Source organism: Acartia tonsa, chromosome 13, assembly GCF_053477335.1.
Source record: "Acartia tonsa isolate MP-2025a chromosome 13, ASM5347733v1, whole genome shotgun sequence".
NCBI lineage: Eukaryota > Metazoa > Arthropoda > Copepoda > Calanoida > Acartiidae > Acartia > Acartia tonsa.
The window spans coordinates 34,252,772-34,324,860 of NC_137272.1; the positions used below are offsets into that span (position 1 = coordinate 34,252,772).

Consider the following 72,089-nt stretch of genomic DNA (forward strand, 5'->3'; position numbering starts at 1 on the left):
ATTCTGATTTGGAAATAGCTGATACTGAAATGGTTTTCTTTGCACCATTAGGTTTTTGTTTGAATATTATGCCAACAAACAAGTTCACAGTTATCGAAAACACAAAAAAATCAGAACTCTATCTTGTGAATCCAGCTGGAGCTAACAAATTGAGAATGTTTGAATCAAATGATGCCAAAACTCACTTTGGTCCAACAGGTGAGGGTCACTATGATGATAAGATCTTTGAGATTGAGGTTAAAATTCATGATATGCATATCCGACATAGTAGTACTTGTATGGACTATGAGCAAATGGGTACAAGCTATGATTCATGTGTTTTAAATGAGATGGAAACATTCTTGCTTAAATGGTATAAATGTTTACCTCCCTGGTTTCCAAAAAACAGTACTCGTACATGTCCAAAGGGTCATGTCATGGAGATTACTGATGATAACTCAACAATGATCAATCAGTTTACAAAATTCACAAATGGAATAGGAATGGATATTTTAAAGCCTTGTATGCCCCCATGTGTTAGCATGCACTTCAAGCTAAATGAAATTTCTTGTAAAACAAACAGAATCGACAATGCAATACTGAAAGTCTATATTAAAGATGACATAAAAGTTCACACTGATGTTTATGCATATGATATATTTAGTCTTGTGGTTGACTTAGGAAGTTCTCTGGGCTTATGGTTGGGTCTTAGTGCTCTCAGCATCTTTGATACTCTGGTGGAGTTCTACATGGCAGCAAAAAGAAAATACTATCATTAATACCTGAGGTCACATATGAAAAAATTGTAGCGAGAGCACAAATAAAATTCAATAGTGTAGTCATTTTTTAGATCCTATATGTTAATACTAGCGGCTTCGCCCCTAGCCTCTAGGGGCTTTGCCCCAAGATGTGATAAAAAAAATTAATATTTATTGTTTTTAGTGAAAGAATGTTGCTATTCTTTCATTCAAAATAAATGCTGGAATAAAAAAGGTGCTTGCTTACATGTGAAGACCGGAGCACCGAAACCCCCCCCCCCCCCGCTTAGTTTTGACAAAAATCAAAAATAAGGGGGGGGGTAGTTTTTTAACCCCCCGCTTAGTTTTGACAAAAATCAAAAATAAGGGGGGGGGGTAGTTTTTTTGCGCAAAATTAAAACCTTTTACTAAAATCAGTCAATAAATAAGGAAATTATGCCCCAAAACATGAATATCCCTGTAATAAGGTTTCCCCTCTGGTATACAGGATTTTCTTGATTTACCTCACTCAACTTTCTGGTGTGTTGCACAGTGAAAAAACTACCCCCCCCCTTATTTTTGATTTTCTTCAAAATTAAGGGGGGGGGTTAAGTCTTTGCCTTGCTGAGCACTTTTCCTCCTTGCCGTTTTCCAGACATTAAAAAACTACCCCCCCCCTTATTTTTAATTTTTGGCAAAACTAAGCGGGGGGGGGGGGGGTTTTGGTGCTCCAGTCTACCACATGTAAGCAAGTACCTAAAAAATAATAATATAAAGGGCAGCCTGCGGCAGCCTGTACCAGAGCAAAATATAAAAAATAAGGGGGGGATTTTTTTGTTTTTTGGGGGGTTAGGGGTGTCCCACCCCCCAAGAAAATGGCTTAAAACCACCACAGGACCAATAGGTATATACCCTTAAGAGTAGAATCCGATCGGTTCAGTGGTTACCGAGATCTTAAGCTTCAGACGGACGGACGACGGACGGACAGACAGACAGACAGACAGACAGACAGACATCGTACTACTTTGTATTATTGATATGGTGCATTATTTGCCAAGTGTACCACTTTTCTGCACTACCTCTCCGATTTTGTTAACACTTTATATTTTGGTCCGTTGGGTGATTCAAGGATGCTGGATGGCCAAAAAAAGTTTCAGAGTCCCTGGATGTCTAGAAATCTAGCTATCTATGAAGGTAGGTAACAAAAATTTAAAAAAACACCCATTTTTTCACAATTTTAAAAATTAATTTTTTCATCAATCTTACATCCACCCTATACATTTTATACACCAAAATGATCGTTTATTCATGTAAAAAGCGCACATAATGCTATTTTGGCCAAAAATCTAATGTTACAGGGTGTCCAACAAAAAGTGTATTTTGGATATCTAGCGTAATACCGAAAATACCTGTCCAAAAAAAAACATTTTTTTTTTGGCTCAAATCCTGTGTTTTATCTGTGGGCATATGTGGTATATAACGGTTTGGAGGACCCGGGACTATAAGGTTGTCAAATTTCACTATGGGACACCCTGTAAATGTGATTTTTGAGTCTGTAGAGCTAAAACTTGGTCCAAATTGGCTATTTTTTTCAAATTACTCTAATATGTGTCTTAGTATGTTTGGCCATAGTGTTTAAAACATCCAGGGACTATGAAACTTTTTTTGACCATCCAGCATCCTTGAATCACCCAATGGACCAAAATATAGATTATTAACAAAATCAGAGAGGTAGTGCAGAAAAGTGGTACACTTGGAAAATAATGCACCAATATACTTATTTTTAATTCTCTAAGATAGTGTAATTAAATGTGTGTTTTTTTATAATTATGAAAAGCTTTTTGGGGTTTGAAATAAGTATGGCATATATACATTACATTAAATATTAATTAAAGTTCAAATAATTTGAAATTAGCTTAAAAAAAACTTTTGGCTTAAATCTAAAACTGTCTCAGTGTCAAATCTACAAAATTGTTTACATTTTAAAATTATATAATTTATAAATATGTTTGTTCATCTATGTATATAAATATGTTTGTGTTTATTTAATATCTCTAATTATAGACATTTTTTATTTTGTTAAATAAGATTTGTACAGTTTAGGTTAGGTTAAGTGAGATTAAGAAATATAGGTTAGATAGGTTAGGTTAGGTTAGGCGGTAAGGTTAAGTAGGTTAAGTGTTTAGTTTTTAGGCTGGTTAGGTTAGGCTAGGTTAAGTTGGTTGGGTAAATGGATTATTCTACTTTTATGAATTGATAATTCTAAATGTCTGAATGTAAATATATCTTTTATATAAACATGCTTTATTTCTTCATTGTAAAAATTTAAAGTATACAAATATTTCCTCCATTCAAATTTCCAAGTCAAATACGATCCAAAAGAAGGTTTTGTTAAATATTAGATTTTATGAAATTAGATAAATTTTTAATGTTTTTTTTATGTATCCGACACACATATAGAATACTATAGATTGAAGCAAGGGCGTGCCGTCCAAGCTTTTTATTTGGGGGGGGGGGGGGTAAAAAAATTGAGGGAGTGGGCGAGGGGAATTGGCGCGTCAAGCGCGCCGCAAATATTTTTTACCCCCCAAAACATTTTTAATAGTCATAAAACCTTCCCGGGACCTATGAGAAGCTACCCTATTATGGAGAACCCGATCGGTTCAGCGGTCAGCGAGATCCTTCGTTACAAACAAACAAACAGATACAGACATCGTTCTACTTTGTATTATAGATATAAAAACATTACTTTATCTTTAATTTATTTCCAAATCTTTGCTACTTTATTATTGAAAAAGTATTCAATTGAATCTATAAAAAGGACTTTTTTCTTTGTTAAAAGTATTTTATATTATTCGTCCATAAAACCTTATACCAAAATGACGTCATTTCCGCCAATTTTTAAATGGTGCAAGAATACGATTTAAATGTCGTCGTACACACTAGAACTATTTTTCATGGACAAATAAATCATACTTTTACCCCAAAAAATCCTCTAATTTTTATATATATTTAGATTCGCGGATTTTTTGGGGATTTTTTTTCGATGATTTTTATACCCAATTTTTGCGCATTTTTCTTGGATTTTGTTATTATGCCTTGTAATAAAGTAACAGGATGTTTGTTTGTTTGTAAGTACAGAAGGATCTCGCTAACCGCTTAACCGATCGGGTTCTCCTTAACAGGGTAGCTTCTCATAGATCCCGAGAAGGTTTATAACTATTTTTGAAGATCGCACCACCACCCTCCAAAGAGAAATCACACAAAAAAATATTTTTTTTCTATTCTCGAATTACGTAAAGAGTTCAATGCAAAATATACATCAAGAGTGCCACTAAAGGCCTTTAGTTGAGTAGCCGCTAGTAAATTATATGACAGCTTCAAGCCAATCTAAAGCACATGTACTTTGTCTATGGAAATCAGCTGTCAGCGCCGGCTCCCCCTTAATTCTTTGTTTCCCTCTCCCTTTTAATACCTTGTACACTTCCATCCCAATTCTTCCCTTCTTTCATCATTTCGCTCGTTTTCTGTAACCGCCAAAAATTTTAAAATTCTTTCAGTTTCGAACTGAATTTTGTTATTTGCTTTTATAAAATTGCTTTAAAATATAATATATTTCGTTATAACGTGATTTAGTTACATTTTATTTGATAGGTTTTTTTAAAAATAATTGTTCGGATTACTTAAATATTACTTTTAACATTGTACTTTGATTTTAAGATTTTCTACTTAATTAATATCTTTAAAAGTTATATTCGTCTTCTTAAAATGAATATTTGTTTTGTATTTTTAGATTCCTAAATTGTCCACAAATAATCAAAATGCCTGGCGTTGAAGTTGCTAGCAATGAAAATCGCCTAAAAAACTTTAAGAACAAAGGTACGAACTCTTATTTCTCTTAAGTCGGTAAGGTTGCCTGACTCTGTACTTAAAGATCTCGTTATCTGCCAGATTTATTTGACTTTACAATGTTAAATTCTTCGACCGAGGACTCCCTAAACTTTGAAGTTATTGTGAAGGGTACCTTGAAGCGTACTTTCGGATTTTCCCACGTACTTTTCCTTGCGCCGACCTTAGTAAAGTAACTATTTAGCCATGCATTTTGTTCTCTTAATTGCCTTACATCTTGCATTTTGAAGAAACCTGGCATAATTTTGTTTGGGAAATTTCATATTGATTGAGCGTAAAAGATGGGACAGATATATTTGTATAATCAGGAAAGTTTTACGTTTTGCCGTCTGATCGCCAGCCTAACTTACTGAGAAAATGATGGGGGGGGGGGGGGGCTGAGTCTAAATATTAACAGAATTTAGACTCTTGTATTTTTTTGAAGATTGCATTGATAGGGATCATTTGAATAAAATATTCTAGACTCTTGTAACTTAATAACCAAGGGCGAAGATTCTAAAATTAAATTGCTGGTACAAAAAGTACAAGAAGTTGGATTCCTCACGCGTCGTATAATAATTTAGCAAAACAAAACCCGTTTAATATATATATGAACTTCGAAAATCACGTATTGCCTTAACAAAGTCAAAGTTATTTTTCGCTTCCTTCAACATTTTATTTGACAACCTTTGTTTTTAGGTCTTTTACTTCAAACTTTCAAACGTCTGTCATTTAGATATTCATTTTTGAATCTAGAAAAACTATTTTTTCAAAAAATGTTTATCTATATGTAAATTCTTTATTAGAAATCTCAAAACATAAATTTCGGCGGCCGCAGCTGTAATTTAGCAGTCGGCGGTCTGGCGTGAAATAGGCGGCGGATAAAATTATGAAATTTTAATGTTATGAGACATGTTAGAAAAGCTCATATCTAAGTAAAAATTGCGGTCACCGGAGGCTTTTAAAGATTTCTAGAGACCTGCTGTTCTTTCGAATTAAAGAATAGTTATGCTACCAAAGTCATATCTTAACTTTGTATTTAGGCAAGGACAATGATGAGCTGCGTAGGAGAAGGAACGAGGTTTCTGTCGAGTTGAGAAAGAACAAGAAAGAGGATATGCTTAGCAAGAGAAGAAATGTTTGCACAGAAGATGAACCCCTGAGTCCCCTTCAGGTACGTAGAGGTTGTTTTGCGACGGATTTATAGTTAGTTGGGTAAATAAGAAGGTGAGGGGTTGGGGAGTTTTGACACATTTGTATAAACCGTGTGTATAAGCTTTATCATTGGACTTAGAGGATGGGTTATTAGGGATAAATCATTCTTTTGATAAGTTTTACAAAGATTTTTTTGATAGGCCTACTGGTTCAGGAGCTGCAGGCATCCAGGGGATCTCTAGATATTTTATATCTTCAAAGGGGGGGGGGGGTTTTTAATGCAACCATCTCGTAATCAATGATTAAATGGCACTTAGAATTCGAATTTCGATCTGAAATTTTTCATGAGTAATCCTTGGTAGGTCTATTTTCCCTAAATCGAACAAAAAGTTGGAAAAGTAACGGCTGGCGGCTCTGCCGTTTTTTGCCTATTTTCAGGGCAAATTCATCAATAATTACGTAGGAATAAACTTTTTAAAACATATTTTTGGTTTAATTTATGTTAAATGATAGCAATGACCATATTTTAAATTTCTAGTACCAACAGCTACCGGCTAGAACCGTTTGCTAAGGTTTTTGAGCGAGAATAAGTAGTATGTGGAGATAGGTTTCGTGACTAATATGCTCTTAAGATTGGCAAAAGTTGACAAAACGGCTGAGCCGCCAGCCGTTTACCGTTACTTTTCCAACTTTTTGTTAGATTTAGGGAAAATAGACCTACCAAGGATTATTCATGCAAAATTTCAGATAGAAATTCGAATTCTAAGTGCCATTTAATCACTGATTACGAGATGGTTGCATTAAAAACCCTCCCCTTTATAAATACTATTTAAAAAGATGCAAATTTTTGTTATAAAATGAAATCTAACCCTTCAAAAAAAAATTATTTTTCCTGTCCAGGGACAGGGTTGTCATATTGGTCATATTGGTCATTTTGGGGTTTTGGGCGTTCAAAAGTGGTTTTGGGCACCCTTATTGGGCAAATGTCGTAATAAGCATATTATAAAAAGTATATAAAATAGCCTAAAACCATCTCAGGACCGTTAAAAGATCTACTGGAATGGAGAACCATATCGGTTCAGCGGTTAGCGAATCCTGCTCTGGATACAAAAAAGCTTACTTATTTATATAATAGTTAATATCACCCAAAAAATAGGCCCCGTCCCCTTCTTTTGACCCCCTTCCCTATTTCTTACCCCAAAAACGGGGGGTGCCCAAATCTGCCCACAAGGACCCGATAAAGGGCAGCCCAAAACCGCCCGCCCGATATGACGACCCTGTCCAGGGACCACCTGGAGACCTGCAGCTACTGGACTAGGAATGATTTTATCCCTAATATGCCAGCTTCTCGGTCCAAAGATAAAGCCCAAACACGCGGTTTACGTAAATGTGTCAACTCAATCCTTTATCCCCCTTTTGATGGTTTTTTTTTCATATTTATATATGAACCTTTGCAGGTTGAAATAGATGAATTTTTAACTATGTCATTGTATAGTATAGAGCATTTTTACATTTTTTCTCTAATATCTACTGATCAGGCCTCTTAATTCTTTCTACATAATTAAATATTGTACACGTTTTTTTTATTTCAGGAGAGCAAGCAGCCTACAGCTCTGATGAGCGTGGAAGAAATTCAGAATGGAATCCTTTGTGCCGACCCCATCAAGCAATTCCAGGTTCAACCTTATTTTTATTATTTTGGCACTGATATTCTATTAATAAGGCATGTATGTGTGTGATTTAAAACTCTTAATCCGAATGAAAATTTTATTTCTTAATTATTAACCCTTCAAAATAAGTGTAAGTTTTACTAGTTTTCCAGGTTAAATGCGATTATTTCATAAGACCTTGTTAATTAAAGAAATGCTCATTTTAGAATGCTGGAAAAACGTAGAAACTAAGAGGCCTCTAGTGGCACTTTAAATATTTTTGTTTGTTAAAGTCTCTACGATAATTCTTTATGTTACGATACCTCTTTATGTTACGTTGAAGTCTTTCGAATCTCAAATTTGATTTTTTTGTTTTTTCTCTTGGAAGGGTGTTGGTACCCTCCCCCAAAATCAGGGTTTCGGATCCGGATCCGGATCCGCAAGGATCCGCATATTTTGAGTCCAAGGATCCGGATCCGCAAAAAAAATGCGGATCCGGATCCGGATCCTTAGACTCCAAAAAATGCGGAAAAAATGGAAAAATCTACCTAAATTTATATAAAATCTCAGACATTCTCTTGATGAGAGCCAATCTTTAAGGTTTAGGTTCAGACTTGAAAATTAAAAGTATTTTTGACTTCGAATTGAAGAATTAATTTTTTTGAAAAATTTGGTGATTTTATTTTTATTGTCAAAGATCCGGATCCGGATCCAGTAGGATCCGGATCCGGATCCGGATCCGGATCCGGATCCGCACTGACCAAATTTTGAGGATCCGGATCCGGATCCGGATCCGCATAAAATCAATGCGGATCCGAAACCCTGCCCAAAATAGTTATAAACCTTCCCGGTACCCATTAGAATCTACCCTGTCAAGGAGAACCCGATCGGTTCAGTGGTTAGCGAGATCCTTCGGTACAGACACACAAACACATAGACATCCTGTTACTTTAGTATAAGGATAGCATAGCTATGAAAATAATTTTTAGGGTTTTATCTAATGATTATTTTAGGCCACCCAATCTGCCAGAAAGATCTTGAGCAGAGAGAGGAACCCACCAATTGATGTTTTCATTAATCTGGGAGTTATGCCAAGGTAAAATATCACAACGTTAGAAATGTTAACTTAGATGGTAATTTTCGCTAAGATACAATTCAGCTGTATAGCTTTCTTTTTAATATTTTATTATTTGAATAAAGTTCTGTCAAATAGCCTAAAAACACCCTTGTGTATCATTATATTTCTCTATCCAGGCTAGTAGAATTTCTGAAGAGAGTTGAAAACCCCGACCTTCAGTTCGAGGCTGCGTGGGCCCTGACCAACATTGCCAGTGGAAATTCTGAACAAACTAACGCCGTAGTCGAGGTATAAGTTTTGTTGTGTAATTGTTGCCTTATGGGTAGGGAATTCATTAGGATTCTCCTAATATTGTGTCACTCCTGCGTTTTTATACTCCGAAGGTTAGGACTCCTGCGTTTGTCCTGGAACCAATAATAGATATAGAGCCTATGACAACTACAGTCTTATTTTAGTATTCAGAAGGTAAAAATATTTTACTTGTTAAAAATATATATGGTGATTGACATAAAAAGTGTCTTTGTTCTTAATATTTTTTGTAAGCAAATGTTAATAGGTTATATCGTAGTTATACCTCTGTCTGTTTTCGAGATCGTACTGGACACACAACAAACTACTGATTATATTTACTTTTAGGCTGGAGCCGTTCCCCATTTTGTGACCCTGTTGAAAAGTGGAGTGGAGAATGTTTGTGAACAATCTGTCTGGGCTCTGGGTAATATTGCTGGAGATGGACCTAAACTCAGGAATTTACTTGCAATACTGAATTAATACCTTAATACATCCTCCAAGGTCCAACCCCCCTCTTTACTAGGTTTTACACCCCCTGGGCCATAATACAGCTGAGAAGGACGTGTAAATTAATTTACGTGTCAATTTACTTATCAACGGCATGCGCCTGTTTTTTGATTATGTTGATTATTATAAAAAACTTGTAAATACCTTTCCTCTGCTTTTTGTTAAGTTATACTAAAATCCTCAACTTTTTAATGGTATTATTGCATACCAACCTCTGATACACGTTACTTACTACTGAACTATTAACTACTAAGTACTAATCTATTATGTAGAAGTTTTTTTTAATATTAGCAGTTAATATTCCTATATGAACAAATGTCTAATTGCTAAACATGTAAACAGGGATTATGTAATAAACAATGGAGCAGTCACACCCCTCTTGAACCTCGTCAAACCTGATGCCAAGATTCCTTTCTTAAGGTACGACTTATTTTAAACATAGTTTATGCTTTTTTGTCATTAAGTTCTCCATTATACAGGGGTGTTTTTATCCTGCATGGGATCCCCTGCTAATGTGGGGGGAAATAAATGATAAATATGTGAGGGGGGTGGGGGGGAATGTTAAAATAGTAAATTGGGGGCATAATTGTAATTTATTTAATGAAATAAAGAAGAAAACTTAAATTAACTGAATGCATTTAGACGAGGGGGAGGGCTACTTCTTTTATGACTCCAGGATAGTTTTAGACTAATGTATTAATAGTTTTATTTCAAGTTATGGATTAGGTTTAACCTATTTTTCTTCTCTTCGAATTAGAAAGTTAGGGTCACATTCGCTAGTTAGAATAAATGGCAGCTGTTTCCAATCTGAATTTTCTGGCTTGCTAAGACTAAATATTGTTTAAACTCCGGGCGTGCTAAAAGTGTATGTTATATGAACTTAATTTGATTTTCAAATCTGAAGTTTTCAGTGAAACTAACCCTTTTGTTTTGTTTTTTGACAGAAATGTGACGTGGTCAATCTCCAACTTGTGCCGTAACAAGAACCCCTACCCTCCATTTGAGGTGGTGAAACAATGTCTCCCCACCCTCGCTCAGCTCATTCAACATACTGACATGGACGTAAGTTTATTATTATAGAATTGCTTTCTATTAAATTAATTGAGATTTATTATTTTGAAACCAAAACCAAACTACTGAATTAGGGGGGGGGGGGTTAATGCAACCATCTCGTAATCAGTGAGCAAATGGCATTTAGAATTCGAACAGTTTGATAGCGTTTTTGAGTGGAAAAGAGTATTATGTGGAGATAGGTTTCGTGACTAATTTGCAATATAGATTAAGAGATACAAGTTTTCCGGAATTTTAATGTAGGGAGGAGATTTGAAATCTGCATCAAATTTTAAGGATTTTTTTATAAAATTCGTTTTTTGTATAATTCTTTATCTAAAAGCGGAAATATAAATTAAGTTAATTAATTTTGGCACCCGTGATTGGTGGATTTAAAAAATCAGCGCTCTGATCGGATGTCGTACATCATTCAACCAATTAGAGCGCAGGTAGTTTAAAATCCACCTATCCTATTGGTCAAAATTAATTAACTTGATATTTATTTCCGCTTTTAGATAAAGAATTATACAAAAAACGCATTTTATAAAAAAAATCCTTAAAATTTGATGCAGATTTCAAATCTCCTCCCTACATTAAAATTTGGGGAAACTGCTAAGCTGCCAGCCGTTAGCCGTTACTTTTCCAACTTTTTGTTCGATTTAGGTAAAATAGACCTACCAAGAATTACTCATGCAAAATTTCAGATCGAACTTCGAATTCTAAGTGCCATTTGCTCACTGATTACGAGATGGTTGTATAAACCCCCCCCCCCCCCCCCCCTCTTTTTTTAATTGTTTTCAAATGTGGGGGATTTTTATTTTTTTTTTTTGGGGGGGGGGTCCCGCATTATTTTCTTAGACTGTCTTCCCAAAAAAATCTTCTGAAATTGTGATATTCTAATTAAGTTAGTTATTATTAAAGGGGGGGGGGGGGGAAGTTTGTACAGTTATAGGAAATGAAAATTCATTATCAAATTTTGGCCTGGCCGTTTGGGCTTGTTTTTATAGTTATCAACCTAATTCTTTTTGTAAACTCTCTTTATATGATTGGATCTACCTGTAAAACTTTGAAAATTGAATTTTGGGACTTTCCTTCTAGGGGCTAGTGGTGCAAAAGACCCCCCCCCAAACACTAAAATTTTAAGTTATGAGCTTATTTTTAAAGATATCGAGCTGATTTTTTAAATGGAAGCTTTTATTGCATAAATGAGTTGATTAGCCATCCCATATTTCATTTTTGCGCCTTACCTCTAGGGGCATGTAAGCTCAAAACTTATAAATTTTGTATTTCGGGGGGTTGTTTTACTCCAAAAACCCCTAGAAGTAAAGTGCCAAAATGAAATATGGGGTGGCTAATCAACTCATCTATGCAATAAAAGCTTCCATTTAAAAAATCAGCTCGATATCTTTAAAAATAAGCTTATAACTTAAAATTTTAGTGTCTTTTGCCCCACTAGCCCCTAGAGGGAAAGTCCCAAAATTCAATTTTCAAAATTTTACAGGTAGATCCAAACATATAAGAGAGCTTACAAAAAGAATTAGGTTGATAACTATAAAAACAAGTCCAAACGGCCAGGGCAAAATTTGGTACCGGATTTTCATTTCCTTTAACTGTACAAACTCCCCCCCCCCCCCCTTATTTATTTATATTTATAAGTTTTACTTTACCTAATATTATCGAGTTTTTTAATTCAATTCACGAACAGTACTTTCTAAGCTGCAAGTTGGCCCGTAAAACCCAGAAAATGTCTCAAAATTTTCAGTATTTTTTCATTCTAAAGATTAATTATTGATCTACCATTCCAAGCAAATTTACAGATCTTATTAAACATTTAGGTTTTAGCTGACACCTGTTGGGCTCTTTCTTACCTGACTGATGGAAACAACGAGAAAATCCAGGTAAAAATTAGGGTTGGGTTGGATACTTAACTTTTTTTGGCCGGATATCCGGTATCCCGATAGTTTAAATATCCAGTATCCAGCCGGATATTGACATATGACCGGATATTTGGCCAAACCCTAGTAAAAATAAAGTACTTCAATGTTAGTTTATGCAGATAACCTGTAAAACACTGTTACTATATAGAGTCCTCCTAGATAGCTTAGAAACAAACCAGGGGTGTATATTCTGCACAAGATTTATTTTTTTAACCCCTGCTGCAAAAAATTTTCCCCTCCTAGTTTTTTCCAGCAAGGAAGGGGGAAAATATTTTCAGGTATCTTCATTTTATTCATATTTACAACCCCCCTCTCGCATATTCTTTTAGTTTCAAAACAGAGGAGAGAAAGATAAAATGTTTTCAGTTCTCTTAATTTTTATATTTTTTTCCCCCCAACCACATATTTTTATATTTTTTTACTCCCCCTTTTAGCATGGTCAAATTTGCAGAATATACACCCCTGAAACAAACTAGCATTAACAAGATTTTTGAAATATGTATTGAAGTGTAAAAAAAAGGGTTTTATTACATAGTTTTAGAGATAGTTAAGGAATTTAATATTGCTACGCTTTCTAAATTATACTAAACTGTTACAGGAATCAATATGCAAATTGCAAAGTATGAGATCGATACGACAATTTTAACATGCATAAATTTGGAATAAATGATATTCGTTACGTACACAACACTGACCGACAATATTCACAAAAATGTAACAAAAAAATATTTTTAGGAAGTTGTTGACTCTGGCGTTATCCCCCACTTAATTAGACATCTCAACTCTGAAAACTTCAATATTGTTACTCCTTCCCTCAGAGCTCTAGGTTAGTATATTATCTACTACTAGCGGCTACGCCCCCTAGAGGCCTCTAGTGGCACTTAAGATGTTTTTGTTTGTTAAACTGTTTTTAACCTATTTTTAAAACGTATATAAAAAATATACTATGACACCAGTAGAATGAGACTGCAGAGCCTAAATTTGAATTAAGTCCCAAATAAACTTTTTTGGGGGGATTTAAATGTTAAGAACCCATGAGAATCTACCCTGTTAAGGAGAACCCGATCGGTTCAGCGGTTAGCGAGATCCTTCGGTACAGACAAACAAACAGACTAACATCCTGTTACTTTAGTATAAGGATTAATCTATCCCTGAACCATCAATTCTCTGCAAGACTAATTTAAATACAATAGCCGAAAACCATGCCGGGATATTATGAAGCTTCCTTGAAATGAAAAAATATAATAGCTATTGAAATATTTACTTCAGGCAAAAAAAGAAACTTTTTACTTCACATAAAAGGACTAAATGTGCTTGATTTCTATTATAAGGTTTTATTGTCAGATTTGTCTTTTGATCGATTTTATAGATGTTGTCATCCTTGTTTTTATTTTTACCAAAGATTGTTTTGCAAAAATATTACAAATAAGCCTTTGAAATTTCTTATGTCCATCTCTGATCCTAACTATGTCATACAGGGTGGTAGGGAAAATCGGCTGTATATTACACTGGCCTCATATTATTCATTTGCTTAAAACTATGTCTACTTTTATTGGTTTGTTCGAAAACCAGTACCATGAAAACCTTTCATTAGTTCAATTGACACAAGGTTTTTTTTAATTTTGTGTATTGGGTATGTTTGTATAATTATCTTCGATTGTCTTATCCTTGGTTTTTCTAGGCAACATTGTGACTGGAAATGACGTACAGACTGATGCAGTGTTGGCTGGAGGAGCACTACCCACATTCTGCAAGCTTTTACAACATCCCAAGATCAATATTGTTAAGGTAATGTATTTCCATGTAGAATTTTGAAGAATGCAGTGGTGTATTTTCTGCACAAACTTTATTTTTTCCCCTGCTGCAATTTTTTTCCTTTCCTAGTTTTTTTCCAGCAAGGAAGGGGATCAAAGGGAAAATTTTCATAACTCTATTTTATTCTTAATTTCAGGGGTGTATATTTTGCAAATTTGACCCTGTCAAAGGGGGGGGGGGGGTGTAAAAATTAAGAGACTAATATGAGACTACGATCCTTTCTATTTCTAAAGATAGCTTTCGTGAAATCTAATCTTGTATTTTTGTTTCAGGAAGCTGCTTGGGCTATTTCCAACATTACTGCTGGCACCATGAATCAAATCCAGGTATACTTTATATACAGACTTCGTTAGTCTTAAAACGTTGTGTACTCTAATTAAATCTTTTAAACTTTGTATAGTAATCAAATCTTCATAAAGGTTAATTTTGTTTCATAAATAAAACTACATATATGAAAGAATTTCAATTTTTTCCACATAGGTAGTTTTAAAATATGAAGACTTAAAAATCTTATTTTTGTTCCCAAACTCGTCAAATGCACTTCATGCAACTATCCCTTTTTAGATGGTTATCGATGCTGGATGTCTGCAGCCCCTCATTGATATTCTCATCAAGGGAGACTTCAAGGTAAGGATTATTAAAACTTATTCAGGTGTTCTTATTTCCAAGTTTAACATCCTTCTTCAATTTTATAGTATTTATAAAAATGTGGAATTTTTCCTTATTTTAATATTCTTTTCCCTCGCAAACACCGTACTTATGGAGTTTATCGGTTAATAAGATTCGTTGTTACTGACAAAAAAAAACTTACTTCTTTATATCACAGTATATAATATAAAAATATTTGTAGGCCCAGAAAGAAGCTGCCTGGGCCGTGACTAACCTGACCAGCGGTGGTAATGCTGAACAGATTGTTAGGTTGTGTGGAGAGGGTGTGCTCAAACCATTCTGTGACCTTCTCGTTGCTAAGGTGGGTTGTTTAGTTGTTAGGTTGTGTAAAGAGTGGGTGTGCTCAAACCATTCTGTGACCTTCTGGTTGCTAAGGTGAGTTGTTTAGTTGTTAGGTTTGTGGAGAGGTCGTGCTCAAACCATTCTCTGACCTTCTGGTTGCCAAGGTGAGTTGTTTAGTTATGTTGTGTGGAGAGGGTGTGCTTAAACCATTCTGTGACCTTCTCGTTGCTAAGGTGAGTTGTTTAGTTGTTTTGTTATGTTGTGTGGAGAGGGTGTGCTCAAACCATTCTGTGACCTCGTTGCTAAGGTGGGTTGTTGTTATGTTGTGTGGAGAGGGTGTGCTCAAACCATTCTGTGACCTTCTGGTTGCTAAGGTGGGTTGTTTAGTTGTTAGGTTGTGTAAAGAGAGGGTGCTCAAACCATTCTGTGACCTTCTCGTTGCCAAGGTGGGTAGTAAAAAAAGATAGCGCATCCGCTCGTCTTCGAGAAAGTAGGTTTGAAACACTGCGTCATATCTGAAGACATTAAAATAGTTTTTAGAATTACTATGTCATGTCGGATTGCCTTGGACTAAAATAGGCGCAACTTATTACAATGCACAGCTAGGACTCCCCCCCTCCCTTTAGCAGGGTCAATTTTGCAGAATATACACCCCTACATATTGTTTATGTCTTTGTCACCAAAATGGAAACAAATGAAATTCTTCTTTGTTTAAATAATTAAGATAAGAATTTTAAGAAAGTAGAATGCTTTAAATTTTTTTTACTTGCTTTTAAGATTTATGATTTTGAAGATTTTCATGACTATTTTTGTTAGGATGACAAGACTGTTAACGTGGTTCTGGATGGTATTACCAATATTCTGAGCACAGCTGATAAATTAGGAGAATCTGACAAGGTAAATATATCACTATTACCTCTTATTTTATCCCCATGTTGTGTTGAATTCAGTATTAGTAGGAATAGTTATTACATCGTATTGTAGAGTAGTTAGTAAAAGGGGGGGGGGGGGTTAATGCAACCATCTCGTAATCAGTGAGCAAATGACACTTAGAATTCGAATTTCGATCTGAACTTTTGCATAAGTAATCCTTGGTAGGTCTATTTTCCCTAAATCGAACAAAAAGTTGAAAAAGTAACGGCTAGCGGCTCAGCCGTTTTTTGCCTATTTTCAGGGTAAATCCATCATCAATTACTTAGGAATCAACTTTTTAAAACATATTTTTGGTTTAATTCGTGTTAAATGATAGCAATAACCAATTTTAAAACTTCTAGTACCAACAGCTACCGTCTAGAACCGCCGTTTGATAGCGTTTTGGAGTAAAAAAGAGTATTTTGTTGGTTTGGTTTCGTGACTAATTTGCAATATAGATATCAAACAAATGGCAAAACAGTTGAGCAGCCAGCCGTTAGCCGTTACTTTTCCAACTTTTTGTTCGATTTAGGGAAAATAGATCTACCAAGGATTACTCATGCAAAGTTATAGATGGAAATTCGAATTCTAAGTGCCATTTGCTCACTGATTACGAGATGGTTGCATTAACCCCCCCGGCCCCCCTTATTTGATTTATCGGAGACAATCATTTGTACTGCTTTTTTTATCAATATCGGAATATTATTTATGATACGATACATGATTTTTCAGTGATTAGAACTGCTTCCAATCTAGCGGATATTAATCGGTTTGTAAGTCTTACTGGGAAGTATTTTTTAAATTAACTCTCTCTTCCTTCCTAATGGATTATTTTAGCAGGAGAAATTTTTTTTTGTCATTTCCCTACCTTGTTTTTAGTAAGGGACAGACATGTTTTACATAAGGGGGGGGGGGTTTTAATGCAACCATCTCGTAATCAGTGATTAAATGGCACTTAGAATTCGAATTTCGATCTGAAAATTTGCATGAGTAATCCTTGGTAGGTCTATTTTCCCTAAATCGAACAAAAAGTTGGAAAAGTAACGGCTGGCGGCTGGCAGCTTAGCCGTTTGGCCGTTTTTTGCCTATTTTCAGGGCAAATTCATCATTAATTACGTAGGAATCAACTTTTAAAAACATATTTTGGGTTTAATTCATGGTAAATGATAGCAATAACCATTTTTTAAATTTCTAGTACCAGCTGCTAAACGGCTAGAATCGGCTGAAAACGGCTGGGAGCTGCAAAGAGTATGAAGGGTAGATATGGCTTGTGACGTATCTTGGGGTAGGTTTTTATGGCTGCTGAGCTCAAAAATACTACCTAAAATAGTGGCCGCCCATCCATATGGCAGCTGGGTAACAGCTGCAGCTCAGCTGGGAGCGGCCAAGAGTAGAATTAGTAGATAAGGCTTGTGACGTGTCTAAGGGTAGGTTTTTTTGGGTGCTGAGCTCAAAAATACTACCAAAAAAAGTAGCGGCCCATCCATATGGCAGCTGGGTAACACCTGCAGCTCAGCTGGGAGCGGCCAAGAGTAGAATGAGTAGATAGGGCTTGTGATGTGTCTAGGGGTAGGTTTTTATGGGTTCTAAGCTCAAAAATACTACCAAAAGTAGTGGCGGCCCATCCATATGGCGGCTGGGTAACAGCTGCAGCTCAGCTGGGAGCGGCAAAGGGTAGAATGAGAAGATAGGGCTTGTGATGTGTCTAGGGGTAGGTTTTTATGAATGCTGAGCTCAAATTTACTAGAATGAGTACATAGGGCTTGTGACGTGTTTAGGGGTAGGTTTTTATGGGTGCTGAGCTCAAAAGTGCTACCAAAATTAGTAATGGGCTTCCATATGGCAGCTGGGTAACAGCTGCAGCTCAGCTGGGAGCGGACAAGAGTAGAATGAGTAGAATAAGTACATAGGACTTGTGAGTGTCTAGGGGTAGGTTTTTTTGGGTGCTGAGCTCAAAAATACTACCAAAAATAGTGGCGGCTCATCCATATGGCGGATGGGTAACAGCTGCAGCTCAGCTGGAAGTGGCCAAGAGTAGAATGAATACATATGGCTTGTGACATGTCTAGGGTTAGGTTTTTATGGGTGCTGAGCTCAAAAATGCTACCTAAAATATTTGCGGCCTATTTATATGTCAGCTGGGTAACATCTGCAGCTCAGCTGTGAGACAAAGAGTAGAATGAGTACATAGGGCGTGTGACGTGTCTAGAGGTAGGTTTTTATGGGTGCTGACCTCAAAAATACTACTAAAAATAGTGGCGGTCAATCCATATGGCAGCTGGGTAACAGCTGTAGCTCAGCTGGGAGTGGCCATAAGTAGAATGAGAAGATAGGGCTTGTGATGTGTCTAGGGATAGGTTTTTATGGTAGTATTTTTGAGCTCAGCACCCATAAAAACCTACCCATAGACACGTCACAAGCCCTATATACTCATTCTACTCTTGGCCGCTCCCAGCTGAGCTGCAGCTGTTACCCAGCTGCCATATGGATGGGCGGCTACTATTTTAGGAAGTATTTTTGAGCTCAGCACCCATAAAAACCTACCCCTAGACACGTCACAAGCCATATCTACCCTTCATACTCTTTGAAGCTCCCAGCCGTTTTCAGCCGGTTCTAGCCGTTTAGCAGCTGGTACTAGAAATTTAAAAAATGGTTATTGCTATTATTTACCACGAATTAAACCAAAAAGAAGTATTTAAAAGTAGATTCCTACGTAATTAATGTTGAATTTGCCCTGAAAATAGTCCAAAAACGGCTAAACGGCTGAGCTGCCAGCCGCTACTTTTCCAACTTTTTGTTCGATTTAGGGAAAATAGACCTACCAAGGATTACTCATGCAAAATTTCAGATCGAAATTCGAATTCTAAGTGCCATTTAATCACTGATTACGAGATGGTTGCATTAAACCCCCCCCCCCCCCCCCTTTAAAGATCACTAATTGATAAAAATGTAGGTAGCATTCCCTTATAAAAAGCCCTATACCACCGAAGGACTAATAGTTGTATCTGTTACCGAGATCTAAAATTACTAATAGATATATTTACTTGTAATAACCTTTATATTCTTAGGTTGCTATTATGATTGAAGAATGTGGTGGTTTGGACAAAATTGAAACCCTGCAACAGCACGAAAATGAGGTAAGAACATAAGATTAAGCAGTTTTCCATGGTTATGTTAGGTTAGGTAAAAAAAACCTGCGAAAATGTTTTTTTTTTATGCCTTTTTTGGTCTTTTTTTGATGTAGACACTTTTATTGTTTTCCTTGAATACATTGTCTTTCTATAAGGACATTATTTAAGATGATTCAGCAAGTTGGGGACACAGTGTATTTAAGGAAAAACTATTGAAAGTAAGTTTCTAAAATAGACCTGGAAAGGATTAAAAAGACTTTTCTGCAGGGTTTTTCTTACCTAACCTAAAAAAATGGCTTTTTAAGCCATTTAGATGTAGTATATAAGACTTGGTTTATGTACTAAGTTTCATCAATCTAGCACAATATTTGGACCATTTTGCTAACTGTTTTAGTTCAGATATCATTACGCACCCCCTCCCCCATCCTTTGGTGGCTAGGAGAATGAATAAGATGCTTTATATTTTGTGATTTACGTTTCTATAGACATTTTGGTTTATTTAAATCTAGAACTGGTTTTATTCCGGTTGAAAATAGGTTATACTGATGATAATATTAATATTATTTTTATTTTCAGACCATCTACCAGAAGTCTCTGCACATCATAGAATCTTTCTTCCCTGATGGTGACCAGGTAATGCTTCTTTGCAGAAAAGCTACTCATTAACTCAGTCTGTTTAGTGTTTAACTGTACGTACGGGAAAATTTGCGATGCAATGAGTCTTCTATCACTCTCCCCATAAGATCAATATTTTTAAAAGCTAAGCTTTTCTATAATTAGGGTTGTTCCGTCCGTCTGAGACAGATAGCTTTTTTCGTTAATTTAAGCATGTTAAAATTGTTTTATCGATTTAAAACTTTGCATTTTTCCTGTCGTAGTTTGGTACGGTCTAGAAAGCGTAGCAACTCTATAATCATTACCAGAATGTCCGTACGTTTTAAATATGTTGATTTTTTACTTTAACAACAAATTTTTATGTGATCTAATTATCCGATTGTTCTAATGTTTGGTATACTGATTCCTGGGAAAATAAAGTACAATATTATAAGCGAAGCAACTATATAATAAAGTCCTAAAAATGCAAGTATGTCCTTAATATTATCCTGTATCAAGCCGTTTTACAATATTTTGATTATTCAGTTCCGACACTACAAGTGTTAATGTCCGTTTGTCCTATCGTTTCAGAGATTCGCTTTTATGGATGTTGTCATCCTTGTTATTACGTATTGCGGACAAGACTCAATATTTTATGGTACATTAAATCTATCTAAATAGAATAAAATACAGGGGTGTATATTCTGCACAAGATTCATTTTTTTCCCTACTGCAATTTTTTAATATTTTTTCCCCTTCTGGTTTTTTTAAAAGAAATAGGAAAAATTGAAAAAAAAATCATAAATATTTTTTTTATTTGTATTATCCCCTGTCCCTTGCATTATTTTAGTTTTTTCACCAAGGAGGGGAGAAAAATGGATAAATGTTTTAATTTCTCTAATACTTTTTCCTCAACAACCTATTTATTTATTTTTACCCCCTACCTTTTAGCAGGGTCAATTTTGCAGAATATACACCCCTGATAGATTGCAAACACTTACTTGGGCCAATAGAAACAGTTTACGAACAATCCGACAATATTATTGGTTAGAAACAGAAAATATTTTGGTTCAAAATAGATATTTTATTATTTCTCGCACATGCTAAGTCTGCATTAAGTAGTTAAATTTCTAAAAATGTGACTTGACTTAAACAAATCTCTTTTTCTTGTAAAGTTAGGCGGTTTATTTTATTGGCCATCTTCGATAATAATTCTATTGTTAATTCTAGGTTGTTGATGATATGCAGGCCCCAGCCCAAACAGAATCCGGCTTCGAATTTGTGGAACCTGCTCAAATGCCCAACAACGGATTTGATTTCTAGATCATTTTTCTCTACAATTTTTTCATATATAATTTTTTGTGAGATTATAACTTCCATTTTTCAAAGAATTTTTTTTGATTAAGCAAAGCATTTATCCTAGAAATAAAGTATAGCTATATTATTCTATGTAAAACCTGCCATTTTTAGCATTTTTGATAGTACCTGGTGCGTTATGAGAGTTTTAGCAAAATTGACGTTTCCCTGATATATTTTTCAGTAATAGGGAAGTTTTTATGAATTCTGTTAAATTGAAAATTCTTATTTTTTTGTGTGAGTTGGAACTGTGTGATAGAATTTAAAATGTGATTTATTAAACCTACTGATAGTGAAAAATATGTATTTTTATCATTTTTACACCTAAAATAGAATATTTTCCAGTATATTTGTTGGTTTTTTACTTGCTATTGTATTTGTTCCAAGAAGAAAAAAAGTTATCATTTGAAATTTAGATTACTAGTATTTCAGACTGACATAACCATTCTGTAAAAAAATCTCTCTGGAACTCGTTCAACCCATATTTCTAGATTTTAAATGCCACTATACAAAAGAATTAAATATAGAAGGTTGTTAGATTAGGGTTCTTAAAATGTTTATTACACAAATATCACAAATTTTGTCTGCTTCTAAAATATTTTTTGCCAATTGGCTGTGTTAATATAAGCGACACCATTGGTTGATTTTCAATGACCCAATAGAAAGGTTGCGATGGGGAGATAGTTATTTAACCCTTTCTCTCTCTAGTGTTTTACTCTAATATTACAACTGCACAATCACATCTCTTATGCAACTTAACTCTTATTAAATACTACTCCTTATATTTTAGCTACAATATTTGGGCATGTTATTACAACGGGTTTTGAAGGAACATCATAACTTTACATTTGAAACTTTATTTTTAAAACGCTCACAAAAATTCCTACTTAAGCTTCCTAGTTTGCTAGATTGTAAATTACAAAACCAACTATATATGTATATAGAAAAAATAATGGTTTATTTTTGGAATTGTAATTCTTTCTAGGGGTTATTTCTTTTTGTAGGGTTGTAGGGTGGTGGTACTAATATAGTTTTAAGCCGTCCTAGGACTGATAAGATGCTAATTAAAATTGTAAAAGAGTACTATACCGGTTCAGCGATCAGCGAGATCCTTAAGTACAGACATACAGAATCACATAGATCCTGTTACTTTTATAATAAGGATACTTTGATTACTTTCAATATTTTAAATGCAACTAGCTAGGCTAGTTTTAGCCTATTTTGCTTTTAAATTTTGTTCAAAGCTGTGAAAATACGACGAAACGCCCCTTAAGAGGCCATGGCACGAAAGGGACAATACCCAAATTTTCCTATATTCATATTTAGGGCGAAGCTTAATCCAGCCACCCATGAAAAGGAGACGTACAAACTTTTAACACCCTTTAGCAGTTTAAATGAAAAAGGATAACCACATCCATATGAAGCGTAGCACAACGAAATTATGGATGAAAACATGGCAAAAGTATAGACCAGATGTTGTATATGTTTTAACATCTGAGATAATATAACTTTGCTGTTTGATTTAAGTGCTAAGTACTTACGGCATAGAAGTTTTGTGATATCTTCAACTGGATAAAGGCAGCTGGTTGAGTTTTTGAAATAGGGGGTTGGAAACTGTCACAAATTTTTAAAGGATACAACCAATTTATTTTTAGATAATGATCAAAACTTTAATTATAAAATTTATTGTCTATTGAATAATTTTAGAAATCACAAAGAAATCTTTTAATCATCGAATTACATAACATAAGGATAAAGTAGTTATTATTTTACAATAAAAAGTAGCAACAAAAAAATTTTATGACTGTATTTCAGTTTGAAAGAATTGCTGTAGCTTGTTGAGTTGATAATTGTCCAAGATTTGTAATAATTCTGGCACCCGTGTCTTCACATTGTTACCCTAGATAGATAGATAGATAATTGTCCAAGATTTGTAATAATTCTGGCACCCGTGTCTTCACATTGTTACCCTAGATAGATAGATAGATAATTGTCCAAGATCTCTAATAATTCTGGCACCCGTGCATTCACATTGTTACCCTAGATAGATAGATAGATCATTGTCCAAGATTTGTAAAAATTCTGGCACCCGTGTCTTCACATTGTTACCCTAGATAGATAATTGTTTATGATTTGTAATAATTCTGGCACCCGTGTCTCAACATTGTTAGAAAAATACGAGTGTTTTTTTACTGAAACAAAAGTATTGCTTAATTTGACCCACTTAACCTTGGTAGAAAAATAATAATTATTATCATATTTCTTTATTGGCCCGGGAGGTCTCATGATTTTCAACAAATTATTCCATTCGGCAGCTAAATGCATTGAAAGATATTATGTTTAAACAATAACCTTTTAAATTTGTCTTGATCCAGTTATACCTTCAAGAACATAAGAACAAGTTTGGCCACAGTAAAAGTGTCTGACTATGACGTCAGAAAAAATTAACAATCAACCAATGAGAAGCCAGTATTCACAATGGTAAAATATATAGCGGCCTCTCATTTGTTAGTTGTTAATTTTTTCTGACGTCATAGTCAGACACTTTTACTGTGGCCACAAGTTTTTAAAGCATAAATTGTCGAAAACCAAGAAATATTTTTTTGTTATTAAAACTTTCAAAGGTAATGGAGAAAATGAGATATTGATGACCAATTTCTGTCAAGGGTAATTGGGCAACGTCATTGTTCAATTAAAACAACTTGTGGATTGATTATTGGAAGTTTAAATTGACGGATGGGTGTATTAAAACAAATTTTAGGTAAATTCGCTTTGTGAATGGATAGAAGTATTAATGATGTAGTAGAACAAAAAGGGGTAGTTGCACGAAATGCATTAAAACTTGAATTTAGTGAACCCCATATTTTTTACTGTTAAATGGTTTAAAATGTCGTTTTAAAAATATCAAGACTTGAAAATAGTTTTTGTGGTAAATGCAATCCATGTAGCTGTCTTATTTTTTGTTATTTATTGTAATATATATGTACTATGGTATACTTGTAACTTATGCTTGAAATCATTTTATTTGAAATGCATTTCATGCAACTATCCCTTTGATATATCTATAATACAAAGTAGAACGATGTATGTCTGTCCGTCCGTCCGCCTATCCCTTAAGATCTCGGTAACCACTGAACCGATCGGATTCTACTCTTTAGGGTATATACTAGGGTGGGTCGATTTTGGACATTTTTTTCTGAGGCCAAAGCGGGGATCTGCAAATGATTTGTATGAGTATAATACACCTCTGGATGATTTAAAAATTATCCTAAGTCTTAAAACCGCTGACGACCAGACATTCAATTGTATAGCAATTTGTAAATGGGAGTCAAATTTTTTTTGAATCAGAACTATGGCTTCATGTTGCTCCCAGGAAAGGCATTAAGGAGTAGAATCAGGAACTTTTGACCGTTTCAAAAAATCTTGTTCCTAGCCTGAGAAAATCTAAAAAACCTCTACAAATTAGACAATTCTCAATAAACCTTAAATAATTGTGGTTTTTTGTGATTTCTAAGGCTAGGAACGAGATATTTTGAAACGGACAAAAGTTCATGATTCAGCGCCTCAAGGCCTTTCCAGGGAGCACCATGAAGCCATAGGTCTGATTCAAAAAAAATTTTAAATGTCGTCTATGCATTATTAATAGGTAATGAAAGAAATATATTTTTTAGTGGTCGGGTTCTAAAACTCAATTTTTTAAAATTCTTTTTCGGTCAGAAATGTTTTTAAGGTTAATTTTATCTGTTGCATATCCCCACTTTGTCTAATTCCGATATGAACCCGCCCTAGTATATACCTATTGGTCCTGTGGTGGTTTTAAGCTATTTTCTTGGGGAGTGGGACACCCCCAACCTCCCAAAAAAAAAATTATCCCCCCCACAAAAAAAATTCTGGGGACACTAGAACTTTTTTATATTTTTTTTAATATTACCTCATGGGGCAAAGCCCCTAGAGGCTAATGGATGGATGAAGTAGATAAATAGATTAATAATACCTTAAACTTGTTATGATCAATATAGAGATCAGTTATCATTCCATACAAACGTTCCAACCTGGAACAAAATTATTTGATACTCAATTTTAGGTTAAATACAAGACAATATAAAAAAGAATTAAAAAAATTTTCTTAGTATATATTAAAACTAGCGACTTCGCCCCTAGAATCTAGGGTTAGATAGACAAAAAAATACAACTTTATATAATAGGAAATAGTTTTTTAAAAATATCGTCATTTGAAAGTAAGAATTGTTAAAAAAAAATAATTATATATTACCTGGCCGGCTGCTTCTTAAACTGGGATTCTAATGTTTCTGCGTTATCCAAAATGTACCTAAAATGTATTAAAATCATGATTAAAAGTGCAATATATTCTGTGTACTTACTAGCCATTTTCTGGATAATGAAAATATATCCGAATATTGAAACTGTTCAGATACCGGATATCCGGATGAGTTTAAATGCCGAATATCCGGCAATTTGCTGGATATCGAACCAGAACCGGATATACGGCATTAGAAATCAGCCGGAAATCGGGTATCCGGCCCAACCCTAGTACTTACATATATTGACCACTAGTTTGTAGTAATAAGTTCATTGTAATGTTTGATGTGTGTTTATTTTTCAGACAATAAATTGTTGCTCACCCCCAATTATGATAAACAAAATATTCCCTTCTGTAAATTAAACTTATTTGTAAAGCATTTTGGACACTGAAGGTTTTTTTGGCCAAATTAAGATTTAATAAGTACCCCAAGTTTCTTAGCCAGAATAAAAAATTGTGCTTTCAAAACTTTAGGTACCAGCATGAATTATTATCCAGTGTTACCTCCCTGAATCTAATGTTGTACTGTGCATGGTAGGGTTGGGCCGGATATTTTTTTTAGCCGGATACCGGATATCCGGCTAATTTCAGATGCCGGATATCCGGTATCCGGCCGGATAAACGGCCAAATTACTACATATTAAAGTATCAAGAAAGGATATAGTCCCTTTCGTGGCAACGCACCTTAAGGGGCGATTCGTTTTATTTTTTAAATTGCTTTTAATAGGTTATTTTAGGTTAGGTTAGGTTATATTTGATAAGATGATTTCCCCGCAGGGTAAGGCAATTGGCCCCGCAAGGTTAGAGTCCCCCGCGAGGGGCTAGAAATAGGAGATACGCTACTGTGAAAATACGAATAATTGCTCCTTAAGGGGCGTTGCCACGAAAGGGACTATTCCCGCAAAAAAATTTCTTCATAAACTGGTGTTTTATGTTATACTAGCGTCTGCGTCCCTAGTATCTAGGGATATACATATATTAGAAGGGACATGAAAGTGCAGAAAAATAACTTAAAACCTTAGAACTACTTTTTTTATAAAAATTAAACAGCCTAAAACCACCCTGGGACTTATAAGAAGCTTCACTCTAAAGGAGAACCATATCAGTTCAGCAGTTAGCAAGATCCTTTGCTACAGACAAAAAAAAGCTTAGTAAATAAATCTAATTAACTATTACTACTCTCAATCTGTAATATCAATCTCTAACGGTTGGAGGATTGGCGGTGAGGTGGCGTTGAATGTCTCCCCCCCCCCCCCTCTGATTTTTTCTATCCCATTTTCTGTGTATAAAAGAACATAACTGAGAGTTGAAATTTTTTAATACCTCCTTCCTGGCACAGCAGATCTGGTAAGGTCATTTAGGTAAAAAGTAAAAATATTTTTTTACTTAAACAAAGCATTTCATGTTATCTAATACTAAAATATCCTATAGTCGTACATCCTCATATGTAATATAGGTGTTCAAGTCGATTTCAGGTTTCAGGTATAATCCTGCAAGTCCTGAACCTCCAGGTCTCCAGATATCTTTAAACGGTTCCTGTGACCGCAAATTTTTACTTGAAGATTTCAAATTTTAAACTAAGGCTTTTTTATATATCTTCATGACATATTACAATTTCATAAAATCTGTTGCCGTTTACCTGCCAACCGTCGGTTTGCGGCTGGCAGCTGCCAAGTACTGCTGCCACCGCCAAAATTTATGTTTTGAGATTTCTAATATAAAATTTACATAAACATATACATATTCAGAAAAAATTGTTCTTCTAATAAGAAAATTAAAGCCATTGAAGATTAAAAAAAACAGAGATTTTTGTTGTAAAATATAAAAGATTATATTGCCGGATATCCGGCCGGATAGTTTCAATATCCGGTGTGGCCGGATATCCGGCCCAACCCTAGTGCATGGTAATGAGTTGCGCCTGTTTTGGGCCAAGACATTCCCCCTACTCTGACTATTTATGTCGCACATCTGACACTAGGAACCCTTTTTAACGTCTTTAGTTATGACGCGGTGTCGGGCTGAGATTCGAACCTATGACCTTTCCGACGACGAGCGGATGCGCTACGTGTTGAGCCACAGTGGCGGGTAATGTTGTACTTACTTGTATTCTGGAGACAGAAAGGTTGTATCTGATTCATTGGCTGCCAGGTCACGTAATGGATCCAGCAAGGCAACCTGTTTCGCCAGCAGCAGCTGAGATTCTAAAACAAGAATGACAATATCCATAGCACAGGTATATAAAAAATATGTTACATTTTTTACATACAGTAGTAGATGCTTAACAGTCATACAGAAAGTGTCATGTTTGACGCAATAAAAATAAATCCAAATCCATCATTTTTTTAGGGATTTACTTTCCCAATTTTCCTCTCATTATTCCTTTTTAGATATATATTTTTATGACGTCACACATGACACTTTCAGTATCTCAGTGAACTATTCATAGAATAAGTCGTGTATATTATTTGACTTAATGACCCTCATTGTATTACCGACAAACTAATGCATTGCATATACTGGATGCGTCATAGGAATCTTCACCAAATTTCAGATTACTGACACACAGACGGACAAAGTGAGTCATCTGTGTATAGTTAAGGGAGGGGGGGGGGAGGGCCCAGGGGGGTAAAAGATTGTTTACTTCCCTCAAAGATGTAACACCTCATTTAACTCCCCCCCCCCCCCCACCCACGTTAAAAAAAATAATACATTGAATTACATCCCCCAAAAATCTTTGAATAACTTATTTTACCCCCCCTCAAAAAAAACTTGTTGTTCTTGGATAAGAATTTATTTATTTCTATTTTTATTTTACCTTTTTTAAGTCTAAAATTTACCTAATTTTGGGTGAATCAAAGACAGTGTTTCTAGTACACTTTCATCATTAACCTAAAATAAGTTTTATTATTGAATCACATTGACTTAAACAAAGCATTTGACAATCACAAACTAAAACAATACTGATATATACAACCAGAGAGAGAGATAGAACTAGTCCCCAAATTTTTATAATAACGTTTTTTTAATCGTTGACTTAACATTTTTGGTGACTTTAATTGAATTTTGATTGGTTGGTTCATTAAGTTGAGTGTCTTAACATTTCAACTACAATTTGTAATCTACAAAAGAGTTTATTTTGTATATATTTGATTAGAGATATACATTAATTTATCGGCCATTACCTTATCCCTTTAGTTCCATGGTTAACCCAAATCAAATAATATCACAAACCTGGCAACTAATATCAAGCTGTATCTTTTTCTTTGTCGCCTCCTTTGTGAGAAAATCTTTCAATATTGAAATTGTCGATATGTTGTCTGATGCAAAACTTGCTTCACCTTAAGAAAACAAGGATGACAACATCCATAAAAGCGAAGCACTGAAACTGTAGGACAAACGGACATTAACACTTTTATAGTGTCAGAACTGAATAATCAGAACATAAATGTATAAGAGTCGAAGCAAAATTGTAAGTAAATTTGTTGAAAAACTGCTTGAAACAGGATTATGTTTATGGACATACTTACATTTTTTGGACTTGATTTTAGAGTTGCTTCGCTTATAACATTATACTTTGTTGTCCCAGGAATCAACATACCAAAATTCAGATCAATCGGATGATTAGATCACATAAAAATTTGTTGTCAAAAAAGTAAAAAAATCAACATGTTTAAAATAGACGTACGGACATTCTTGTAATGATTATAGAGTTGCTACGCTTTCTAAATCGTACCTAACTACTAAAGGAATCACTATGTTTGAAATCGATAGGACAATTCTAACATGCCTAAATTAACGAAAAAAGCTATCCGTCTCTGACGGACGTACGGACTGACCCTAATTATAGAAAAGCTTCGCTTTTAAAAATGACATACTCCCAAAATTAAAGTTCAACTTCATTAAAACGTAGAAAAGGGTTAAAAAAAGAATTTGAATCTATATACCAAATTGCTGGTCTGAAGATTTTTTGCTTTTCAGGGAAGTTTTACTAAAAGTCTTGGGGATGGTTTAAAGATTTTTTTTTCTGACCTCCCCCATCCTTTCCTAGATCTATAAAAAAAAGTTACCTTTTGTATAAGAAATGACAAGAATAGTGTCCAGAAAAGAGGAGGAGAATGTGAGGGTGGATTTATCTCCTGCGGGACTTCTGTCAGGCACCTGCGTAGTAATATCAATAGGTATCATAAAGAATTATTTTATTGACTAAATGGAACATTAGAAAATAAGCAAAAAGAAAGAATGGTAATAGATCAAAATTATTAAATCATTTAGTCTTGCTGAAAGGTTTAAAGTGTGAGGGGTGATGTAGGAGGTAAAAAAACACCATGGATTTCAGTTTTAAAAAGAAAAATAGTGGAGGTTGAAGTTTTTTACAGTTCTCCAAAATTAATGTTTCTGTGGCCAATAAGAAGCTTCCCTGAAAAGTAGAGTCATATCAGTCCAGAGGTGGATTCTTAAAAAAATTTGCCCCACTAATCGCTTAGTGGGGCAAAATTATTTTCGTGAAAAATCCTTCAAAATCACATAAAACATCTACAAAACTTGAATAAAATCTTATGTGAATAACCCTTCTATGATTTTGTTTAAGTTTTGTAGATTTTTTATGTGATTTTGGTGGATTTTTCACGAAAATAATTTTGCCCCATTAAGCGATTAGTGGGGCAAATTTTTTTTAAGAATCCACCTCAGATGTAAGTGGAACAAAAGACTATTGAGATGTGGCGGCGACAAAACTGCTCATTAAAACTCAATGTGTTTGTAATGACAGGTATAGAAAGCATATTAGATAAAAGGTCTAGCTATGTTCTTATTACCTTACCCATTTATAATTTATATGCATATTGAAAAGTATTAAAGTTTACCTCAGGAACGCAGTTGGCGATCCAGGAGTGCATCTCAGCGAGGGTAAAGGATCCTTTTAGGGTCAGAGTATTCAGAGATCTTCTTTTGGGGGCTGCATGCACCCTCATATGCAATGACAGTGGGCGGATTTTGTACTGCTGAACCTTGAAAATTGCTGCTTTGTAATAATTATAGTTGCAATTCATTAAAAAATAAAAATGGTAGTAATATAGTAGTCTTATCTTTAGGATAGAGTAGAATATCAACAAGATTTTTCTCCAAGTTTTGTAAGAAGGGGATTATTGAGTAAGATTAGATACTCAATAGTAATGCACAATGTACATGATCTCAGTACTACCATTATCCAAAGCTACTCTGCGGAGAGCAACATTCGTCACACAGTGAAGCTCTCATGAAATAGCGGGACAAGTCATAATTAACGGGGTGCTTGAGCTGTCCCTAATTGCTAAACAAAAGTGTCTCTGATGACTTAGGTCCAAACCCTAGAAATCTATAGCCAATCAATTAATAAAAAATTTAAACATTCATTTTTAAGAACACAGTAATAGTGTCTGAATGATTATGACGTAACAAAAAAAATTAGCCAATGAGATACCACTATAAATTTTACCATTGGTCAATAACGGCCTCTCATTGGCTATTTTTTTTTGTTACGTCATAATCAGTCAGACACTATTACTGTGTTCATTTTTAATCAAAATAGAATCAATTAATTTGATTAAAGGTATACCTGACAGCACTTTGGTTGTAGTCTGGGAGTAACATAGGCTGTCAAGGTTCCATATTGTCCTTCAATACTTCGAATTTTTATCTCCAGTCTAGTAGTGTTGGCTTGACATCTTAAAATTAAAAAGAATAATTTGCAGGTTTCATATTTGAGGGAGGTGAGGGGGACATTGTGCTGTTTATTACACTAGTCCCCAATTTTTTCTGATAATGTTTTCTTATTTATTAGCTAAACAACACTGGAGACATCTATTAAATTTGTATTTGTTTGTTTATTAAGTTGAGTGTCCAAACGTTTCATCCACTAATTGTAATCTATACTTTTTTGTAAAATCATTGGTGATGTTCATCAATTACTGGCCATTTTCTTATCCCTTTAGACTTAATTATTTAATTTAAAAAATACATCCTTAAAGTTGTACCTGTAAGTAGCCAGGAGAAAGTTGCCATCATCAGGATTACAATCACTGTAGCTGACCACTGCTGAATTCTTTTCTATGTCAAGTAAGTCTACAGGGACATCACTGTGCAACAGAACATTATCTACAGAACATTTATAATTACAATGCATATTCTTAGTAGATTCAAAATATTGTACGGACTTAAATCTTACTTTGATGAATAATATACCATATCTATCTATATATTAAAACAAGGATGACAACATCAATGAAAGCAAAGCTCTAAAACCAGAAAGAAGTACAAACAACAATAACTCTTGTCAGAACTTTATAAGCAGAACATTAATTTCTAAGTCTAAACAAAAATGAATAAAAATTTGTTGCAAAATTTTGAAAATATAGGATACATTAAAAGCGCATACTTGAAATTTTTAGGATTTGTTTATAGACTTGCCTTGCTTATAGTACTTTACCCTGTTGTCCTAAGAATCATTATTCCAAAAATCAGATGAATAGAATAATCATATCATACACAAAAATTAAGTCAAAATGGAAAAAAATCGATAGGACAATTCTAACATACCTAAATCAACGAAAAGAAATAACCGTTACGGACAGACGGACGGACAAACCCTAATTAAAGAAAAGCGTTGCTTTTAAAATGGTACCAATTGAAGTTTGACATTCTAAACTTAGTAGGTAAGATGCATCAACAGAACTCAATGTCAATTTGTCCTGAAAACAAACAAAATTGTGCACTCTTTTAGTAATGTCATTCTTTCATGGAAAACTTGTATTTAAGGGCAAATAAACCAGGAATCTACAGGGATAAGACAGTGGCCGATAAATTAATGTACATCCCTAATGATGATACACGAATTACCCCTTCTGTAGATTAAAATAAGTAGTTGAAAAGTATGAACACTCAACTTAATGAACTAACCAATAAAAATTATCTAAGGTCTCAAATGTTGTCAAGCCAACGAATAAGAAAACTTAATCATAAAACTTTGGGAACTATTGTAATAAACTGCCCATTATCCCCTCGCTCTATGCAAATAAACACACATGCACATCAGAATGTAAATATAAAAGTTAGAATAATTATAAAATTACAAGAAAAACTTTTTAAAATGTGCTTTATAATAATATTGGGTGTCTTTACAGTTTTATACAAATGTACCTACCCATAATATTTAGTATTTACCTTGATATTAATTTTGGGTATGGTTGACATGCCTCCAAAGCTGCTGGTGGCTTGGGATTGATATCTATATAGATAAAAGAAGATTTTAGAAAGAACTTATTAAACAATTAATTGATATTCATATTTCAAATAATAGTTTATTCATGTTGTAATTAAAGTTTCAACAGTAGGACTTGTAATTTGTTTGTCCAACTGTAGCATCAAAGCATATCATAACCCAAAATATAAAATAAAAAAAAACAGGACCAGTAGGTATATTCACTGAAGAGTAGAATCCGATCGGTTCAGTGGTTACCGAGATCTTAAGGGACGGACGGACGGACAGACAGACAGACGGACGGACAGACAGACGGACGGACAGACAGACAGACGGACAGACAGACGGACAGACAGACAGACATAGTTCTACTTTGTATTATAGATAATAACCTAATATTGAAGTTGCAAAAAAAGTTTTCTTCTTGAAATGGTGTTTTATTATAGAAAAAAAGGTTAAAACTCAAAAATTAGTTAACTAGGTATCAAGTTGATCTTTTCACAGGGATTTTTGTTGTATAATATAAAAAATTAAGTATCCAGATTACCGGCCGGATAGTTTCAATATCAGGTATCCGGCCGGATATCCGGCCCAACCCTACTAAATACTCACTTTTCTCTTTCTTTAACAACATTATTATGAAGTTCATCCACTTCTTTCTGAAGGTTAACTAGTCTCATATGAACATCAGAGCTCATCTTCTCATCAGGGGCTGTTGTGTTGTTGTTAGCTGCTGGCAAAGTTGTTAATCCAAATACCTGTTAGGAAACATTTTGGATCATGGAAAGAAAACAAAGTAGTGGGTTTTGTCGTAATTTTACAATAGCTTTTCTCCCATTCCCTTGCCTCTGTGGGGGGCTCTAACCCTTTAGGGAAATCATTGACATTTACCTAACCTATCAAAATCTACTGTGAAAATACGACAAACCCGATACTTTTTCTGTTTTCTTTCCATGATCCAATTTTTTTGTCTAGAGCAAGTATACTTTCCACTGCAAGTTAAAACAATATCCGGATCTACTGCAGTTCACGGTAAAATATTGCTGGTAACGAATATTGCCAAAAATCTATGAATTTTAAAGGCTGCTAGCTGCCGAACGGCTGAACGTACAGATCATGCCCGCACACTGTTTTAATCAGCATAAGAAGGCCTACAAATAATCTGGAATAGCCATAAATCAATAATGCATAATTATCTCGCAGTGCAGAGAAATGCGCGATAAAGGCCTATTTTACGCGTTTTTTCTTCAGTGAAGCTTTCCCTGTGCATCATTGGATCTTGGCTATTCCAGATTATTTGTAGGCTTTCTTATACCGCTTAAAATGATGTGTGGGTATGATCTGTACGTTCAGCCGGTTGGCAGCTAGCAGCCTTTAAAATTCATAGATTTTTGGCAATATTCGTTACCAGCAATATTTTACCGTGAACTGCAGTAGATCCCAATATCCTGTTTAAAACCATGTCAATTTACTAAGATTAGTACAAAAATATCTAAAATCACCCATAAAACACATCGCCATCTTTCAAAATACACTACCAACATCAAATCAAGAAAATAAACCAGCTACGATGATATTGTTGTCCCACAATTTAAAAATTAGCTGAAAGAAGTTGTTTTAGTAGTCTAAAAATGGGCTTGGATTTAAAAACAAAAATTTTACAATTAATGTAAAAACGTTTCTTATTGAGCAATCATAACTCAAATAATAAACAAGTTTAATCATAATTTTTTTAAAGCTAACCCTAAAAGAAGGTTAATCTTGTATTTAAAATATCAGAATGGTTTTATAAAACTATACAGATATCAAATAAAAGTTTTACATGACCTACCTTTCCCGAGTATGTTGCTGCCACAATCTCCTGGTAGCCCAGGTGCCCCACCACCCCTCCCTCTGTGGATGTTACACACTCCCCGGCATTGTGACTAAACTTCAGGGTGGGCTCACACTCCTCCCCATCCTGGAAAAATTAAAAATAAAACATGCATGAAATATTTGAGCATGTTAATTGCTGGAGTTATATGAAAGCAAGAGTATATGTATTAAGAAATTGGAAACAGCTTGAAGTACCTCCCAAAAAATGACGTCATACAATACAAAGTACCAATGATAGGCCAGTATAAATTGTAATTGACTGGCCTCTCATTGTATTGTATGACGTCATTTTTTGCCGGCACTTTACATAAAGTCTCAAGAAATTTACGTTCATAATACAATTACAAAAATACAAAACGCAAGATACAAATAAAGCAGACATGCATTGTATGTACATCCATAGTAAGACTTTAAAAGCAAAGAAAAATAAAAATCTAAAAGAATGAAAAAATAAGACAGTCAATACAGAAAATTATGGGCGCTGAATGATAAACAAGGATGACAAGATCCATTAGCAGAAAAAATTTAGTTGCTCATTGGTTGCTCATTGGAGAAGAGAATCTTGCAGAGCTGTATTTAGTGCCTTAAGAAAATGGGGATAGATGTCACAGCTTTTGGCCTACATATTCTATTGACGTCATAGTAGATCGAAAGAGAGAGGGAAGAGGAAAAGAGACGTCAATAGAATATGTAAGTTAAAAGCAGTGACATCTATCCCCATTTTGTCAGGGCACTATAGACAGCCAGGAGAATCTTCACAAATATCAATTCTATCTTGAATAGCACCGAAGAAAATCATATTTACCCCATAGCATTACTGACTGACTTGCACACTGTGACGGACGGATCTACGACAAACAAAGTTAATTATAGAGTAGATACGTTACTAAAAAGTATTAACATACACCAAAAGCTCTTTTATTTACCTCATATGAATAGACTTCAATTGTACCATCGTTTCGACCAATGATAAGCTCTTTTACTCCATCACCTAAATAATTCCAGGTTAAACCAGTAGCTGCGCCCCTTGCATCTAGAGCATCTGTATTCTACAAAGATAAGCAGTAATTAGCCTAAAACCACTCCAAGACTTGAATTTAAAAAATTAAATAGCCTAAAACCATCTCAAGACATAAATTTAAAAAGGAAATAGCTTAAAACCATCCCAAGACTTGAATCAAAAATTTAAAATGCCTAAAACCATTATTTTATTTTCACCTGTTAAATCATAGTTATCAATACATTGAATAGAAGAATATACTCCATCTTTCTCAATCACCCAACCTAAAAATTATTTCAATGATTTCAATAAAAACATGGAGAAAGCCTAAAATGTCACGTGTGACGTCATTAAAATCCATCTCTTTTTTGGGGTTTCATTTCCCACTTCTCCCCTCATCCTTCCTATTTAGACGTATCTTTATGACGTCACACGTGACATTTTAGGCTTTCTCAAAACATGGTTATAATAGCTAGAACCACATGGACCATAATCATCTCATGAATCGTGTTCAAGCACAGAAATCAAGGACGTCAAAGCCTTTTCTTTAAGGGGAGAGGTATAAAGAGGAGTTTTTAAAAGATTTTTATTAGTGTGGGTGGGGGGGGGGGAGGAGTAAACACCCCTACACCCCCCCCCCCTCTTGTATGATCCTTAAGTATTAAACTTAAGTAATATGCTCTACCATGAAAATTAAGCCTAAAATTGCATCATTGACTGATTCAAATTTCATAAAAATGAATAATTTCGAATTTCTTATTATATGGTTCAGGTTTAAGTAATCAAACATTGTCCATTTCTAAGGTTTTCGATGTACAATATACTTAGGTTCTATAAGATGTGTATACATATGATTTTTATTTGAAATGTATTAATGTAAAATGTTTTTAAAAAACTTTATGCAAAAAAATATTTTGCTTTTTTACTATTCAAGTAATCATCAAAGTGTCAATAAGAGCAAAAAGCGAATTCAATATTTTTCCTCAATTTTTGCCATCTAAACGAAGAAGCCTTTTATGCCTAATAAGAAATGACGTCAAACAATTCAAATGACCAATGATAGGCCAGTAAACATTGTAATTGACCAAATTTAAAATGTATAATGGTCCATCATTGGTCATTTGTATTGTATGTCGTCATTTTTTATTAGGCACTATAATCTGCTTCCATCTAAACTTGATAAAATTCAAATGGCGGATACTTTAATGTTTGTGTTGTCTACCTGCTTCTGGTTGACTTGCCCCGACTGTCATGAGGCCAATTTTTCCATCTTCTGTGCCATATAATATCTAATTAACAAATAATTTAAGTATTGTAAACAGTGGCGTGCACAGGGTCTTCTTAAATTAAAGGTGGGTGTGCCTTTGCTGTTTTTAACTTGATACCCCTCTTTGGCTGTTTTATGGGGTTGTATCAGGGGGTTGTAAACCCTTGTCAAACGGGGTAAATGGGTTCAAAAACAAAGTGGGGTTTAAGCTCCTTTATTTTGCTTGTCATGGGGATGGACATAACCCCCGCTACATCTAATATTGTATTACAAACTGTCTATAAGGTGCCTTCCCCCAAAGTGTTTAACCCAATCGGAGGCACTAACCCTTTGGGGCCACCCAGTACCCTATATAACCTACCTACAGTAATAAACAAACAAAATAAAAACTAAATACCTCTTTATTTTCAACTAGCGGCTACGCCCCTAGAGGCCTCTAGTGGCACTTTAAATGTTTTTTTTATATCTAAAATATTGCTATTTTACGTTTGACGTTCATTTTTCGTTGAACTCTCTTTCTAAAATCGCGAAATTAAAAAAAAAAATATTTCTCTAGGGAGGGTGGTGGTACCCTCCCCCAAAATAGTTATAAACCTTCCCGGGACATATGAGAATCTACCCTATTAAGGAGAACCCGATCGGTTCAGCGGTTAGCGAGATCCTTCGGTACAAACATACAAACACACACACAAACACACATCCTGTTACTTTATTATAAGGATTTATATAAAAAATTGGGATAGGGGGGGGGGTTCAAAGTTCGATAAAAAAAACGTGCAGAATCACTCACCTGATCTCCGTCATCACCTCCATTGTTGTTGAATAGCTGGAGGGTTGTGGGAGCCCCGGGTAGCTCACTCGTGTACAACAACTCACTGAAAATTAACTCAAGTTCAGCCCACGCTAGTTTAGAGCCCAAAATGACTTTGGAAAAAAATAACCTCTCCCCGTTTTTTTCGAAATATGGGGGGTTAATAGTATATAATCAACAGAAAGTAGGCATCACAAGCCTTTAATTTGAACCATAGAGTATAAAACAAAAAAAAATTTCTCTGAAAGATGATTGTCTGTTGAAGAACAGGTTTAGACATACTGAATTTTATAAAGTTATAGTATGACGATTTCACTGAGGCTTACTCGCGGCTGCCGAGCCCTTTCAAAAAGAACCGAATTTTCTTGATCAAAATTCTTTTTCTGTTTAACCAAAGAAGCTATCTTTTTCTGCAAAAAAAAGGCGGATTGTCTATTTAGGAACAGCTTTAGACATTCAGCTCAAATTTAAAGTTACATGACGGTTTCACTGAGGCTTAAACGCGGCTACCTACATTTTTTTTACAAAAAAACCGAAAAGGCGGTTTTTGTATTTAGGAACAGCTAGACATCCAGCTGAAATTTAAAGTCATATTATTTCAATTTCCCTGAGGCTTACACGCGGCTGCCGAGACCTACTTTTTTTGTTGTTGTTAATTTTTAAGTTACATTGTTACCCAGGTTAATAAAAATGTTGGCCAATTAACTTTTATTATGGTTGGTTCATATTAGCAGTACCCAAACTTTTCTACCAATAATCTTTACCTTTCTTTGAGAACTCTGATGCATCTATCTGCACATGCCAATATAGGTCGCAAGCTTCGTACCTAAATTATTGCAAGACTAGAGGTATCGCCCATAGCATCTAGGGGCTTTGCCCTAAGAGGTAATTAAAAAAAATAAAATAAAAAATAAGAACCACTGGTGCTACCAGTAGTTTTATGTGACCTAACTTCGACATAAACAAAAAAAAATGGGGGAGATTTTTTTGTTTTTGAAGGTTTGGGGGTGTCCCAATCCCTAAGAAAATAGCTTAAAACCACCACAGGACCAATAGGTATATACCCTGAAGAGTAGAACCCGATCGGTTCAGTGGTTACCGAGATCTTAAGGGACGGACGGACGGACAGACGGACATCATTCTACTTTGTATTATAGATTAGTCCTTATTGTATAAAAGTAACAGAAGGTCTATCTGTCTATCTGTGTGTCTGATTAACATCTCTGTGTCTGTAAACACACTGGATTAATACGATTCTCCTTTATAATGAAGCTTCTTGAAAGAAAGTTTTATACTATTTTCGGGAAAGGTACTCGACCCTTCCAAGAAAGTCAACTCTGTAAAAAATACCCCCCTCCAAAACAAATTTGTATTTTCTTTTTCTTTTAAAAACATAGAATAGAAAGTAGAGGGCTTACCCCCCTCCCCACCTACCCCCATTATCCCCCAGGGCCCAGGGGCTCCATTTTTATTTTAACTCAATGATTCACTATTTTGAATGACTATAATTAGCATAAACTAGAATTAATAGTTCCTTCTCTCAAAGTGCTAAGCGAGCATACGACAACCCCCTTTGAAAGAAAAATTATTAAAGGCGGTTGATGGTTCTCTATCCGGCTGAGCCTACACCTATGATTCCCTAATCCTGCAGGGCGCCGCTACCCTGTACCCATTAATACAACCTAACCGCCGAATTTATTTACACAAAAAAATGTTACTTTTTCCGCAGGCAAGGTGAGAACATCATTTATTCTGTCTCCTGCCAGCAGGTAATTAGCATCCCTTAAACAAAGATATCATTATTCAAAAGTAACAGGATGTCTGTCTGTGTGTAGAATAAGATCTCATTTCTCATAAGTCCATGGAAAGATTAATAACTATTTTTGGGGAAGGTAGCACCACCCTCTCGAGGGAAATAGCCCCTAGAAAAAAACGTTCTTTTTTAGGAAAGGTGTTTTTCTAGAAAGGTGTATTTTTTAGATGAAACTTATGATGTACCGTTTGCCGGGCCTTCGTCCTCTCGGGCCAACAAAAATGTGCTTATCCTCATTATTTTTCATTTAACCATCCGTGGAAATGTGTCTATAATACGATGGTCTGTATTGAAATTCCTGTAGTTACTTGCCTCATCAATTACCTCATACGGGTGAGGCTACTGTAAACCTCTTCTCTCCTTTTCTGTCGAAACATTCGGTGGTATTAGGTTAGGTAACACACAACAGACAACCAACTATTTGATTGCGCGAATGAGTTGTGCCTGTTTAGGGCTAAAGCATTTCCCCTACTAAACGCTAACTATTTATATCGCGCATCTGACATAGCAGCAGAAGGAACCATTTTTAACGTCTTTATGCCGCGTTGCCGAGCTGAGATTTGAACTTATCACCTCTCCAGTTCCTAGCTGACTGCATGAAAAGCCACTGTGGCGGATTTTTACCTGCAATCATTATAATGATTATAGACATAGTTTCCACACACCAGTAAATCACTTCCAGAAATATACATACTCTAAAAACAAGCCAAATTGAAGGGCTCGGCAGCCGCACATAAGCCTCAAATTTAGATCTGTTTGTGTGCAAAAATTAAACTTCTGAAAGGATGGATTGTCTGTTTAGGAAAAGTTTTAGACACCCTGAATTTTAAAGTTATAATATGACGATTTCACTGAGGCTTACACGCGGCAAATGCGCGGCTGCCGAGCCCTGGCAAATTTAATACAAGATAAAAATATTGAAATCAGTTAAAGTTCAGAGACATTACATGTTTTGTAAATGAAAACGTTCTCTTATTTTGGTGAAAAAAGTTAAATAATATTTACTGTATGTATATAATTTTTGAATGAGCATTTTATAGACAAACATTATTATTCAGTAGTTTCACGAATATACAACTATACAATTGAAACACGACAATAGACGTTTCAACTACCAAAGACAAAATTTGGGTAAAATTTATCCACCATTCCTGTCAAATTATCCTTAATGATAATGGATATAGAATACGTGGATATTGTGGGAGATTCTCAAATACCCTGATAAAATGCTTCTCCCAGCTGTATAATATAATGTTTGTCTCCTCCCCCTCGTATTACTTTACTCCATCCCCTCCCCTAACCAAGAAGGAACGTAATGACCAATATTTGAAGACTATATTAGCAATCTTAATTGACGACAAAAATTCCATGTTTTTCATATCCATTCCAAAGACAATTAAACCTGTATTGATTCCGCCAAGTTAGTTTCAAACTGGAGGAACATCTTTCCTTTCTTGGTGAATCCTTTCACTTCGCTTCCACAGGATACAAAGATTTTATCCCTAAAATAGATAACTAGACGATTTCATACAAATTACCTTGTTGAGCAACGAAACCTCCCCATCTCCTATAATTAAACATAGGGGCGGGGTAGGTTATTACTTATTAGTGCTCGACAAAGACTTTGCATGAAAGCACCAACAATTACATTACTATGTATAGTATATAGAATCATTATAGAAAATTATTCTCTGAATATAGATGAACATTGAACAAATGTCATAATTTTAAAACTTGAATCTACCTATGTAAAAATCTAAGGTTCATTTGTTTTTCTTACATAAGCGAGTGGTTTTCCAACTTTTCAAGTACAGTGTTCAAAGTTTAATTCTTTTAATCAACGTAGCTAGAACTCCTTGTAATAATAGCAATGCAAATATCACGCATTATCTTATAATTTCAGTAATAAGTCAGCTAAATTTATGTTTATCAAAGTTAATTATTTTTACTTCAATAGACAAATGAAAATAGACAATTCAAAATGTTATAGAAAATAATGCATCTGACTGGTCCTATTACCCCTACAAGTTTATCTATTCTACTTCCTTATAAAGTTTCAAGCACAAGAGACGTAGCGGTACAAATGAGGGAGATGAGAGATGAATTGGGCAAGAAAACCCCTTAAAAAAGAGATGGATAGTCCCTCATTTTTATGACGTCACATGTCTGCTTCTTGAGACACGTTGTCCCTCTACACAATAGACAAATGATAATAGAGTACTAGTTAATTATTAAGCTGTTTTCTACCTGACAGTGCCTATTGCCCCTCCAAGTTCAACTCTGTTGATTTTATTTCCAGGAAGTGTTTTAAACACAATATTTGGTTCCCCATTCTTCATGCTAAACAACTAAATAAAAAACAAGGATGACAACGTCTGTAAAAGATGGTAGGACAAACGAACATTATTACTTGTAGGGCGTCAAAACTTAATGCGCTGAAGTTATATTTAAAATTGAAGCTCTACAAAGTTTGCAGTGTGACGTCAATAGATCCATCTCTTTTAGAGGGTTTCCTTTCCCACTTCTCCTCCATCCCTCATTTTTATGACGTCACACGGCTAATTTTTTCTGACACTTTGTAGATTTTCAACAAAATTGAATAAAAAATTGTTGCTAAATTCTTAAATACAGAATACGGAAAAGATATTCGAGGCATACTTACATTTTTAGAGATGACTCGCCTATAATATTGTACCTTGTTGTCTTAGAAATCATTATTCCAAAATCAGATGAATAGGAGAATTCGCACCACTTAAGTTTTTTTCTGTCTCATCCTTAGGTATTACTTTTTATTCCTACTAGCGGCTTCTCCCACCCCCTAAGAAAATAGCCTAAAACCACCATAGGACCAGTAGGTATATTCCCTGAAGAGTAGAATCCGATCGATTCAGTGGTTACCGAGATCTTAAGCTTCAGAAGGACGGATGGACAGACAGACGGATAGACGGACAGACATCATTCTACTTTATATTATAGATAAAAACTTACTTGAACAACCCCATCTTCATCAGCAAAAACAACTCTTTGAGGAACTTTTTCACCAGTATTGGGTAGGATACGCAGGGTCCTGCCGGTTGTCAGCCCACCCTGGATACAATTTTTTTAGAGAGGCGTTTGTTGTTTAAATGATTTATTCATCTTATGGAAAAAATTATACATAATAAAAATATAAACAATTAAACAAAAAGCAAACATAGATAGCAAATAGTTAGAAACAATGTTTAACAATCTCACAGTTAGTTAAATAGTTTCAAAATGATAAATATGATAATTTATTAATGAGATTATTAGCAACATAATGTTATAACATATATGACACATAAGTTATATAGTAGTTAATAACATGATATGATAATTGTTAGATGATAGAAGTTAATGTTTTTGTTGCAGTTAAGTTTATATTTCATAATTATTGTATTAGTAATCCACAGATAAATAAAGTTTACTATTATCACTTTTTACACTTTATACATGATCCACAAAGACAAATATCAATGCTTCTCAATGCTGATTTCTTCTGCAGTATTTCCATGACTTTAAATTTGAAGGGGAATCAATACATGAATACATAGATAGGTAGTCCCTTTCGTAAAATTATAACTACTAGGTTACTCTTTTTCAGGTATAAGGTATTACCAACAGGCAAAATAGAACTAAAATAATATTTAGGGGGCAGATGAAAGGTTGTTTTTCTTAATTTTCATAAGTGTTGCCCCCCGAGAAAGCCCAATCTGTCCTGATTTTGTATCACTTTTGAAAAGTGCGATTCCTGTGACGTCATATAAAAAGAGAAGGGGGAAGAAAATCTCTTCCCTTTTCTCCCATCTCTTTTGAAGAGATTTTCTCCCCCCTTCCCTTTTTCTTTCCCGAAACGTATATGACGTAACTGGAATCGCACTTTTAAAAGTGATACAAAACCGGGACAGATTGGGCTTTTTCTTGCCCCCCAACAACAGCTGAAAACAACGTATAGGTTTCGTGATTTTTTTCCGAAATTAATTTCGTTGTTGGTATAAGCTGACTCTTTTTACTCTTACAGGATTTGGTCTTACTTTCAATACAATAAGTTGTCAGAAACAAAAATCAATACAAATTAAAAAGTGATTTCTTCCTTACGAAAATTTTTGTTAATTTTTATTTAGTCACATATGATTCATTAGTATAATGGGAGGAATGAAATTTTCCTGTATTAAAAATATTTAAAAACTGCCAATAATTACTGGTTATTTGATTCACATAAAATCTCCTAACTAATTATGTTTGATTCAAGCTAATCTACAACATATGTTTGTCCCGAAGGATAAGACAATATGCGATAAATTTATGTACACCCTAACAATTATGAAGAACAAAGTTTCCCCTCATAAATTCTTGGTGGAAAAGTTTAGACCCATCAAGATTTAATAAAAGTACCCAAATTTTTTTTGACAAATGAATTAAGGAACTTTGGGTACGGGTGTAATTTACAGTCATTTACAAACATTAAACAAAATTGATCTTGATCTTGAACTTTGGGTACGGGTGTAATTTACAGTCCTATTTACAAACATTAAACAAAATTGTTTTGTACAATGAAATATGTTAAACAATGCCCTTACTTTCATTAGGTATACCTAACTATTGAGTAGGTACACCTAACTATAGAGTAGGTATACCTAACTATTGAGTAGGTAAACCTAACATATTGAATAGGCATACCTAACTGTTCTTACCTGTATGTATTCCACCCTTCCTAGCTCTAATTCCATAATAGATTCTGAAAATATGGTGTCACAACTTTTTATAAATAAGGACAAAAAACTTTGATAGTAGAGCAGCTTATTGAACCGATATATAGACTTAAAATATATAAAGAGAGAAGACAAATATAAGGAAAGAGAGAGAAGGAGAGGGAAAGAGAGAGAGAGAGAGAGAGAGAGAGAGAGAGAGAGAGAGAGAGAGAAGGAAGGAGTGAGAGTAGAAATTTAAGATGAACAAGAAATCACGAAATAATTGGATATAGTCCCTTTCGTGAAAACGCCCCTTAAGAGGCGAATCGTCTTATTTTTAAAATGACTTTTAATAGGTTATTTCAGGTTATATTGGGTTAGGTGATTGCCCCACAGGGTTAGGCAATGCGAACCGCAGGGTAAGAGCCCATCGCAGGGGCTAGAAATAGCTACTGTGAAAAAACGTAGAATCGCCTCTTTGACGTTTGACGTTACACAGTCACTTACAGGAGTAACTTCAAAAGAAAAAATTTAACAAATATATTTCCCCAGACTAATAGTAAATTAGCATGCTGTTATTGTTATCAAGAAAGAATTAGTGCAATAAAATTACAAACATTTTACTAAAATATTTTCGTTTAATAAATAATAATCTAGAGGCTTCAAATTTGAAGGGTGAGTAAGAGGGCAGAAAAATGTACTAAAACCATGCCAAGATTTTTATTAAAACCCATCCATATAACTCACTCGCTTCAGTTGTTATAAAAATCTTAACGAATATAGAAAAAAAACTTACTAAATATTTATAAAATTTAATAAAATAGATATAATTAACTTACATTTAGTCAATTTATAAACAAAAAAGGTTAAATCAAATAAAACTTACATGTAGAATTAAACTTATAAATATTCTAAACACTGAATTTTTGTTTACTAAAAAGAAAGCTGTATAAAATATTCTCGTTGGTCTAAACCAAATATATTTATCTACAGGTATTTTGGTTAATAGCTTTCTTTTTCCTTTACTAAACATTTCTACCTTGATTTACATTGTAAGGAAAGTTGGATAGGGAAAAATAATTTATTTACAATACCTACCACAAAGTACATCATTAATAAAAGATAATTTTATTTAAAACAAGGATGACAACACCTATAAAAGTGAACGGAATGACAGACGAAAAGTAACTCTTGTAAAGTGTTAGAACTGAATATACAAAATATAAAATATAAAAAGTTTTGACAAAATTATACTAAATTTGTTGCAAAACTAAGAATACTGTTTGAGGACATACTTACATTTTAGTACTTGATTATATAATTGCTTTGCTTATAATATTGTACTTTGTTGTCCCAGTAATCAGTATACCAAAAAGTAAAAAATCAAAATGTTTAAAATGGACGTATGGACATTCTAGTAATGATTATAGAGTTGCTACGCTTTCTAAATTGTACCTAACTACTACAGGAATCATCATGCAAAGTTTGAAATCGATAGGACAATTCTAACATGCCTAAATTAACGAAGAAAGCTATCAGTTACGTACGGACGTTCGGACGGACAGACCCTAATTATAGAAAAGCTTTGCTTTAAAAAAAATGTTTTTGAAACTTACGTTATTTTCTTAGCTTTAGAAGGGCTTATTAATGTCAAATAATTAGAGAGAGAGTGGACAATGGAGCGAGAGAAATTGATCTGAAGATTGCACTGGTACCCAAAGTTTTATATACCGCGGTATCTTATTCGTTGGCTCATAAACCTTGGGTACTTCAATTTATATATGTTATTTTGTTATAAATGTTATATATGGGACGAATAAGTAAAAACAATAATTTATGTTACCTAATCTAACCTAAACTAATTAATACATTTTTAAAAGAATTATGATTTTTATTTAGTACAGTTTGAACTTACTATAGCATTTAATAGATATGCTTGCGTTACAATTGCGTCAATAGATATAGTAGATCTAGATGGTCAATCTGGCCCCTTATTCCGTCAAAGATAAAAAGGAATTCTAATGCAGACGAACCCTTTTGTTTATGTATTTATATACGAATCATTAAAATGTTATTCCAACAAGGATGACAACATCCATAAGTAGCGAAGCACAAAAATTGTGGATGGGAATACGTAGAAGTAGATTTAAAGTTTATTTATTAAAATCAATAATATATTTATTGGAGAAAAAAAACATGAAACCTTGTTTTATTTTGTATGATGAAGATGGTTAAAGTAAATTACATACTAGATGCACATAACAATGGGAAAAAATATTTTGAAACTGTTAATGCAAAAAAGTTAAAAAAGTTTTAAAATTGGACCAAAAATGCCAAAGATATGGGGAAATATATCAACATATAAAAATAGCCAAAAACCTGCCGCCATTGTTTCTTTTCTTAAAACGCCAGAAATTTAATTTTAATATCTTTAACTGAAAAATTTATGAAAATTGGACTATAAACACCAAAGATATGGGTAAAAATGTAAAAAATATAAAAATAGCCAAAAACCTGCAAAAAGGCAGTCTGACCGTCATTGTTGTTTTCTTCAAATGCCGGGAAATTTGTTTTGATAACTTTAACTGAAAAAATTTTGAAAATCGGACCATAAACACCAAAGATATGAGGAAAATTTGGAAAATATAAAAAATAGCCTAAAACCTGCAAAAAGGCAGTCTGACTGTCATTGTTGTTTTCTTCAAACGACAGGAAATTTAATTTTGATATCTTTAACTGAAAAAAATTCGAAAATCGGACCATAAACACCAAAGATATGGGGGGAAATGTGAAAAATATAAAAATAGCCAAAAACCTGCAAAAAGGCAGTCTGACCGTCATTGTTGTTTTCTTCAAATGACGGGAAATTTAATTTTGATATCTTTAACTGAAAAAATTTCCAAAATCGGACCATAAACACCAAAGATATGAGGAAAATTTGAAAAATATAAAAAATAGCCTAAAACCTGCTAAAAAGCAGTCCGACCACCATTGATGTTTTATAGTTAATTGTGCTCCTTAATGATGGGAATGTTGTCAAAAAATTTCAGCTCTCTATCTTTTATAGGAGCCGAGAAAATCACGTTTCCCCCAATTCATTAATTACGGACGGACGGACGGACAGACGGACGGACAGACGGACGGACAGACGGACGGACAGACGGACAGACGGACGGGCGGACATTGTGAATTATAGAGTAGCTTCGCTACTAAAAATCTAACTTTATCCAAAAAAATTCTACTATTCATTGCTGACTTATTTCATATCCTATTATTTAGAGTAGTACTGGTAAGCTTTTTTGTCTGTTGCGAATGATCCTGCTAACCGCAGGTTTTAGGCTATCATATTTCAAATTTAAATCAGTGAATGGTTTTAGGCTATTTTTGTGCTCCCTCTCTGACAAGTCAAACACATTTTGAAAAATTAAAATTTATTATACAAATTCAAAATATTACAAGTAGGTATCAATGGCTTAAATCATATCATTAAAATTAATAAATAAATAATTCTATTGAATATATTAGATTTTTTTCAATGTGGCTCAGAACCGGTTTTAATCCAGCGGATATGAATCGGATACGGAACCATACTGGGAATTTCGTTTATAATACTTTTGGTTTGCTTCCATAAACAAAATTAGAATATTTTCTCTTGAATATTTTTCACTTTTTTCGTTCATTCTCATTTTTGCACACATCAGTAAAATTTTTCCCCTAAAAATAGAGATAAAATTATAAATAGGAAAAGCTAAATTATTAGCTCCTTGCGACTACTTGCACTTGGGGTAGATTGTTTTTACCCCAAAAACAACGAAGCGAAGCTTTCCTATTATTGTTAGGGTCAGTCCCTACTTGTAATTGGTTGATTGTAACTTAAACCTTGAAATTTATGTCATGACATTTTAGAAAAGCTTCCTACTTGTTTTATCATACAAAGAATATTTTTTTCTACTAAACTGATTAAGTTCTTTGTTTCACGGAAGTTACAAACAGCTCCCAGGATGCTATTATGATATTTCATTTTTTGATTTAAGTAACAGGTTGTCTGTGTGTCTTTCTGTCTGCATCTTAAGATCTGGCTAACCGTTGGACTGATTTGGTTCTTCAGTAAAGCTTCTTTTAATTCACGTGAAGGTCAATAATTATTTTGGGTCCCAAAAGAAATCGCACCTGGAAAAATTACCTACCCCATTTTTTTGGTTTTATATACTTAGTCTTTTCAAAACTAAATTAGCCCAACCTTAGGTGTTATAGATGCCTTTAGGGGTATACTTTAGGGGACAAGACTTAAAGGGAAATATACTTTTTACGATTTAAATCATTTTATAGACAGATGAAGGGAAAAAGATCTGTCTAAAATGAAGCTATAGGTGCTATATACAATACCTCGGATGCTTCCTTAGCTAAAGCTGCAGCCGCCGCCTTTTCTTCTGCAGCCTAAGAAAATTCAAATTTTTGTGGCAATCTAACAAAAAATAATACATAGTGGACCACAAACAAAAAAGACAACATATTTCTGATTATTTTTAGAAGCGAAGCTAATCTATAATTCACTTTCTGTCAGTCCGTAACGAAGTACCTAAGAGTTAGGGTTTAGGAGATATTAACTTTTTATTCACTTTCTTTTCTAGTGGAATGACTTCATTTCCGAAAATGATACTTCAATCAGATGTGGCTTTCCAGGAAAGGTGGATATTTTTGCTCTTATATCTTTAATTAGCGGCTACGCCACAAGAGTCCTCTAATGACATATAAAGAGTGGGGTCGGGGTGGGGTTAAAGTTGACCCCACAGTTTCAATTTTTGTTTAAAAAAGAAAGTAAGGAGAGTGGGGGAGAGGTCAATTTTTGACTATGGGCGATTTTTTTTGGAAGGGTGGTGGTATCGATTCTTCGTATTTCTAAAATGGCTTTTTATAGGTTATTTTAGGTTAGGTGATTGCCCCACAGGGTTAGGCAATTGGCACTGCAGGGTTAGAGGCCACCACAGGGGCTAGAAATAGGAGAAAAGCTACTGTGAAAAATACGAAGATCCCCCCTTAAGGTGCGTTGCCACAAAAGGGACTATACACAAACCTTACGAGGAGAAAATTTACTGTAAAGAAGAACCATATCGGTTCATTGGTTAGTGACATCCTTCGGTACAGACTGACAGAGATCCTGTTACTTTTATATAAGGATTCTAACTTTATGAATATAATCACCTTTTCCCTCGCCCTTTCTTTCCTTTGCTCACTCTTCTCCTGCAATAAAAAGAGTCAGTTTATTTTGCTAGGTTTTGAACCTTCAACTACAAAATTCAAATTCTTTTTCGGTGCGGGGTGGATGGAGTCGATCCTCCTACATTTTCCATTTTATCTTTATAATGAAGGCCAGGTCCTTTTATAGGATGTATTTTTTAGGGGCAACTTTTTTGAGAACTTAAGGGTGCCATCAACAGGAATAAGGTATAGACAATAATCAAAATTAATCTAAAATGATAAAAGGTATTTAATACGAAGCGTGGACCCCCTAAAATCAGTTACAGTTAGCCATCAATCAAAAATTTTCTAGACCTACAGATAGTTCACTTGTGAAAAAGAGCCATATCGTTCCAGTGGTTAGCGAGATCCTATGATTTAAAACAAACATTCTGTTACTTTTATGCTATGATTGTTTAAAATTTACCCTTGCTCTTTGGCGTTTATACGTCATATCCATAGCCAACATCCTAAATTAAGACACTTTGGATCATGGAAAAATAACCGAAGTAGCAGGTTTTGTCGTATTTTCACAGTAGCTTTATTCTTATTCTAGCCCCTGCTGTGCCAATTTCCTAACCCCGTGAGGCAATCATTAACATTTATTAAACCTAACCTAAAATAACCTATCAAAAGCTACTGTGAAATTACGACGAAACCTGCTACTTCGTTTACTCTCCACAATACAATAAAGAACACAGCCAAAAGCCTTTTTAATACAAAGTCAGCTTTACTATATAAAAATTTTACGGACGGAAAGAAGTACAAACGGCGAAAGATTAATTAAATTCATTTAGAGGACTTTAAAACTGTAAAAACCATTCTTTTAGCCAAAGTTAAGAGATCATTGTTGCTGATTAATAAAAAATTAACAGTGGAAACTTGTAACCAAAAGATGCATCTACATTTTATATTTGCAGTAAAATTATCCTAAAGGTGTGAAGATGACTAATTGTCTATAATTAGAATTTCGTGGATTTTACAAAAAATAGTTGGGAGATTTTTACAACTTTAATTTTTTTTACAACTTCTGTCTGTCTGAATGTTAGAGGCTATTTTTTATAAGATCTGATAGAAGTGAGTGAATTTTCAATTGTCCTAAAAATCTTTATATAGGTTTTATACATATATAAATATTCAATGAAAATCAAGAAAGTAGCGTATTTAATATCTGTAATTATAGAGTAGCTTGTATTTAAAAAAAAGAACGAATACGAAAATAATGATAAAAATGTATAATACCTGATATGTGTTTGATACCAAAGTCTGGGAACAATTAATTCAACATTTTTTGTTGTGGTGTATTAAAGAATTTTTAAACAGGTCTGGATATAAACCAGCAAATTGAATAATTGCGTGATCTTCATAATGCAATTTTTCGCAGCTCCTCCCGCCATCAGTAGACAAAAGCCCACTGAGGCCTCTAGGGGCACTTGAGGTGGGGCAAGTCGAACCCTCCATATTCTATATTTTAGTTTTAAAAAGAAAAATAAGTGGTTTTTTTTTGGGGGGGGGGGTCATTTTTATCAATGGGCAATTTATCCTCCAGAATAGCTATAAACTTCCTTAGGATCCATAAAAAAAACTACAATGTTCAGAAGTTAGCGAGATCTTTTAGAACACACAAACAGACACAGACCCCTTTTACTTTTATATAAGGAAATATGTAGCTAGTCATTTAAAGTTGGCCCTAAGGTACCTACTGTTTTTTATCCGAACTTAATAATAAGATGATTAATAGGGTGGGTCGATTTTGGAATTTCACATTAGTAGACATTGGCAAGGGTTACTGGGCCAGTATAAAAACATGTGAAACTTGAAAGAGGTTTTTTAATCCAAAAACAACGGGCGCGCGGGGGGTATAAAATGTGCCCGTCCCCCTATAAAACCAAAAATTGAAATTCCTTCAAACACAGGCATGTTGCATTTCAAAATGACTGCATTGAAATGCTGATTACAGATCTGAAAACCGTTTTGAAAAATATTGATTCAGTCAGAAATGATTTTCAAATAACCTACCAAAATGAACAATTTTGACCAAATCAGCTGCTTTTAGGTACTTAATGAGATCTTATTCGAACTAGGAGCAATATTTTTCAAAACGGTTTTCAGATTCATAATTAGCATTTCAATGCGGTCATTTTGATATGCAACATGCCTGTATTTGAAGGAATTTAAATTTTTGGTTTTATAAGGGGGTGGGCACTTTTTATACCCCCTGCGCGCCGGCAGCCATTAGAGCAAAGTAACTTTTGAAACTTGAATGGGGCTTATCATACATATATATGACTTCCACAACTTATGATAACAGTAAAATCTAAAAAAAGGGTGAAATTGGCCCACCCTAATGATTAACCCTTTGATTGCTTGACTTTTGTCTGTACCGAATAGCCATGTTTAGTCTTTGAAAAGCTTTTAACATCTAAGGAAATTGTCAACAATCCCCCCCCTCTTCCATTTAAATTCTAAAGATTTAGATTTTACTTTATTTGCTGACCAAATTGTGTTGTAAAAATTGCACTCCTATGACAACTAAAATTACCATCAACAACCAGAAGTCTCCGTTGATATATATTCCAGTGCTTTGTTGGGCATAGAAGTGGGGCTTTCTTTTTTTTTACTGACAGCGTGGTAATTTTACTTTTAATCAAGTCCGTATGGCGTGACGAATAGCCATGTATGTTGATTAAGACATGAATTATTAGACCTAATATATGGTTTATTTCTTAGTATCTTGTGGCTGATAGAATCAACCCAAAGATAGTGATTCCTAGGACAATTAGACATGTCACAAAGTAGTACCAATCAAAGATACAAAGGGATATATTTTGTTACTTAGAATTATTTTCAAATTTTGTACTTCGCTTCTATGGTTAGGGTCATACTAAGTTTTAGTTGGATTTGAATGTGTTAGCAATGTCCATTAATAATTAATTTTGAATATTTGAGTTACAATTCTTAAATCGAGTTGAGACAAGGAACTAAAGGGATATGACAATGGCAGACAAAAAAAAATTACCCGCTCTACAAAACATAAAATTAACGACCTCTCCATTTGCCCCCCAAATATTGTTTTAGATTTATTTCACTTGATGGTCATTACCTTAAACCTGGGCAGTGTCCCTTAACAATTACTAAAATTTTGATAATTTGTTGTGGAAATCTTGTTTTGTCCTGTAACTAAAGGGAAGTAGGTTTAGATAAATTTTCACTTAAAATTGTTATTCAGATTCCTGGACCCTGCATAATGCTTTCTCATTGAATTTAATATTTCATAATTAATATACAAGTCTTTAATTAAAGAAAAGAGACTGCGTAAAAGAACCAACAGACAACATCACTTATAGATTAGCTTCGCTACAAATACCATAAACCGGGAATGTTACATGTTTATTAAATTATGGACACACATGGTTTAATAATAATAATTGTATGGTCTACAGTAGGTATATGACATAGTAAACCTAATATTATCATTTACAAATTATCGCTACAGAATAATAAATGCTTAGATTCATTCATTTTAGTTGTAGGAATTATGTACTCGTAAGCAGTACAAATAATAATATGGAATTCTGTACTAGTTTTTTTTTCCAAGTACAAACTGGATTTTTTTAGTACATTTCTGTACTTTGTCACAAGAGTTTTATAACAGTTTTTTTTATAAAGTCGATATTTAAGCACTTTTTTCATTATTATCATGTCTTTGATGAATTTTTATATTTTATTTTGAGGTCTGACATTTAATAAAAGTTATTATTATGGACGCTTTTTTATTAATACACATTAACTTTAAATATTTATAATATCTTTCATCATTTAATTTTCATAAAAATCCAGTATTTTAGAAACTAAAAAAAGGTTTACTTTTAATTAAAAAAAGTATTATTGCATAAAAAACCTGGTGTATTATAATATTTATGTGTATTTGAATTTTAAAAAATAATATTTACAAAATAAAAGAAATAAATTGTAATGGACTGAATATTATTATCACTGTTATATTGAAACCTAATTATTAACAGTTAAATTAGAATAGTTTAGCAATAAAAAAAATCAAATGTCATTTTTAAGTCAAATTGTCTTAAAATAAACATTTTAAAGATTTTTCGGCACAAAAATCATCCATTTTAAAACTGTGTAAAATAATAAGCTGGAATAGTTATCACATAATTTAATTATCAACAAAATCATAATCACTTTAGGACCTTCAGATAAAGGTGACAAAAATCAAATAAGCAAAAAAATACAAAGCTTAATTTGCGCATTATTACTTGTTGCATTAACAAAATTCTAAAACTTGAAAAAATGTAAAAAATTAATTCTGAAAAAAAATCCTTTTCCCCAAAAATTTGAACATTATAAATGGCAGCAACAAAAGGAATGCTAATCGAAGTAAGAAAAAACCAGTTAGACTGGTAAATAATTCAATGAAAATAATATCTAAAATGCTCCTTTTTTTCTCACTATAAAAAATGCAATTTTACAGTGGGCAAGTTTTTTTTGTTGTCAAGGATTTTTGGCAGTGCATTTTATTTTGACAATTATTTCATCAACTATGGGAGGGGGAGAGTGGGGTTAGGGTGAAGTAAAAGATTATTGTTAGGATAGTTTAATAAAGAAATAAAGGTCACTTCGAAACATCAAACAAGTCCTAAAAAGCCTCAATATCAATAATATCAATATCAATAATAAAAAAAACTAAATTTAAATAACAAAAAAAACTTAAATTATGCCTCGTTAAACACGTTTCAATAAAGATTGATTTTTAGCTTTCTGGGATGTTTCTAAGAGTCCTTCAAACCTTGATTATTAAACATATCTAAAAATTCACCCTTCCCACCTTAAAAAATATGTATATCCTAAATATGCCTTAGCTCGTAGTAACTAAAAATAATATGAAACTTAAAAAAAGAAATAAACAAAAATGCAGAACTACCCTGTTCAAATAAAAATTTAAAAAAAAAAATTTATTATATATTATTAAGCCTTAAGTAACATATAATATTTTAAGTGATAAACTAACAAACAAAAAATGTGTCACTTTTTCATGACAAAGTAGAAAAAAAGGTTCTGGCATAAGAAATTAAATAAACCCAAAATCACATCTATAATTAAATTAGCTAATGCTCTATCATGATATTATTACAAGATATTACAGTTTTAAATTCGTAAACCCGACCCTGGATGGGGCATTAACAGGGAACTGGCACATGAAAATATTTCCCCTACAACTTTTCCGCTTGTCAACATTTATATAAAAAAAAAATAATCATGCTGAAAAATATTTGATAGTTTTTAGAAGTAGGAAGTTTTCTGACAGGCTCAAAAATAGGAGGCAAAATCGATTTTCTAAAGTGTCATATCCCAAACTTTTTATAAATTAATAAATATGGCTGTTTCATAAAGTTTCATCACTGTATGAAGTCATAGAATTCAAATAATTTACAATTAATAAATAAAATTGGTTTATCATTGATTTCTTATTAGAAAGGAGTTCTTAATAATTCATTATTGCTTAAATCTTAAATTAGGACATGAAAAACGGGTTTTAAAAAATTTGAATGAAATCGAATTTGGAAATGAATATTCTTTTTTATCTTTACTAAAATTTACAACATATTTAATCATATGAATTAGAGTAACTTGCTTGAAGCCAGAGAACAAAACTATATAAATAGTTACAGGGGTGTATATTTTCAAATTTGACCCTGCTGAGGGGGGGGGGGGGTGGTTGAAAAAATATGTGGATGTGGAAAAAAAATAAAAAAATAAGAGAACTGAAAGCATACTTTTTTTCCATTTTTCTCACCTTTTTGGTGAAAAAACTAAAAGAAAATTTGAAAATATTTATTTGGAAAAAAACTTGGAGGGGAAAAAAATAAAAAGTTTTGCAGCAAGGGAAAAAAATGAATCTTGTGCAGAATATACACCCCTGAACAGGTAATAGCACTTTTTGGATTTTAGTTTGTTCTACTGCATTATCGCATAAGAGATTCTTACAATACTATGGACAGATAAATTATTATTTTAATATGCAAATTAATTTTCAATTGCGCTATTATTAGTAGATACTTAACATTTGTTTGTCAATGGGTCAAATAAAGAGATGACATGATTAAACACATTTTAGTTTAAAATTTAAACCAAGATGGCGGCAACGTGGAAAAAAAAAGTATTGTTTAAGTATATAAATATGATATAAGAACACAGACTTTGTCTTAAATTCTGTGAGCTTTTAATAAATATTATTTGAACAATAAATATTAAAATGGCCAAATTATTTGATGTTGAGTGGCAACAGTGTTTAGTTTAAGTTACTCTGGTAACACTGCCCATTTCGCGCCATTTTTGATTGATAGATTTTTTTCTTCAAAGAATTCTAACCAATCAGAGATTTGCGTGTGTGCTTTTTAAAAAAGTATGATGATGGATTAAATAACATAATATGATGGTTTATAAAAGTTGAATGATATTATTGTATATAACTGTGTGTGTGTGTGTGCAGGATCATATCTTTACGCATCTTTTGACTGAGGTGGTGTTGTCAGATACTCATCAGCTCTCTGAAAAATAATCACAATAAAAAAAAATTTTCTTCAGTTATAAAGACAAAAACATAATTCTAACCAACTTCACTATCCAACTAAAAAGTATGTCATATAAAATAGAGGATAACGCCGCAAAAATTAATAATGCTGTTTTATTTAATACCACAGAAATAGAATACCTTTTTTTTCAATTTCATGTTTCTAACCCTTTCGGGGTGCTTTTATCCTTTCTTAACCCTTACTTAGACTAGAATAATTCAAAAGTTTTTTTTCTTTGTGACTTATTAGTGAATTCGCCAATAAAATATTAACCTGGTAAGATTCAAGAGATTTCTGTGTGAGAATATCGGCGGGAAGATCTGATTTGCGGCGGAGTAGCGGCTTATCCGCCATCTTCTTCTTTTCCGCTGGGTTCAATACTAAATTAAAACATCTTGTTAGGATTTTTCAATGTCTAGAAACAAAAACAAATGTTCTTTCAACGATATCAATAGATGTAGAATATACGGGGATATTATGACAGGGGAAAAATTTCGTCAATTTAGCTTGCGAACATGGAACTCGTTTTTTTGGTCAGTTCGTTCATCCTGTTGGAGGGGAGGGGATTGGTTAAAGGGGGTGGAATGGGAGAATCGTTACTTTAGCCCGCTAAAAGTTTCACAATTTTAGAAAACATGAAGAACTGAATTGGTGTAAGATCCAAGTAAGCCATAAGAAAATGAGACCATAAAAAGATGATTTTTAGGGCTATCATTTTATGCAAGTACTAGAATCTTTATTTTTAAAATCTCTTTAAACATATCAAAGAAATTGGTATACTGAGGCCAAAGTATGTTAATAATGAGTGGGCTAAGATTAGGAATAAGGGTCCATATTTAAAGGGTAAGCCAGAAAAAAAGTGTAATTTCCTATACATCAGAACATAACTCTATCTATCTATCTATGTACCTGAAGGAACTACAATCCCATTGTAATCTTTATTATCTTTTTCTCCATCCTCTCCTTCTCCACTCTTGGCGTTGGTACCTGCACCTGCCTCGATTCTCAGGCTCTGAACAAACACATTACATGATAATTAAAAAAAAAAAATATTCAAAGGAAATATGACATTGCAAGATTTTACTTTTTTATCCAAGTATATTAAGTAGTAAGGTTTTCTTTGTCTGTAGCTTAAGATTTCGATAACTACTGAACCGATTGAGTTCTCCATTTTATGGAAACTTCTTTAAGGTGTCTGGATGGCTTTTGACTATTTAATTTTTATAGCCAAGTTTGGTTTTAGACTATTTTCATACTTTCCTTGCTCCTTCGAATACAGAGCCTCTATGTGCTAGGAGCGCAGCAGCTAGTTTGAGGATAAGATTAAGATAAGATTTATTTTCCTCATAAAGGTACAACATATTAATTTATTTTATTAGATATATTTTATAATGGTTACTATGCGGTTTCTTTGTTGCATTGATTTCTTGATTGTTGGTGGTTTGATTCATTGTTTGATAAAAGATGAATACCTACAACTTTGAAACCAACCACTAATAAAGTACCCAAAGTTTTCTAGCCAAAAAAAAGATATCCTGTTTGTTAACCACTAAGAACTAGTGTTAATTAAGTTCAATGTCACCTCTTTACCTAATTTATGTTAATCTATCCTAACTTACCGGCGGGTATTGTTCATCCAGCAAACTGACAATTTCCAGCATTTTAGCCACGGATTCCACATCTGGATTCTGCTTGGCTGAAATATCAAATATTCATTTTATGAGTAACTTGATTTTGGTCTGTCCGTCCATGTCATTGCCTAGTAAGATCTTTTAAACGACAATAAAATAGATGGAAGTGGACTTGTAGTAGAAAAGAAATATTATATACTAGGTAGAAGAGTTTAGTTTTCAGAGCGACAGTTCATCCGATCCTAAATTCAGGCACGTTAAAATATTCCTATCAATTACTACTTTTGCAAAATAATTTATGAAACAATGAGGTACAATTTAAAAAACAAAGCAACTTCTTATTATTTATCAAAGAGTTTGTATGAAAATTTTATGATTTAACATAAAATTTCCTGAATAAAAATGAGAACAAATCTAGTGAAGAATTATATACCTTTATGTATAATGTACGTTATAAGATCTACCAATAGAACCTAAATAAAACTCTAATTGCGATATTTCACCTTTTTCTTCAACTCTCTTCCAGGCGTTCAATCTCTCAAATTCTTTTTCTTTCTCCTTATTCATTTCAGCCTTGACAGAAAAATATATCAATAATATTTCAGGTTATTAAAATCAATGTTATACCTACTTAAAGTTAAAACACTAAGATTCAAAATATTAATATGAGCTACTTTCAAACATAATATTAAATAGGCATATGACAAGTGATAAAAATATTAGCATATTTTGACCAACATTTTAGAAAAGACGACTCAATAAGGGGTTCATATTTTTCACATATTTTCCGTAATAAGAGCATTTGATTAAAAGGCTAACCTAACATTACGGAAAATAGGGAAAAACTGACCCCCTTTGTCACAAAAATTTATATATCTGACTGATCACTAACTCAAAGTTTCAATCTATCTAGGTTGCTTTAAAAAGGTCAATCATCATTTAAATTTTCAAAAAGCTCTTGTGCGTTTTGTATTATTCTAATCTAGTATTTTAAAGTGATAAAAAGGCAGAGAAATCCTCAATGCTAACAAATAAGAAAATGTTACCCTATATTTCTGAGTACAATCATCAAATAGCTTCTGATTCATGTCCATAAACAGTTTGAGAGCGTTGTAGATCAATCCATGGATGGTTTTATTCCAATGATTTTTACCTATAATAAAGAAATATTACCAATTTTGTTTTTCAAACTTGACTTTTATACGGAGAAGATATTTCCTTTAATATAATGTGGTAAATTTTTTTTTGTCTGAAGTAAGATTTTGGAAATAACTGGTCCCAATCGGTAATACTTTTCAAGTAAGCTTCATAAATATCTTAGGGTGACTTTAAGATATTTACTGACCTCATCTGGAGCTGGAGCCGTTATTTTCGTTAAAAAACGACTCCGGCTCCGGGTTAGCTAAAAAAGAGATTTTTTATTAATTATAATTTGGCAACTCTGTTTTGTCGTGTGCAAATGCCACTTTAAAGTTTTTCAAGTCCATTTTTATCAAAAATTGAACTTTTAAAACCTTCAAAAGTAAAAATTAGACTTGCAAAAAAAATATGTTCAGCCGCACCAAAATCAAACGGCTCCGCAACGCTGAATCAATGAATAGTGAATACTAACTAATAAAGTGAACAGTGGTATTATTAGCGGAAGAACAATTAATCATTAACTTACTATTCTTATAGAGCGCAGGGAACATAATGGGTAGAATAACCGCGGCATTGTCCGTGATCAAAGACATGATATACTCGTTGTTCCAGTAGTATAACGCTCTCTCTGCAACCTAGAAGTGAAAGCAGGTTTATTGGCAACATCTGTCAAAATGTAAATTTACTAGAAACATACCTACTTGCTTAACTAAATTAGGTACTTAGATTTTTTAGCAAAAATAATCTACAAACAATTTTAATAATGCATGGCAGGGGTGTATTTTCTGCACAAAATTAATTTTTTTCCCAGGCTACAAAATATTTCTTCCATTCCCCCCCCCCCCCCCCCCCCAGTTTTTCCCAGTTGAAATTAAAGGATGGAAAATTTTAATTATAATGGCTGAACTATTAGATACCTATAGAATACGTGGATATTGTAACATGGGGATTTATGTCGCCAATTTTAGTTGCTAATATAGTCCTCAGATATTGGATACAGGGGGTTCGGTATATTAGCCCTAGATTTAACGTTTTATGGTATGCAATAATCTCTCACAAATCACCGTATTTTATATCCATTGCTCCGCTACTTAAACTATCATACCTGGAAATGTGGACTGGACACGCACTTGGTCAGCTGTTGGAACAACGGTACCATCACCTAAAATAGAATAGTTATGTATCGCATCGTAATATAGACAGCTTTCCGCGGATTATAAAATGATTAAAAAAAGATTCTTATTAGTTTTGTTAGCCCCAAGGGTCCGAAGGGCAGGGCTAACAAAACTGTTAATAATTCTATGATTTTTAATTTCAATTGGTCTGCAATTCGATGCTATACATAATTTTTCAGTATGGCTAAAAACCGTTTCGAATCCATAATACTGGAAATTAAATTAAAGGAATAAACACTTGGCTATTACAGACCCAGTAAAGATATCGAGTGACTTTAACATGTATAGGTTTAAAGTTGCTTCAAGTAGATCGCAGCCGTTTAATATCAACGCCGGCCGCAAAATATGATACTAGGCAGTTGTTATTGGATTCAACGGCGGTAAATTTGACAATTTAACATTTTGTTTGAAAAATTAAAAATCTGCTAAACTAATTTCGAACTTGTTTTTATTACCTTTTGAAATTCAGCGGGTTCAATAACATCCAATATTTCTTCTAGCTCGTTTAGAAACATCACCTCCTTGGGACTGTGCACCTTAGGCCAGTATCTGAAATATATATTATTATCAATATATCCGAACTTGAAGGCGTTTCTACCATAAAGTTCGTTTTCAAGTTTCCATCCTTAAAAGATAGACAGCTATACATTGTTTTGTCCGTCTGTCTGTTAATTGGGGTGCTAGATCGATTCCTAGATTTTTACGTTTTTGTAATTTTCTCGATTCCTGTTCAAGATAAACGGCTGGAATTTTCAGGGATTAAATAAATTCACATATTACATATTTCCATTAAGTTTTATTAAGATGCCTTTATTGGTTGGGGGGTGCTAGATCGATTCCTAGATTTTTAAGTTTTCATGATTTTTTCGATCCCTATACTCTTGTAGACAGTTTAAATTTTCAGGGATTGAATAAGTTTACACCCGCCATATTTCCATTAAGTTTTATTAAGATACCCTTATTGGTTGGGGTGCTAGATCGATTCCTAGTTTTTCAAGTTTTTGTGATTTTCTCAACTCCTGTTCAAGATAAACGGTTAGATTTTTTAGTGATTAAGGGGGGGGGAAGTTTGTACACTTATAGGAAATGAAATTCAGTATCAAAGTTTGGGAGGGACGTGTGAGCTTGTGTTTATAGTTATCAACCTAATTCTTTTTGTAGGCTCTCTTATATGACTGGATGTACACGGAAAACTTTGAAAATTGAATTTCGGTACTTTCCTTCTAGGGGCTAGTGGAGCAAAAGACCCCCCAAAACACTAAAAATATTAGTTCTGAGCTTATTTTTAGAGATATCAACCTGATTTTTTTAATGAAAACCTTTTAAAAATAACTGAACTTAGTAACCATTACACATTTCATTTTGGGACTTTCCTTCTAGGGGCTTGTGGAGCAAGAGACCCCCTAAAACTAAGAATAGGAGTTCTGAGCTTATTTTTGAAGATAACAACCTGATTTTTTTAAAGTAAACTTTTTTAAAATAACTGAACTAAGTAACCATTACACATTTCATTTTGGGACTTTCCTCTTAGGGGCTTGTGGAGCAAAAGACCCCCCAAAACTAAGAAAAGGAGTTATGAGCTTATTTTTGTAGATATCAACCTGATTTTTTTAAAGAAAACTTTTTTGAAATAACTGAACTATGTAACCATTACACATTTCATTTGGGACTTTCCTTCCAGTGGCTTGTGGAGCAAAAAACCCTCAAAACTAAAAATAGGAGTTCTGAGCTTATTTTTAAAGATATCAACCTAATTTTTTTTATAGAAAACTTTTTCAAAATAACTGATCTAAGTGACCATAACACATTTCATTTTAGAACTTTACTTTTAGGGGCTTGTGGAGCAAGAAACCCCCCAAAATACTAAAAATATGAGTTCTGAGCTTATTTTTAAAGATATCAACCTGATTTTTTTCAAAGAAGACTCTTTTAACATAATTGAACTAAGTAACTATTACACATTTTATTTTGGGGCTTTACTTTTAGGGGCTAGTGGAGCAAAAGACCCCCAAAACTAAAAATATTAGTTCTGAGCTTATTTATAGAGATATCAACTAGATTTTTTAAACAAAACTTTATCAAAATAACTGATCTAAGTAACCATTACACCTTTAATTTTGAGACTTTCCTTCTTGCGGCTTGTGGAGCAAAAAAAAACTAAAAAAAAGGAGTTATGAGCTTATTTTTAAAAATATCAACCTGATTTTTTAAAGAAAACTTTTTGAACATAACCATACTAAGTAACCATTACACATTTCATTTTGGGAATTTCTGTCTAGCGGCTTGTGGAGCAAAAGACCCCCCCCCCCCCAAACACTAAAATATGAGTTTTGATCTTATTTTTAAAGATATCTGCATGATTTTTAAAAATCTGTTGTGGCTACATGATTCAGTTATGTGAAAAAAGTTTTCCTTAAAAAATCAGGTTGATATCTTTAAAAATAAGCTTAGAACTAATATTTTTAGTTTGTGGGGGTCTTTTGCTCCACTAGCCCCTAGAAAGAAAGTCCCAAAATTAAATCTGTAAAGGTTACTTTGTTCGATTATTTTAAAAAGTTCTTTAAAAAAATCAGGTTGATATCTTTAAAAATAAGCTCAAAACTCCTTTTTATAGTTTTGTGGGGTCTTTTGCTCCACAAGCCCCTAGAAGGAAAGTCCCAAAATAAAATGTGTAATGGTTACTTAGTTCAGTTATTTTTATCTTTAAAAAAATCAGGTTGATATCTTCAAAAATAGGCTCAGAACTCCTAATTTTAATTTCGTGGGGTCTTTTGCTCCACAAGCCCCTAGAAGTAAGTCTCAAAATAAAATGTGTAATGGTCACTTAGATCAGTTATTTTTTAAAAGGTTTTTTTAAAAAAAAATCAGGCTCACACCTTTAAATATAAGCTCAGAACTCCTATTCTTAGTTTTGGGGGGTCTCTTGCTCCACAAGCTCCTAGAAGGAAAGCCCCAAAATGAAATGTGTTATGGTCACTTAGATCAGTTATTTAAAAAAATTTCTTAAGCAAAATCAGGTTGATATCTTTTTAAAAAAGCTCAGAACTCCTATTTTTAGTTTTGGGGGGTCTTTTGCTCCACAAGTCCCTGGAAGGAAAGTCCCAAAATAAAATGTGTAATGGTTACTTAGTTCAGTTATTTCAAAAAAGTTTTCTTTAAAAAAATCAGGTTGGTATCTTCAAAAATAAGCTCAGAACTCCTATTCTTAGTTTTAGGGGGTCTCTTGCTCCACAAGCCCCTAGAAGGAAAGTCCCAAAATGAAATGTGTAATGGCTACTAAGTTCAGTTATTTCTAAAAAGTTTTCATTAAAAAAATCAGGTTGATATCTCTAAAAATAAGCTCAGAACTAATATTTTTAGTGTTTTGGGGGGTCTTTTGCTCCACTAGCCCCTAGAAGGAAAGTACCGAAATTCAATTTTCAAAGTTTTCCGTGTACATCCAGTCATATAAGAGATTTTACAAAAAGAATTAGGTTGATAACTATAAACACAAGCTCACACGTCCCTCCCAAACTTTGATACTGAAATTCATTTCCTATAAGTGTACAAACTTCCCCCCCCCTTAAGTCAACATTCTACATATTTTGACCAAGTTTAATAAAGACTTACTATTGGTTGGGGTGATAAAACAAATTATAGGTTTTAACGTTTTTCTTATTAGCTTAATGCTTGAAAAGACCATTATACAATATATAGTTTAATAGGTTTCGTGATTTTCATTATTAAAGGTTTTTATGACATATTCTAAAGATAATTTTTTCAGATGTCTATATATAGTTTTTGAGCTTCGCTACTTATGGATGTTGTCATCCTTATATTTATTCTAAATCTGGCTAATAATATTTGGGTGTTTTGTTGAATTTTGAAAAGCTGATCACAATGATAGTGTTCAAACTTTTCAACCTATTATTTCAATCTATAGAAAGAGTAATTTTGTTTATCATCTTTAAGGATGTACGTCATTTTATTGTCCATTGTATTATCCCTTAAGATCCCCGTTAAAACAATTGTATTTACCTGAGAAGCGACATAATGACGGGTTGAGTAAGGCTGGGGTCCTTCTCCAGAAACTGTACAACACAGTATGCCAGCTGCGGATGGTACACTGACAGGGAACGAACCTTGTGCAAAGGTAGCAACACCTGAAATAATAGAAAATTACCATGAGAAATATCTGCATAATGGGTAATAATTTTTTTCAAATCCTATTACATAAAGTAGAAAGCTTTTTTCGTCTGTAGCGAAGGATCTTTCTAATCGCTGAACCGATATGGTTCTACTTTACAGTGAAGCTTCTTATAGGTCCATGGAAGATTTTAAAAACTATTTTTCAGTATGGGATCTCCACCCACCCAAAAAAATGCGTACCCTAAAAAACCTTATCTCTATTTAAAAACTGAAAGGGGTAAGGCACGAAATGCATTTTAACTTAATTTAGTGAACCGCATATTTTTTCCTAGTTAATGGGTTAAACTACATTTATATGGCATATATTTGAAAGAATTTTAAAAACTACGTGGTATAAAATTGAAATTCTTTCAAATATATGTCATATAAATGTAGTTTAACCTATTAACCAGGAAATATTATGCGGTTCACTAAATTAAGTTCAAATGCATTTCGTGCAACTACCCCTTTAAAATGGAGGTGTGGGGATGGTATGACCTCCACTCTCCCAAAAAATACACCCTCCTAATAAACTTTTCCCATATTTAGAAAAAAATTAAGGGTGTGGACTTCCCACTCCTCTCCTTAAAGTCCCTAAATGCTTTTATGGGGCGTAGCCACTGATACTGATAAAAGTGGCGTTATCATTCAAAATGCATTGTTGAATAGTAATACCCTTCTCCCTCCTATTCTTGAAATAAATTTAACATAAGAAGGTAGAGGAGCTTTTCGTTTGTATATCAGGCAAGGGGCTAAGTACATGGGGGTGGAGGTAAAGGTGTGTTTAATCCCCCAACCGACTTTAGGAGTGCCACAGGCACATTGAGGAAAAGCTATTCATTATAGAGAATACTAAAAAGATAATTAATTCAGATTTCAGTGAGATAACTTAAACCCTAAAAGTTACCTCTATATCACAATCATGTACCTTTAGTAGAAAAGTCTTATGTTCAGCCTTCAGTGGCAGAGCAAAGCCATTGATGATGGAGCCGAGGATTTCCAGCAGCTCTGCAACACCGTTGTGCCTCTCTGTCTCGTAGATAAAGCTGTAGAATATGTTGTTGATTTGCTTCCTGCAAAAATTGGAAGATTTTTAAATTTTTGTTTCTGTTGATTTTTCGGTACCTACCTAAATTACTTTAAGTTTGACAAAAGGACATGTTTTTTTATATATTTGAAGTAATATATTCAATAAATGTACTCCCATTAACAATTGTTTGACTATTTTATTGTCTCGTTTGCAAGAAATCAAACGCTTTGGTTAGGTCTAAAGAACACATAATAAGGAAAATTCACAGGAATGTTTTAGTGATTTGAAAAAAAGTATTTCAAAACAGAATCGAATATTTGAATTTCTTACGATATAGGTAACAATTACAATATTTAAAAGCCTGAAACTACACTTAAAAAATAAGCCAATAAAGTAAAAAGGGATAAAAATAAACAATTTAAAAATAGAAATATAGAATGACAAAGAAAATATAAACTGCAATGCAACAATAAAATATTTTTGTTTAGTTGTTATGAAATTTATTTATATAAACCCATAACAAGGACAGTTGACAGAATGCATTGGAATGTAAATTATAAATATACAAGCACGAGAAATTTTATTTATATGCTAAATCATTCATTGACTAAAAATAAAATAAAATTGACTGTTATTAAATAGTGATTGGTTGGTTCAAAATAACTAGGGTTGGCAGTCCGAATCCTGTATCCGTTTTTTACTAGCGGATTCGGATTCTTAATTTGTAGGCTAAAATTAGCGTCTTGAGTTTTTTCTTTAAACCACCCCTTTTTTGAAGGCAAAGAACACCGTAATTGAGTAAGGGTTAGAAAATGGCATCTGCAGAATCTAGAAATAGGAGAAAAGCTAATGAGAAAATATGAAAAAAAAACTCGCAGCTTTAGATTCTTCCCAGTACCCGGTAAAAGTTAATACCTTAATTTATTTCTTTAAAAGCCTTTTAAAATATTGCTAGAATCCGTAATTCGCCATTTTTTGGACGGATTCTTGTAAGAATCCGAATCCGGTCCAAAAATTAGACGGATTGCCATCCCTAAAAATAACAGTTTCAAACTTTTCCACCAATTATTTTTATCCTATACAGAAGTGGTTTTTGCTTATCATCATTGCAGGCGTACATCAATTTCTTATCCCTCAAATTCCCTAAATACCATACAAACAGTTAAGTCAATTTTGTTTGTTTTTATATCATGACAAAGTTAAATAAAGACCATTAGTACCAATACAAATTTGATTGGTCTTTCAAAAAAGATTTTACATAAAGCTAATGTACTACTAAAAAAAGTAATTATCAAACCTGATAAAGGCACGAAGTCCCAGAAATTTTCCATAGATTCGATGCAAAGTTGTTTTTAGAAAATCTCTTTCTCTAAAAATTAATGGATTTAATTATTGGATGTCATTAACACGTAATGTTTCTGATTATCTTATCATTAAACATTATCTTTTTTTATTTTCTTAAAGCGAAGCTTTTCTGTATTAATTATGGGCAAGTCTGTACTTAGTCCGTAGGTATGAATATTGTTATTTTAAATAATATTCTTTCTCGTATTCATTCGAATCCGGTGGATAGGAACCGGTTCTCATCCATACGAAAAAACTATGTCTAGCATCGTATTATATCCAGCTTTTTGCGAATATAAAAATGTACAATCATAAGATTAAAACCAGTTTTTTAGCCGGTGCCTTCGGCACCCCGAGGCTAAAAATAGTTTTAATCTCATATTTGTACATTCTATATCCGCGGAAAGCCGTTTATAATACGATGCGAGAAATAACTATTATGTAATTATTTTGATAGATGCTTCTTCATCGAATTTTTCGTCGGTCCATTTTGTCTAACAAATTGAGCTTTGCTTCTAAGGTGATTGAACTCCTTTTCTTAAATTCAGGAAAAATAGATAGACGGGGTTGGGGGGGGGGGGGTGATTATTACTCACTGACTGTCAAAACATTACACATTTTTAAAGAATTTAAAAAAACAATATTTATGTTTGTTTCGAACTGAATCATTCACATTTAAAATTTACAAAGCGACGAAAATGCCCCCCACCCACCTTCCTTTTTCTTACAATAATAACATAAATTCAAACCTAGGGTCTTCCGAGTCGAAAAGTTCTAGCAGATTTGAAACAAATCTATGGTCAATAAACCGTTTGGCTACACTCGGCTGGAAATCTTCAGACTCCAGACATCTGAAATATAAATAAATTAAGGCTGTGTTTGGTAGCCAAGATACTTTATACGTAGCTTTGTCTTTCCGTTCGTCCTTAACCCTTTACAGTCGGGCCCCTTGCCGCACCTTAATCAGTCGGGGGGGGGGGGGGGGGGGGCGTTCAACGCCCCCCCATATTATCTCAGTTCCTATTAGAGCTAGAGGGCTAAAATTTTTTGTGTAAGTCTCCTGTGTTATGATGAATTTCCGACCTTAAGTAAGTCAAGGTCAATTTTCGCTTCCTTCATCCTTTTATTTAACAACCTTTGTTTTTAGGTCCCTTTTTACTTAAAAATTTCAAACGGCTGTAATTTTTTTATTTTTTAAGCTAGAATAAAATTTTTTTTGCAGAAAATGTTAATCTTTATGTAAATTTTATATTTCAAATATCAAAATATAGATTTCAGCGGCCGCAGCCACAGTGCAGCAAAGCTGGACATTTTAAATTTTTTAACCATCGAAGTTGAACCTTATCTTTTAATTAATATTTAATATGAGCATAATGATGAAACTAGCAGTTGAAATTTTTAGAAAATATTTAATATTGACTGAGTAACAGCTCGTTGAAGTTGGCTACCTGAACAAGAAATTATCTCAATTCAAGGAATTTAAAAATTTCGACCTTATGTCAATTGAGCAATGTTTTAACATATAAATTAATTTTCTAGTCGCTTTTAATTGTTAAAATCAGCAATGGCAATGATAGTACTAAATAAAAAAACCTGAAAAAGATATATTTTTATATCATTATTATGAATTAAAGGCATTTCTTCTAAAATAATTGTTTTTTCATACGTTTCATTTTTACGTTTATTTTATGTTCTTTAGGTTATTTCTCAAAAAAAGCCGCTTGGGTAACCTTCCCACATACATTTATAATTTAGCAAGGTTATAATAATGATAAAAAAGTGGGTCCAATGTTTACCCAAGAGGCTTTTTTTCGTATATTGACATTTTTATGCAGTCCCTACTTAGTGAGAAAGTGTGTAATATTTGACTTTATCAAAGCATTTGTCAATTTATCTTAGCAGATATATTTAGCGTAGCAAAGGAAAACCAACATGAATAACCCTATTTCTTTATACAAGAACAATACAAATGGAAATATTTTTGTCCCCTTTATTGAAAGGGAAGGGTAGGTAATTAATATTATACCCGCAACGATTTGAGAAAAAAAAGTTTGGTTTTCATTATAATAAAATCCTATTAGCGAAGATACTCTTATAATTTCAAATGTCAAATATTTTTCTTAGGTGCTATTTGAGATAGAAATTTGATCTTTGTTTTAACATTTCCCCTAACAATTATATAAGCATCATTTATTTATCTCACTTAGTCCGTCAAGAATGCTCAGAGAGTCATGAAAATTCTCTATGAAAAATACTTTTTCCTTGCTTCTTTAGATTTGATGTTCTATCATATACATAAGGGTGAAATTGATCTCTTTAGTTGTGTATGTGTATAGATTGTAGAATTTTTTTATGATGAAACCTTTATGGCGCATCTACACTGTGACTCATTTGTTCGTCTGTTTGTATAATTCTTTAATATTTTTATTGCTTTCTACATATGGAAATTTTCAATTTTTTTTATTATTCTAGTCGCCTAGAGAAGAGGGAATGTCACGACTTCTCCTTAGTTTTTGTTTTAAATTTTAAACTTGGGTAAAGGGTTAATTTTTCAAGGACGGTTTATCTTGGTAGGGTGAAGCAGTATACACATAATATTTTAAACTTTAGCCTGACATTAAGAAGCTGCATGAGCATTTAGCGATCTCTCTTAATACAGGCAGGCAAACAGTTTTTAACTTATTTAAAAAGGGTTGTTAACATTTAATTTTAGATTTTGAAAATAAATTTTAATGTATTGCATATTAATTAGCAAGAATGATAAAGTCATAAGTACCAGACCAATAAAAGAAAGTCATTCCTTGGGAAGTTTATTAATAAATCAACAAGTTTGACACTTTTTAGATAATTTCCTAAGATAATTTTAAGTTATTAAGCATTTAAACTTTAAAGATTTAAAATCTGTCATCAAACAACGAAGTATAATTATTTTACTGCTTATCTTGGACAGATAGACCTACTGACAACTCCCAGTTGAAGAATAGTTGTGGTACAAACCGCTAGACTAAACAATTCTGTTTCATTTATAGCTAGTATATAGCGGCTATGTAGCACTTGAGATAGTGTGGGGGGGGGGGGGGGGGGAGGGGGGTTGATGAATTTGACCCATCCCATTTTTTATTTTACTTTTTAAAATTAAAATCTGAAAAAAAAATTTTGGTGTTATGAGTATTTTTTTTCTAGGGGCGATTTCTCTTGTGAGGGTGTTGGTCCCCCCCCCCCCCCCCCCCCCTCCCAAATAGTTATAAACCTTTCCAGGATCTGTGTGAAGCTAAATTGTAAAGGATAACAATATCAGTTCATCGATTAGCGAGATCCTACAGTACAAACTGACGCACACAGATTCTGTTACTTTATTAAAAGGGTAAACTTAAACAAAATTTTATAATTTATTTTAGGCTATGTTTTGACGTTGAAAAAATAATAAAATTCATAATTAGCTAATTAAAAAAATGGATCTACTGTTTTCTCAATGCATTGGCGATTCTAAATTGGTATTCTGCATTGATTTATCCCAAGAATTGATCGATTTATAAAGCTTTTAGTAAACATAGTTAAAATGTCCAAAAAAACGTACATTTGCTGCATTGTGGCAGCTGTACTTGGCAGCTGCCAGCCGCCGCAGTCGGCGGTAAGCGGGAAAACGGCGGCGGATCTTTATAAAATTTTAATACGTTATGTAGACATGTAAGAAAAGCTTAAGTTTTAAATTTGAAGTCTCTAAGTCAAAAATTGAGGCCACAGGAGCCATTTAAAGATTTCTGGAGACCTGGAGGATCAGGACCTGCAGGATCATACCTGGAACCTGAAATTGACTTGAACACCTGTATTTAATATGAGGATGTACTACTAGAGGATATATTAGTATTTTGGTAGATTAAATGCTTTTTTTTAAGTCAAAAAAATATTTTTGCTCTTTACCTGGATGACCCTGCCAGGTTTGCTGGCATCCTGTGCCCGCCAGGATGGAGATATTCAAAAAATTCCAACTCTCGGTTATGTGTCATACCCAAACTTAAAAAGTCACGCAGTTTGGGCTCTTTATCTTTCACACACAGAAAATGAGATAGAAAAAACCGGATGGGGGGGCGTTCAACGCCCCCCCCCCCGACCGTTAAGGGTTAAGGGGAAATGTGCAGAACTCGACTGAGTATTGTTTGTGAAGATTAGGCTTTCCAAAGAGAATCTATTCCATTACTTACTTGATCAGTCGGTCTGTTTTTGTATGTTATGGGGGAGATAAAATGCTGTTTATAAATATGGCTGTTTTTACATTCTTTAAAAATCAATAATAAGGGAGGGGGCGAAAGTGACACTTTTTGAAACCAGTACTAAAAGTTAAAGGAACTCAACTAAAAAAAGAGTTACAGGTCTGAGATTTTGCATGGCAGTTGCTTTTTAGGGGTACAATATGGAACTGTAAAAAAACGGCGTCGCAACTGCCGAAAACCGCCGAGAAAAGGCAAAAAAAAATTCGGCGGGAAACGGCGGTTTTTGGCGGTTGCGCCGCCGTTTCTTCGCAGTTCCATATTTTACCCCTATAAAGCAACTGCCATGCAAAATCTCAGACCTGTAACTCTTTTTTTAGTTGAGTTCCTTTGTTTACTTTTAGTTTTGGTTTCAAAAAGTGTCACTTTCGCCTCCCCCCTTTAAAAGCTATTTTTGTACTGATGTACTCAAATGTGTTCCAATTGTTCATATATATTTTTTTTGAATATCTAAGTGTTTACATTTAGGACAAAGACTATAAAATGAAGAACTCTTATACCAGCTTAATGAGGCCCAAGCTTTTATTTTTAAAGGGTAAAATGAGAGGTTTTAAAGGTTTAAGTAAAATAATGTATTTCAAATTTTTTTGAAGGAGGTAAAAAGTTTGGATGTCTATAACAAGCTAGAGGTGTGGCCAGGCTACCTCTTAAGTTTATAAATACTGCATACCTGAAGAAGAACACTTATATCTGCTGGAGGTGTGGCCAGGCTACCTCCAAAGTTTATAAATACTGTATACCTGAAGAAGAACTCATATACCAGCTGGAGGTGTGGCCAGGCTACCTCTAAAGTATATAAATACTGTATACCTGAAGAAGAACTCATATACCAGCTGGAGGTGTGGCAAGGCTACCACTAAAGTTTATAAATACTGTATACCTGAAGAAGAACTCTTATACCAGCTGGAGGTGTGTCCAGCAGCCTCTAAAGTTTAAAAATACTGTATACCTGAAGAAGAACTCATATACCAGCTGGAGGTGTGGCCAGGCTGCCTCTAAAGTTGGTTCATCCTCTTCTGGATCGAACTCTGTACCTTAGCAAATTCCGAATCAAGGTTTGGTAATATCACAAAGGGACAATTTGAACTAACTAGACAAATAAAGGTAGATAATGACAAAAGGGGTTATAAAGTTTGATTGATTGATTAAAAATATTTAAATATAATTATCACAGCTAAAACCTTGAACCAGGATTGAAGTTGCTGTAAAAGTACAAGCAAAAACACAAATAAACGTATCTTTTTTATAAGATAATTTATCTTTTTGATCATGCATGTATTTCACATGATAGGGGATTCTTACATAAATAACTTAAAGCCCTTAAAGCTTTTTTTTGTGGAAGTTGGGTAAAATTCTTAAGTTATATTACGAGGTATATTTCTTATTTCCTATCTATCCTGCACAGCCTCGTATTTGATTACCTGACGGATTATTGCTGGGGGGAAG

The 72,089-nt window shown here is 33.6% G+C and overlaps 3 protein-coding genes and 1 long non-coding RNA gene across 6 annotated transcripts in view; 1 reads left to right on the forward strand and 3 right to left on the reverse strand.

Moving 5' to 3' along the window:
* Nucleotides 1–4,283: 4,283 nt before the first annotated feature.
* On the forward strand, nt 4,284–21,377 carry LOC145303934 (importin subunit alpha-5-like). Its single transcript, XM_080145600.1, has 18 exons — nt 4,284–4,595; nt 5,648–5,778; nt 7,352–7,435; nt 8,422–8,504; nt 8,663–8,774; nt 9,123–9,229; nt 9,624–9,704; nt 10,229–10,346; nt 12,170–12,232; nt 13,007–13,097; nt 13,953–14,059; nt 14,359–14,412; nt 14,651–14,713; nt 14,937–15,056; nt 15,854–15,934; nt 19,018–19,086; nt 19,657–19,713; nt 20,905–21,377. The coding sequence occupies exons 1-18, from the start codon at nt 4,538–4,540 to the stop codon at nt 20,995–20,997; spliced, it is 1,572 nt and encodes a 523-aa protein (XP_080001726.1). The 5' UTR covers nt 4,284–4,537; the 3' UTR covers nt 20,998–21,377.
* Nucleotides 21,378–22,654: 1,277 nt separating this feature from the next.
* On the reverse strand, nt 22,655–42,439 carry LOC145303933 (BBSome complex member BBS7-like). The gene is made up of 24 exons (XM_080145599.1): nt 42,340–42,439; nt 41,599–41,699; nt 40,754–40,853; nt 39,976–40,046; nt 39,257–39,320; nt 38,303–38,364; nt 37,518–37,602; nt 36,683–36,749; nt 35,679–35,744; nt 35,387–35,451; nt 34,417–34,545; nt 33,198–33,343; nt 32,549–32,612; nt 32,010–32,076; nt 31,363–31,483; nt 30,945–31,053; nt 30,214–30,357; nt 29,419–29,509; nt 28,583–28,689; nt 28,189–28,240; nt 27,453–27,552; nt 25,304–25,360; nt 25,025–25,082; nt 22,655–22,930 (listed from the first exon to the last, which is right to left on the reverse strand). Exons 2-24 carry the CDS (start codon nt 41,688–41,690, stop codon nt 22,829–22,831), a joined length of 2,019 nt encoding a protein of 672 aa, XP_080001725.1. The 5' UTR covers nt 41,691–41,699; nt 42,340–42,439; the 3' UTR covers nt 22,655–22,828.
* Nucleotides 42,440–47,461: 5,022 nt separating this feature from the next.
* LOC145304270 (uncharacterized) lies at nt 47,462–50,625 on the reverse strand. Its single transcript, XR_013874047.1, has 5 exons — nt 50,541–50,625; nt 49,726–49,768; nt 49,263–49,301; nt 48,447–48,497; nt 47,462–47,774 (listed from the first exon to the last, which is right to left on the reverse strand). It is a non-coding gene; the product is annotated as an uncharacterized LOC145304270 (long non-coding RNA).
* A 2,050-nt stretch (nt 50,626–52,675) lies between these two features.
* Nucleotides 52,676–72,089, reverse strand: part of LOC145304299 (serine/threonine-protein phosphatase 2A 56 kDa regulatory subunit gamma isoform-like) — a 26,584-nt gene continuing 7,170 nt past the window's right edge. The window contains exons 4-19 of one of the 3 annotated variants that reach the window (XR_013874055.1): nt 72,065–72,089; nt 71,593–71,677; nt 67,125–67,226; nt 66,329–66,400; nt 64,930–65,074; nt 63,852–63,976; nt 60,290–60,383; nt 59,765–59,821; nt 59,186–59,294; nt 58,566–58,672; nt 58,023–58,092; nt 57,508–57,584; nt 56,798–56,900; nt 56,162–56,268; nt 55,742–55,864; nt 52,676–53,088 (exon numbers count right to left, since the gene is read on the reverse strand). The exon at nt 72,065–72,089 is cut by the window's right edge and continues 28 nt beyond it. Coding sequence is in view for 2 of the 3 variants with exons in the window: in XM_080146156.1 (XP_080002282.1) it covers nt 55,817–55,864; nt 56,162–56,268; nt 56,798–56,900; nt 57,508–57,584; nt 58,023–58,092; nt 58,566–58,672; nt 59,186–59,294; nt 59,765–59,821; nt 60,290–60,383; nt 63,852–63,976; nt 64,930–65,074; nt 66,329–66,400; nt 67,125–67,226; nt 71,593–71,677; nt 72,065–72,089 (1,326 nt within the window). In the remaining variant the exon portion in view is untranslated. Of the gene's footprint in view, nt 53,089–55,708; nt 55,865–56,161; nt 56,269–56,797; nt 56,901–57,507; nt 57,585–58,022; nt 58,093–58,565; nt 58,673–59,185; nt 59,295–59,764; nt 59,822–60,289; nt 60,384–63,851; nt 63,977–64,929; nt 65,075–66,328; nt 66,401–67,124; nt 67,227–71,592; nt 71,678–72,064 lie in introns of those variants that run through there. The other 2 variants (XM_080146157.1, XM_080146156.1) reach the window with 2 other exon arrangements.

Coding starts and splice junctions, on each gene's coding strand:
- LOC145303934 (XM_080145600.1), top strand. CDS start 4,538: ATGCCTGGCGTTGAAGTTGCTAGCAATGAAAATCGCCTAAAAAACTTT. Junction 4,596..5,647: donor AAAAAACTTTAAGAACAAAG/GTACGAACTCTT, acceptor CTTTGTATTTAG/GCAAGGACAATGATGAGCTG. Junction 15,935..19,017: donor AATTAGGAGAATCTGACAAG/GTAAATATATCA, acceptor TTATATTCTTAG/GTTGCTATTATGATTGAAGA.
- LOC145303933 (XM_080145599.1), bottom strand. CDS start 41,690: ATGAAGAATGGGGAACCAAATATTGTGTTTAAAACACTTCCTGGAAAT. Junction 36,750..37,517: donor GAGGTGATGACGGAGATCAG/GTGAGTGATTCT, acceptor TTTGTTAATTAG/ATATTATATGGCACAGAAGA. Junction 29,510..30,213: donor TCGCCAACTGCGTTCCTGAG/GTAAACTTTAAT, acceptor ATTACTACGCAG/GTGCCTGACAGAAGTCCCGC.